The following is a 72,089-nucleotide window of genomic DNA, read 5'->3' as shown; positions in this document are numbered from 1 at the left end:
TAAACAGCTCTCCTGGTGGAAAGAGCTGTTGGAAGATACTGGATATACAGCAGGATCCAATGGATTGAAGCCCAAGAAAAAAGACCCCGATGGCGCTCACAATGTCTTCAACACTCAAGTGATTGAAAGTAAAAGCGTTTATTGATTATGGGTTTTGAGGTTTTTTTGTGTTTGGATACAAACACGACCTCTTCATCAGATCTGACAGAGCATGCAGTCCTGCTCTAACATTTGAGATCTGATGAAGAGGTCGTGTTTGTATCCTAACACAAAAAAAACTCGAAACGCGTAATTAATAAACGGTGTTACTTTCAATCACTTGAGTGTTGAAGACATTGTGAGCGCCATCGGGAGTATTTTTTCTTGGGCTTCAATCCATTGGATCCCACTGTATATCCAGTATCATATAAAACTGCAGGTATACCGTAATACAATAGGATCCCATGCCCCTCTGTGGGTGCCCTATTAGAGCTCCCTGCAACATGGTGCTGTAATGCAAGTGTGTGCAGAACATCCTCTACTTTATTTCCTACAGTCACATATCAAATTTATACAATTCTCATCACTGATCATCGGATCATCACCTGGGATCACCACAAACACTATAAAATGCTTATTATTGACTTTAATTGTGGATGACAAGTGAAAGGATGTATTACTATACCAAGGACTGTAATTAATATGCCATCATCTTTTTACAATTTACATTAATATAGCTGCAGGGGAATCCTATAGTTATTTGCAGGTAGATCGCGGTGCTGTAACATGTGACAAAGCTTGGGACCATTTAGCTGCTGTTTGTACATATGTCCCCGAGGCTATAGGTGTGATTTATCTCAGACCCCAGCTTATCTGTGGATAGCAACCATGGTGAGAAAGACATCACTGGGTGAACAATTCTTACACTTTGTTTCTAGTCACTATAGAGACAAGTCTACAAACAGTCAGCGAGGTGAAAGAAGCTTCCAGGGATATCCTTGTGCCCTCTTTAGATGGAACTAAATTACTACTAGTGCTATAATGCAGCATGTGCAATTCTTCTTATTAATAAAATCTATTGGACCTGTGAGCGCCGTCCTGCCCTATTCCTCTGCTGTTTCCCCGGTTGACACAACTGGTGCCTTTGAGACGTGCTGCTCCCCATACCTGGTATCATATACACCTTAGTACGGAGTTGTGAACGCTGTCACAACCAAACCAGGTGAGAGGCCACCAGGTCTGATACATTCATTACAATTATCTAAAAAGATGAATAGACTATCTACACTATAAAGTGTGCTCGGTGTTTTTCTATCTTTTACAATTAAGACCTTTGTATAGCTGACAAGCTTTTCCGTAAAAAAAAAAAAATGTTATTTTTTTGTGCAGTACCAACTACATCTGGGCAAGTTACAGGTCTACAGAGTCCAATGGACACATATGGCTTATGAGACACAAACTCAACCTTTCATACCAAATTTTTAAAGGGATGCTATCATTAGAATCCCTTTTTTATTTAAGAACACAGAATAGCCTTAAGAAAGATTATTTTTCAATTATCTTCCTTTTTCTCATCCGCGCCGCCGTTCCTGAGAAATTTCTTCTTTCTTCCTTATGTAAATTAGTTTTCAGACAGCACAGGAGATGTCCCCTGTGCTGTTCGAAAACTCTCCAGTGACACCTCTGTCTTCTTCTGCTGGCCGCCTCTTTGCATTTTCATCCAAAAGTGCCGACAGTGCATGTTCGTCGGCCATTTTCCTGTGGCCGAACGGGCGCTCGTATACGAGGCTACAGAAAAATGGCCAATGGACATGCGCAGTTGGCACTTTTGGATGAAGATGCGGGCTGTGACGCGGCTGACAGAGGAAGACAGAGAACATTGCTGGAGAGTTTTCGGACAGCACAGGGGACAGCTCCAGTGCTGTTTGAGCAAAGTCTAACACCCCCTTGTGCTGTCTGAAAACTCATTTACATATGGAAGGAAGAAGATATTTCTCAGAAACGGCAGCGCAGATCAGAAATAGAAAGGTAAGAGAAGAATAGCCTTTCTTAAGACTATTCCGACGTGTTCTTAACTAAAAAAAGGATTCTAATGATAGAATACCTTTAAGCTTTATGACATTATCCCTTTAACCCTGGATAGTTCTTATCTATATCCCACATGTCCCTATACTCTTGGACATGTGTCATCTACGCTATCATAAACCTCAAAAGGAATAAGTTGCCTCTCTAATATGTGCTAGGAACACATATCTTTATACTAGCTGCAGACTTTAGCAGATACATATCATATCTAATCTAAGGACAGAAGAGTTGCCAGCAGGACAGACATAAAACATGAAAAAGAAATAACTATCTACAATACTAATGATAACAGCCAATAATAAAAATATAAAATGCGTAATACTATTTAATAATAAAAAATAACCTCTAAATAATAATAGTAATAATATCGAATAATATAAACAAATAATGAATATAAATTTAAAATAGAAATTAATGCAATAATTTAATTATTCTGTAAAAATAATAGCAGATAGTTAGGACGTTCTAAAATATAATAATATTAATAATAATAATTCCTAAATGCCTTTAGTTTATTTCAGAAATTTATCATTAGTTATTTTATTTATTATTCTTATTAGCTTTATTTTACAAAAACCCTTTGAAAATACTGTAGAAGTGTTCAAAGTGATGTCCATACTTATGCAATGTTTTATGTAATACAGGCCGTCTGCATGTGGTAATGTGTCTGCACAGTGAGTGCTGATAATCCCTGGTCAGTAGCAATATCTGATAAGGAACTGAGACAAAGGTTCACCCATAAGGTCACTTCAAACTTAATTTTTACCCAACTTTTTAACGTGTTAATGGTAACCATATCTGTAACTATATAGTATGTATTCCTTCTAATTTATACTGTATATTATTTTCTCTTGTTAGGATTAATTAGAGATAAGCGAACAGAGTTCGATCGAATATCAGGCTGTTCGAGATATTCGATTCCAATTGAGTACCACGCGGTAAACGCAGTAAAAATTCGTATCCCCTCCCACCTTCCCTGGCGCTTTTTTTGCACCAATAACTGTGCAGGGGAAGTGGGACAGGAACTACGACAATGTAGGCATTGAAAATAAATTGGAAAAAGCCATTGGCTGCCGAAATCAGGTGACCTCTGATTCATAAGAATAGTGTCGGCCATGTTCTTCTCATTTTAGTTTTGGAGAGATAGGGAGAGCTTGTTCTCAGGGTGAGAAACAGATTTTAGCGTTGTCTAGGCAGGAAAACATTCTTATAAAACAGCTCTTTTCAGAGCTACACTGCAGGAACACTGTACACATACAGTGAACCTGCCAATCATGCAGTAAGGGACGTGGGCGAGGAAGTGGATATCCAGCTGGGTATCCAGTCCACAGTGCAGGTACTGGAGAGGGGCTGCCAGAAGTGCCCCTCGTCAGTAGCAGAAGGGGGTGAGGATGTGGACACAGATATCCAGCTGGGTATCCAGTCTGCAGTCCAGGTACTGGAGAGGGGCTGCCAGCAGTGCCCCTCGTCAGTAGCAGAAGGGGGCGAGGACATGGATGTGGATATCCAGCTGGGTATCCAGTCCACAGTCCAGGTACTGAAGAGGGGCTGCCAGTAGTGCCCCTCGTCAGTAGCAGAAGGGGGCGAGGACAAGGATGTGGATATCCAGCTGGGTATCCAGTATACAGTCCAGGTACTGGAGAGAGGTTTCCAGCAGTGCCCCTCGTCAGTAACAGAAGGGGCAACTCACCCCAAGGGCCAAAAAGTAAAACACTGCTGGTGCAAGGTTTACTCACCCCAAGGGCCAAAAAGTAAAACACTGCTGGTGCAAGGCTCAATTCACCCCAAGGGCCAAAAAGAAAAACACTGCTGGTGCAAGGCTCAACTCACCCCAAGGGTCAAAAAGTAAAACACTGCTGGTGCAAGGTTTAACTCACCCCAAGGACCAAAAAGTAAAACACTGCTGGTGCAAGGCTCAACTCACCCAAAGGGCCTAACATTCTGCTGGTTAAAGGCTCAACTCACTCAAAGGGCCTAACATTCTGCTGGTGCAAGGCTCAACTCACCCAAAGGGCCTAACATTCTGCTGGTGCAAGGCTCAACTCACCCAAAGGGCCTAACATTCTGCTGGTGCAAGGCTCAACTCACCCAAAGGGCCAAACATTCTGCTGGTTAAAGGCTCAACTCACCCAAAGGGCCAAACATTCTGCTGGTTAAAGGCTCAACTCACCCAAAGGGCCTAACATTCTGCTGGTGCAATGCTCAAGTCAATTAAAGGTGCAACGTTTAGATGGCTTCTTTTCAAACCGAGAGTGATTCCTTTCGATAAGCTCTTATGGCTCCAGCCCTGATTATCCTGGTTGATCTTGTTCAGTAATGAGGCCAGCTCAGCATGAGGATCTTGTATGTTAGGTTGTCCATGCCCACTAATGTGCATGAAGATTCGATCACAGTAAATGTCTTTATTTTTCTCCAATTCAATCTCTGAATGAACTGCTCTGAAAGATGGCCTAGGCACTGCTGCAATGGCAATCATTGGGTTTTCCTGTTCTGGTTCCAAAGTATCTTGTGTCTTACTTGAAGAAGAGACCATCTTAGTCTGACTACTGGTTGCTTGTGCTGCAGCATTTGTTGTTGGGTCTGTCAGCCTTGTGATGAACTCCTCACATACAGACAGTTCAGGGTGGGTACTGTTGGATTTCCCATTGCCTATTCCATCTGTGGTTATCATGGGCAACGTGATTTAAAGGAGGGCTTGGTAATGTTTCTTTAGCTTAAAATTTGGGTTTCTGTCAATACAATTGGGGAGGAAAGAAGGTTTCCAGGTATTTTTCCACTTTCATAGAGGTTTTTTTGAGTGTGGAAAGTGTGTAGTTGATAGGCTGTAGTGGGCTAAAACTGTGACTTGGGCTTGTTTGATGCCCCTAGACATGCTTCCCCTGCTGTCCCAGTTGTATTCCAGAGGTGTTACCATCATTTGCTGAGTTGTCATAGTGTACTTGGTGACCCTCCTGAGTTGAATAGTGGTTTTCCCTGAAACAAGCAATTTTTCCCCATAGACTATAATGGGATTCGATATTCGTTCTAATACTCAAATATTGAGGGGCTATTCGAAACGAATATCGAATATTTCACTGTTCGCTCATCTCTAGGATTAATACATTATAATTTTTTTAGAATATTTTGTTATTTTTCCACCTATTAATAGAAGCTATGTGTAGGATATATTATCATTTGTGCTACAGGGTTTTGTCTCGCTTTCTATTATTTTGGACTCCAGGATGTTGTCTGTGAAGTCTATTGGGATTTGTCACAATCATGGTTCAGTTATAAATGAAATCCATGGTGTCGATGTCAATACAGTTTTACTTGTTATATTCCTTGAAATGTATTAATGTATAATATAAATCCGACCTGTTGTGGTATAAATCAGGCTAGATCTACACATGTAAATAAATTGTGAACTGATAGAGTAGTCATTTACAGTTAAAGAAGTCATCCAAGATATACAAATTTCTGAAAGGAGGCCAAAGTAGGTGAAAAATACTATAAAATATTCCCTTGTCCCCGGTGTTCCAGTGTCCCCCAATGCTGTCCAGTCCCAATTCTTCCAGTGGCGGAAGTCCTTGCCTACAAGACAGGTGATGTATGTGATGTCTTGGTTGATTTCAAAGACCACTGATTGGTCTCAGCAGTCACGTGAGGGGAGGACTTCCACCAGAACAAGACCCCAGGAATAGCAGGATCAGACCGCAGTGGGATACACTGGAGCACCAGGGGCAGGTGAGTATTAGAGTCTTTAAATAATACAGGAAAAAGTGCTGACCATTACCATTATGTTCATAATGCCTTGGATTCCAACAACATGCCCCGATAAAGTCATGATACACGACAAAGGAAATAATTATATATGTTGTTTCTGGATCTGCAACCAGTTTTTGCATATGTTCTTTTCTTTGAGTTTCATACATTATTGCCTATATGTCTGGGTCTGCATTCCAATGATATAGTGTGGTGTGCCCCTGTTTTTTGGGTTCTGTACGACCACTATCCAGATTATTACTGCCACTGCAGTTCAGTGGTGGAGGTGAGGTATGACACCTCAGTTGCAAAGTTCTCAAGGAGGAAAAAAATATTCTGCTATTGCAACTCTTGACCGTTCTTTTTCTCTAGATTTAGAAGAAGTTTGTTCAGTCTTTCTGTATGAATTAATATACGGTATGTAGGAATGACACATCTTAGGCTATAATAACCCAAGTGATATAGTTTATGTTATCTTGTACTGGACACGTCACCTTTCTCTTGAGAGCTCACATACCTTTATGGGTTACAGTTTATACATATATTGTTTATGGCATCATAAATAAAAGATAAAAATCTGCTTTATAAGCTGTTCAGTATGTTATTGTATGTACAGTAGATAGAAGTTATTCATGTGGAGCAGCGGTGGCATCCCGAGCATTGCCACCAGGACAAGAGATCAACGATGGCAGCATTATTTCTTTTCCTTTTGGTATCATAAATTGAATTATCATTTTGGTAACAGACTGCATTGTCTTATAAGTTATACTGTTAATTTTTATGTTTTTACATTTAGCTACTGTATTGCATCCAGCAAACATTTTATTTTAGGGTTATAAATCTACCTAAATTTTGGAACAACTTCTTGCAGGATTCGTGATATTAATAAATGTTGGAATATACTTTAACACATTTTGGCTCCTTTCCATGAAATCCTGGGCTACAATCCACTTCCTAACCCTTATGTATTCTTTCCCATTACTGTGTTATTAGAAGAAATCTTTTCAACACTTTGGGATATTAATTATTCTAATATGTTATGGACGTGATAAAAGAAATAACAAAGATACATGCAAATATAATTTTGGGGAATTTATATGATATATGTTTAAATAGTAAAAATATAGATATATGCCGCTCTAATAGGAACATGTTAAAAAAAAGGCCATTTATAATGTACAATCTATGGCATTTGCAGATGAAACAGACTAGATTTTTGTTCTGGCTCATACATGGGGCTAATGAGTTTGACCCCATTCCTATGGACAATTACTGTACATGCCATTATAACTACGGTAGATAGCCACGTTACCATGATAGATAACAGAAATGGATACAATCAGAAAACAAAGGTTACATGTAGATTAGGACTCTAGTCCAGGTACCATTATTAAATCTTGGATACACGTGTCACAAGCTGCACATGACAGTAGACATACCTCCCTACTGTTTGGATGGTCAAATAGGAAAGTTATAAATGGGGTGTGAAAGTTATAAATAAGTGTGACTGATTACTATTCTGTATTCATAGCTGTAGGCACTGCCTCAAAACGGGGACAGTCCTGTGCATTGCTGTACTGTTTGCATAGCTAAATGCATGGCCAGTGAAATTATCTGAATATATAGTAAATATTTTTTATGCAAACAAAATTTATTTAGTTTTTTCTGTAAATGATTAGTTAGAAACAGTAAGACACCCATGAAACGGATGCAAAAAATATTTGTCACATGAATGGTGACACAGACTTTTTTTTGCCACAGTTGTGTCAATATAGCCTACGGTGTTCTTTTCTAGAACTGTAACAAATACCATGGCTACCAACCACAAGTGTAGTTCTTGTGCCAGTGTGAACTCAGCTACAGATTGTAGACCGCACAAACCCTTCTGTTACAAATGTCTGAAGAGCACCAGGCCATCAGCAAAAGAGAACAACAGAGAAAAATAAAATATTCTACTTTTTCAATGAGACATATTTGATTATAAGACATGCCCAATGTTTAAGCAAGGAAAATTAGGAAAATAAAAAAAATCATATTAATGTAACCTTCCATGGTGGAAGATGGAGTAGAGAGGTGAATGTCACTAACTTGTATGCTAGGAAAGATAAAGGGGGCTCCTGCTGCTCACAAGGTGCACATAAACAAAACCACTATAGGGGCCTTCACGTAGTATAACAGGTCAATATAGTGTGTGAAGGGCAATAATGTGGGATTGAACTGTATAGGCGCCTTATGGAGCATTCCCTATTGTCCCACCAGCGGCACAATACGGGGTATTTCTGCCCCTGTTTGCTGGTAGGACAGGCAGAATTTTTAATCAGCCAAATTAGCATATGCATGGCTACAACCCCATAAGAGGGCACAGAGACCTCCCCCTGCATGTTTTTTTTCTGTCCAGTATGACTAGGACAGGTGAGGAGGACTTTGTGTCCTCTTTGGGGGCTCGGGCCAGGGTCCTACTTGAAGGCCTGGGTCTCCATCTTTTCTTAGGGAATCTTCTCAGCTTCTGGAGAAGTTCCTTTGATCTTCAGATCTGTTTTGCTGGCTGTAAGTAAAACGGTCACTATTGTTAGTACATTGCTGGGGGTCACGGAGCCCCACCCCTTCTGGCCATGACCTTTTTAAGCATGCCTTGGCTGAACTTCTATGCCTTCCTGGAAGTTCTGGTGGGGCTCCCTAGTCGTCTAGGTTTGTAGTTATACTACTACATTGTGACATGCGTTGCATTTGTTTCATCTGCATATCCTGCATCCGCATTGTCCGCGGTTTCTGCGGCTTTGGCTCCAAAGGATGATCCTGCTCCATCCGTGGCATTTGCACTCAGACTAGCCAGTTGCATCGTTTTCATTCGCTGCACCTGCTGTGTTTTGGGGCTAGCAAATATCTGCTGTATTGTAGCTCCCGCTGCATCTGCATCTGATGTCCGCAACGGCGAATATCCACAGCGCCTGCTGCTCTTCTACTTTAGCTTCCTGCACGGTGCACATTCTGGTAAGGCTTACATTATTTAGAAAAAAAAAGTCTATGTTACTCCTTAACCCAGTGTATTATTCCTAGGTGTTTTATTGCATCCTCGGTTTCTGACGCATCATGTCGTCATCTGCCACCCCTCCGGGTGATCAAAGGAGGAGGAAAAATTCCTCTAAAAGGAAACATTTATCTTGTGTGGGTTGTGACATCCCACTTCCAGATAGTAGGCATTTAAAAAAAAAAAAAAAAAATGTTGGAAGCAAGAACGCAGGTTTATCCCTAATGGGGATATTAATTTATGTTTCCCAGGCTATGACTAGACGTGTTGCCGTTCTTGCCTTGGGTCTCCTCCTGAAGAACGCTCCACAAGAGATGTGGTGGCTTGGGTCAAGGAGTTTATGGTTAGTACGGATCCAGAATATAAGCAGAAGCGATAAAAGTCTTCTTCACTTCTGGTAAGCATCCTCTTCTTTTTATTTCTAGGAGGATTCGCTAAAAGATATCAGTAGCTCCCTGGCTCAGCTCTCAAAGAAGCAGTGTACAGAAAGACACTCTCTTTCTTTACCCTCTGTGGAAAGGCTCCATGTTGAGGATGACTCCATGATTTCGGATGACATGGAGTCTGTAGTTTCCAGCAGACCTATCTTTCACTGGGATAGAACACCTAGGCTGCTGAAGTCCATCCGGTTAAGAGGGGACCTGGATGTTGAAGGGGAAGCCTCCGCGTCCACCTCTGTGGGGCGTAGGGCCTTCCAAGCGGATGCTGCTCTGACTCTGGTCATGGAGCATGAATGACAAAAAAAATTGACTATTAATTTTTCTATTTTTACAAGTATTTTTATTTTGCAAGATTGTTTCCACATCTGCCTAAAACATTTCACAAAGTACTATCTACATACACACATAGATATATCTATCATAGGCACACCCGAAAAACAGGTTGGTTCCAAATTTAGTCTCACGTTGACAATGTGTGACTGAAAATATGCTATGTGTATTTTTTATGCCCGTTTTCCTTGTAATACTAGACTGAACCAGTTTGATCATCGTAGCTTTGTCACCATAGGCAAGAGACACTACAGACACCTTTCCTTTATCTTGGGTGGGTATTTGGCTATGAAACTTTCATGAATGAGAGGAGTGTAACTCCATATGAAAGCACCCTAAGGAACCCATCTGTCCAGTTATTAGGTCACTAAAGAGAACATAGACGAAGTTTCGTCAAAATGAATATGACATTATTATGCTCTGGGGTCTCTTCAGACTCCAATGTATAACTGTAGACCCAGGGGAAATGTAAAAAAAAATTAAAAAAAAAAAAAATGACCCAAAGCATTCATACTTACTTTACCTCTTTTGGGCCTCCTCAAGGTGTCTGGAGCTCTCTCTATTCACCTTAGTGATGTCATACACCCAGGGTCACTGGGTGTAGAGGCCTACAGATACTGGAGGAAACATCTCTGACTTCTAGCAAAAGAGGGAAAATTCTAATTTCTGACTTTATGAACCCATAGACCCAAAGTCTGAGGGCTGATAGTTGAGGTATCTTAAGATACCAAGCTTTAAGTTTTTTTTTAACAATCTTAAAGGACATCTACCCTTGATAGGAAATCATGAGAGCACAGGGAGAATATTTCCAACTTCCCATTATGCAAATGGAAGCGGAATAACAGCATTGCTTCTGCCGCTGTTGGCTTCATGCAGAGCAGGAGCATAGCGATGTTGCAGGCATCTGTGCCGGCGTCTACACTCTACACAATGCAAATACAGACCCGGCATCCACTGTAATAGAGAGAGGCGGATGCTGGGTCTGTATTCGCATTGTGAAGGCTAGACTGGTCTATGAGCGTGCACGCAGGGCCAGCGGCATCTCGCCGCTGGCTTTGCATATGTAACCACGCCCACCAATGACGCAACAAAACTGGAAGAAAGAAGAATTTACAGCAACGAAGACTGGTGAGTATGCGACGTGGGAATACCCCTTTAAGCTACTGATTCTATATAACTCCTGAAAACCTACACCAACAGCTGGACAAAAGACAAGATTTCTCCAGATTTATCTGCCACTCCAGCCTGGAGACGGCCTCCATTACCCACTGGATCAGAACTCAGAGATCCTATTTGCTGCCAATAGAAAATTGTCTCAATATGGCACAACAACCATTTCTCTAAGATATGCACCATAAACTTTGCAAAGACTCTTGGAGACTCCAAATGGAGGAGCTCAACGTAGAAGTGACAGAGAACCTTCCATAGACACAGCTACTCCCAGAAACCTCAGATGATCTTGTAAAAGGGACAGGATAAGAGTTGTGCAGATCCAGAGTGGACAGAAACAACTTGGACTTGGTTTAATGGCAATGACCATCGTCTCCATCCTAGATCTTGGCTTTCCTACCAGGAACAGAGTGGAGTAGAATACATTTCTACAAGAGATGGAGACCAACAAAGGATTATGAAGCTAATCTTTTTTCCCTTAGTCCTAACAGAGGCACAACTGGGGTATTTTCTGCCCCTGTGTGCTGGTAGGACAGGCGGATTTTTAATTAGCCAGTATTAATTTCACATGGCTAGATCCCTTAAAAGGACACAGCTTCCTCCCCTCCGCGTGTACACACCAGAGTAATATAAGGTAACAAATACAATACCCTGCATATAATATATATACACACATTTTGTTTTCCAAAAATAGGGTGGGAAGTCTTGTGCCGCTGTTAGGGCGAAGGAAAACAAGATTATCTTCATAATCCTTTGTTCCCTGTTGTCCCTACCAGCGGCACAACTGGGAGATACCAAGTAACCCCTTAGGGCAGGAGTTGACTGCAGACCGTGCTCAGGACAGCTCGCCCAAAGGCAGTAGACTCGGTAGAGTGAGAGCTCAGATGATAGTGGCTCCTGACTAGACCTATTCATTTGGGCCTAATCTGGAGCGGAGCACGCGACTGGATGCTAGTGCACTGCACCGGCATCCAGTCGCATATACCCGTATTTTGGTCCGGAACCTGAGGTGGAAGCGGATATGGCCTTAAAATCCTGACCCAAATACCCTGTGTGAACTTACCCTGAGGGAACTAGCCACTATGGTCACAGCTATTGCTGGCTTACAGCTGCCTCCAAATATTCTGCCTTTTATCTAAGGGATTCTTTAGGTTACCTAAGGCTATGGGCGTGTACAACAGGAAGCAGTCTGCCCCCGTTCCTTATACATTACTGATACATTCTATCATATAGATAGCCACTAAGTTCTAGCACCTACAATCCAGGCATGACACAGGAAAACAGTAATCCTTAAGAGGAGTCAGAAAAGCTGCTGCTGTCTGTGAATAATGTCCCATCTGTATTCACACAAACAGCCAGAAGTAGATTCAATGTCAGAAAAAAAAAGTCTTCTATGTACTTTTAACACTGGGTTCACACCAGTGTTCGGTACTCCGTTCTCAGCGGCAGGTGCATGCAGAAGACGGAAACCTGTCATGCCGAGTCCGGCTGTGAGCGTTTTATGCTCTCCACGGTGAATTTTTTTTTTTAAACCAGACACAGAGTACTGCATATCCAACTCTTTGTCCGGTTTAAAAAAAAAAAAAAACTGTTTTGCCACGGAGCGCATAAAACGCTCACGGCCGGACACTTTTCAAACCCATTCAAATGAATGGGTTTGAAAGATGCCGACAGGTTTCCATCTCCTGCCCTGTTTTGTGCAGGAAACGGAAACCTGCAGAACGGACTCCCGGGCGCAGATGTGTACGAGCCCTAAGCTTTGAAATTTGCAGTCTTCTGTCTTTTATACAAGTGCTGAGAAAAGAATCCACCTGTCTCGACTCACTGTGTGACAAGAGAAAAGAACGTCCCCATAAACACACGGAGTGAACAGCAAATTAGAAGAGAGAGGATTTTCAGGCAGAAAGCAGATATGTATTTAAAGCCAGAATCACATGCCCTATATAACGATGAGAATTTTTTTGTATTAGGCTTTTCTATCAAGTAGCCAAAGTGCAGGGAGTGTTGTGGAGTAGGGGAGTTAGTAGTGGCCTTATAGGCACTCATCTCTGAACCTATGCCATTATTTGACACATTTAGAACAGATTTATCTCGCAGAAATTACTGAAAACAAATCAGCTACATGTGAATACACCCCTAGAATAGAATCTAACTAATTTCAAGTGGTCGTCCATTACAAAAAAGTAAATAAATTAACAAAATTCGATCGGATATCAGGCTGTTCGATGTGTTCGATTCGAATCGAACATCACATGGCAAACTCCAAAAAAGTTTGATTCCCCTCCTACCTTCCCTGGTGCTTTTTTTGCACCAATAACAGCGCAGGGGAGGTGGGACAGGAACTACGACACCGGAGGCATCGAAAAAAATCGGAAAAAGTCATTGGCTGCCGAAATCAGGTGACCTCCATTTTAGACGAATAGTGGCTTTCAAATCCGGGTCATATGAGAATGTGAACTTTGTGACTAAGAGACAGGGATAGCTGTACAGGCAGGGATAGCTAGGGATGACCTTTATTTAGGTAGGAATGTTATTAAAAATAACTTTTTGGGGCTCTATCGGGTGTGTAATTGTGATTTTTGTGACATAAACTTTTTCCAATAGGAATGCATTGGCCAGCGCTGATTGGCCAGAGTACGGAACTCGACCAATCAGCGCTGGCTCTGCTGGAGGAGGCGGAGTCTAAGATCGCTCCACACCAGTCTCCATTCAGGTCCGACCTTAGACTCCGCCTCCTCCGGCAGAGCCAGCGTTGATTGGCCGAAGGCTGGCCAATGCATTCCTATGCGAATGCAGAGACTTAGCAGTGCTGAGCCAGTTCTGCTCAACTACACATCTGATGCACACTCGGCTCTGCTACATCTGATGCAGTAGAGCCGAGTGTGCACACTCGGCTCTACTGCATCAGATGTAGCAGAGCCGAGTGTGCACACTGCTACATCTGATGCACACATGATGCTACATCTGATGTAGCAGAGCCGAGTGTGCATCAGATGTAGCAGAGCCGAGTGTGCACACTCGGCGCTGCTACATCTGATGTAGCAGAGCCGAGGGTGCACTAGAACCCCTGTGCAAACTCAGCTCACGCTAATAGAGTGCATTGGCCAATGCATTCTATTAGCCCGATGAAGTAGAGCTGAATGTGTGTGCTAAGCGCTGGCCAATGCATTCTATTAGCGTGAGCCGAGTTTGCACAGGGGTTCTAGTGCACCCTCGGCTCTGCTACATCAGATGCTACATCAGATGTAGCAGAGCCGAGTGTGCATCAGATGTGTAGTTGAGCAGAACTGGCTCAGCACTGCTAAGTCTCTGCATTCGCATAGGAATGCATTGGCCAGCCTTCGGCCAATCAGCGCTGGCTCTGCCGGAGGAGGCGGAGTCTAAGGTCGGACCTGAATGGAGACTGGTGTGGAGCGATCTTAGACTCCGCCTCCTCCAGCAGAGCCAGTGCTGATTGGTCGAATTCCGTACTCTGGCCAATGCATTTCTATGTGGAAAAGTTAGCTTGCGAAAATCGCAAGCTGACAGGGATTTCCATGAAATAAAGTGACTTTTATGCCCCCAGACATGCTTCCCCTGCTGTCCCAGTGTCATTCCAGGGTGTTGGTATCATTTCCTGGGGTGTCATAGTGGACTTGGTGACCCTCCAGACACGGATTTGGGTTTCCCCCTTAACGAGTATATGTTCCCCATAGACTATAATGGGGTTCGAAACCCGTTCGAACACTCGAACAGTGAGCGGCTGTTCGAATCGAATTTCGAACATTTTAGTGTTCGCTCATCTCTAATTATTACGAATCAAACTGTACTTTGTAATGGAACCATTCAATATCCTGTACAATGTACAGGGAAGCTGGGGAAAAAAAATGCAATTGCGCCAATTTATGGGTTTAATTTTTATGGCATTCACTACATGGTAAAAATAATGTTACCTGTATTCTGCAGGTAATAACAAACACGCTGAAACCAAATTTATATAGTATTTGTAATGTTTTTGGACCTCTTAAAGAAATAAACAATTTGCAAAATAAAATGTAGTTTCTCCATATTGTGACACCTGTTACTTTTTTATATTTATGGGTATGGTGCGGGACAATTGATACCGTTTGGGGAAGATTTGATGGTTTGATCACTTTTTATATGTGATCTAGGGAGGGGGGGATAATTGAACTTTTGTGGGGTTTTTGTGTATACTTTTTTTTTTTTTTTTTATCTTCAGATCCCTAGGAACCTTGATCGCTCACACTATACCCAGCAATGCAATTGTATAGCAGTGTACAGTGAAATCCATTGACTTTTATTAGAACTAATGCAATGACAAGCCTGGGAGCCTCCAATATGATCCCCTATTTCATGATCCCGTACACTTTAGTTGCCGCACTCATGTTTAACCGTAGAATATCAAGTGTTAACAGCTGTGATTGATATCACAACAGATCGCAGAGACTGGTACTGGCTGTATTATACAGCCAGTATTTGCAGAGTATGGACGGGGCTCAACTCCTGAGACCTCTCCATAGACCCCTTCATGCCTAATTCCGTACATGTATGTGATATTGTGTGAAGGGGTTACATTCAGATGAGCTACAAAACCCAACATCCCCTTAACAGGTTTGGCAGTCTTCAAAATAAAGCTGCGATGTTTTTGTAATTCTGGGCAATCCCTTTAAAGGGGTTAAAGCACATCTGGTGAACAATATCAAAAAATTTTTATTCTCATAAACTACATCCATATTAACTTATTAAAATCTCACAGATTTTTCATCTATAGGTGTCCAACTTGAAAACTGGGTTTTGTTTGTTTCCAAATTCTACAGAATTAGAAAAAAACACCCTAGAATTTAAATATTTGCTTGAGATTTAGTCAAACTGTTAAGGCTCGGTTCACACTAGCGCTTGTATTCTGTTCCCTTCTCCGCATTAAATATGCGGTGAGAAAAGCGCTGCCTTTTTGGGCGGGAACAGATCGAAAATCCAAGTGGACGCCCCAAACGAAAACCCAAAGAAAATGTGAACCTAGCCTAAGATTGTTAACAAAAAAGGTTCAACGTTGCAAGGTCATAAAATAAACAGAAAAGGTTTGGAGGAAAATCACAATCTCTCCTGTCACAAAAATAAAATCTCTTGGATGGACGCAACTTCAGTCCAGAACCAGAATATGCATAATTGCAGAACAATGTCCATTGAAAGGTAACCAAATTCAGTTCATTCACTGTCAAACTTAATAGAGTTCACAGTTGTGGAGATCGCGCCACCACAGTAGCTGCCTCGTTTTTTCTTGGTCTTTTCATGACGGAAAGATTTCCCCTTTGTGAATTTTAGGACGTTGTTGGCTCTCTCCCCCCAGTCTCCATTTGATCCTCTCTGTAAAAAAAACAAATTGTTTGTCTAAGCATCTTTAAAAACAACCAAGAAAAGCAGTGCAATTGTCAGAAAAAAAATTAAATAATAATAATAATAAAAAAAATAAAGAAAACAAATCTATCCATGGGAAGTCTCTGATATTGCAGGTTAGCCTTATTCACATTTAGTAGCTGCAATACCAGATCATACCATTCTACAGATATGGCACTGTTTCTGGGGAGGAAGGGGGGTAAAAATGACAGGTGAAAATATTTAATAGTACAAAAGGCAAAGCCAAAAAATCCATCTCACCATAATATGAACTCCTTCCTGGGAGGCTCGGATACTGGAGGGACTTGACCAGTTAGATGATTAGAAGAATGAAGTAAAAAAACCAGCGTCAACCGGGTAGGTAAGATGCCATCTTATGCGTTTCTTTGACTGCCTACTTTTTTTGTTACTATGTAACATTTTATTTGGACCCGAAATAAAAGCTATGTTTTAATGATAAAATACTTTCCACCTGGTTGACGCTGGATTTTTACTTCATTCTTCTGAAAATATTTAATGTTCACTTGTCATCTTCCCACTGCACTCAATGACTTTGGAGAATAAGTGAACTAGACAACCCTTCCCCCAATGACATCCACATGCCATACCAGGGCATATGGGAAGGGACTTTAGTAATGGCACCTCTTGAAGGGCCATCTGCAGCACAAAGTGGCTTTGCAACAAGGGCTAGTCAAATTATAATTAAAAAAACAAAACAAAAACGCCAAAGGACAGAGGATGAGAACGCGTAAGTGCACCTGCTGTATAGTTGTTTAAACTTACATCTTGGCTTTTTTACGTATAAAGATAAAAAATAAAACAAATAAATAAATAGGGTATCATACCTTTGCTTCAAACGAATTATTAGCAACCCGAGGATCAATTTCCACTTCTTCTTCAACTACTCTTCTGAATGGTACATTTTTGGCACCTGCCTGCATTACACCCAAAAGCACAAATTTCAATACAAACAGCAAAACATGACAGGTTGTTGCATTGCATTGGCTTTAGGGTAGTATATAGCTTTATTTTTCCATATAACCATTCATAAGAGATTTGGCTCAAGTTCCGTCATCTATATTTGTGAACATGACATTGAAGTGTGTACCCAGTTATTTCTCCACATGTTGGATGTCTGGGCACACAACTACTTCTATTTCAATGAGCATCAGAAATACAAATATGGAGTTAAAGGGAATGTGTCGCCAGAAAATGACTTTTTTTTTTTTTTCTGTGACTTCCAGTTTTCAGTAGATTTCTTTGCAGCAGTCCCTCTCTTCTCACACCTATCATGTCTATGTAAATAAGAAACCGAATTCACCAGTCACAAAGGATTTAGAGGCTCTTATACTCCCCTCTCTGCTCAGGTCACAGTGTATACCTAGAAATCTCCCATACAAGTAAATAACTAAAAAACCTAAAAACGTGATATAAAGTAATGGATCATTTTCTGGCAACACATTCACTTTACGTGAACAACACACACATAGAAGCAAAACATTCACAAATATACAGCCTATAGTTAACCTATTAAATCCTGTGCCGATAATATGTCCTTAAAATCAGGACTGTCATTAAAAAGGACCTTTCATGTCTAACAAGGACATACACAGAAGGGATGGTAATGCACGTTGGTGATCCTCCAATTATACAGAGAGGTTATTTCTAGAGATGAGCGAACACTGTTCGGATCAACCGATCCGAACAGCACGCTCCCATAGAAATGAATGGAAGCACCTGTGCCGCCGGCCAAGTAAGCGTCACAGGTGCTTCTATTCATTTCTATGGGAGCGTGCTGTTCGGATCGGCTGATTCGAGCAGTGTTCGCTCATCTCTAGTTATTTCTTTTTGTGATTTTTGCATGTGCCATTTTTTGGCGATTTTCTTCTCTTCACTTGGTAAGGTGATTTGTACAGTCTCTTTTTGCAGGAATGTGTAACCACAACTCAGACCAATTGTAATGCAGGAATTTAAATGGGTTGTTCAACAAATAACGCCAAACCACTGCATGAAAGGGAATATATGTCTCATCAGTGATGGTTCGACCAGTGGATCTCCACCATGAGAATGGAAGATTGCAAGTTGCCCCATTTGAATGGAGTGGTACAAGTCCACTGCCTCTCCATTTCTGCCAAAAATAACCAGGCACTGTACTTTAAGCAGTCCTATACAAGCAAATAAAGCTGCAGTGGACAGGTGTAATTTTGGGAACAGCAGTGGAAGAGGCGGATTATAGGCACAAGCAATATAATTAGGAAATTGTAAAAATCAAGACAAGTTCTTCCATCGAAATACTTGTAGGAGCCATGTCTGATCAATAAACACGAGGACAACATCTATGTAAAGGATTGGGATTTTATTCAATGTTTCTAGACACATGGTAAAATAAAACCTTTAATATAAAGGCATACATTGATTTTCAAGAGAGCAGCCACTCTTCTTTGAACCCGCACTTATTTTCTCACCTTCTTGTTAGCCCTGGGGAATGTGTTAGGTGTTGAAACTTTTACTTTCTTATTATCGGGTGTTTGGCCTTCTGTTTTTTTTTCAGCAGCATCTACAATATAAAGTTATGCTTCATTCAGACAAAAATTCATAGCCAGGCTTTTATGAAAAATTACTAAACTGATTCATCCACCAATCCAATGCCACCCTACCAATCACTAGAACAAAAGCGCAATAATGAGGAAAATCGCTATCCTTTGGTCTTCAAGGGATTACGCCAACATACTTAACCTTTCTCCATAGAACAGAGGTTGAATTACTGATTGGCGGAGGCCCAACCACTGAGACCCCCAGCGATCCTGAGAAGGGAGGTATTTTACTCCCTCTGAGAATGTAGTGGTGGACCCAGACTCCCCCACCACCACACACACCTATTCATTTCAATGGGAGCACCAGAAAGAGCGGAATACAGCACTCTTATTTTCAAGGAGCAAGGGAATGTCTGATTTAGCCACTATGTTCTCATTCTGAGGATTGATGGGGGTCTCAGTCAAAACCTAGGAGTAAAATGGTCTAGAAAGTAAATAAAACGTACCACTTTCATCTTCGCTACTCTCCTCCGATGAGCTCTCGTCTGCTTTCTTGGCGTTTGGAGCGGAGTTAACCTTTGGAGTAGCGGGTTTTGCAGATGCTGGCTTCTTAGGTTCATCCTCTTCTGAGCTACTATCCTCAGAACTGCTTTCTTTTTTCTTTGGGGCGGCATTTACTGTCTTTTTCACAACAAGTTTTTTAGGTTTCTCCTCTTCATCACTGGAGCTGTCTGATGAGGAGCTGCTGCTTGCCTTGGATTTATTTACAGCAATAGGTTTCTTGGCAGGGGTAGAAGCTGCAGCGGCCTTTGCTGTCGGAGTCTGTTTAGGGGCAGGTTTTTTACTAGTCTCTTCCTCACTGTCAGAGTCTATAAAAATGAAGGTTCACTCTTAGTAAAATGCAACTGAATAGGACCAATATATCAATGACAAAAGAAATCCTCAAGTACTGAATACAAGGAGATATTTACACAACTCTTCTAATAAAGGAGAGAGTATGGAAATATAATTTGGAAAAATGAAGGGCAACACCCAAAACCAGGAATAGAAGGAGCAAAATCTATATGGAAATCTGGTATTACTGCCTCTGCCACATGTTCTAGTATTAAGATGGCAGGACATGTCATACTAGTCATACCAGAGACCGATCTTCTTAAGGATTATGCTGACACTGTGTGTGTCTAAGATGTTAACTATCCAAAATAGTTTCAGTCACTTTATCATTCCATGACTACAAACCACAACCTAATCCACATAGTAAGGAGCAGTACATACCAGAGCTGTCAGAATCGGTGGCGTTTTTCTTTTGAGCAGGGGTCGTCTTCCCTGGGGCGCTTTTAGCTACAAGCTTGGCAGGCTTTTTCTCATCTTCATCACTCGAATCTTACAGAAAAACAGAAATTCTAAGTATCAAGTACTGTGATGTGTATAACAAGTATAGAGTAAGGTATACTTTAGGTTAGGTTAAGTTAGATTCACACACAGCTAGGTTAACAGTAAGACATGGTAAAGAGTGAGTGTGAAGGCTAGACCCATAACTGGAGCCAAAAGCGTTTGGACCAGATTTTTAAAGTTGTTTTAATGACTTATTTTAAGACCCCCCTTCCCAGGTCTCCACTGTATACTTCAGTCCACTTTCAGCTTTGCAAAGGTATATAACACTCCTGATCTTAGAGAACATTAAAGGTCCGTTTTAAAGTCATCTTACCCGAGCTGTCAGAAGAGCTTGAATCCTTTTTGCCTGCTGCTGCAGCCTTTGCAGGGGTCACTTTTGCAGCAGGCTTTGCCGGTGGGGTTTTTGCAGCTGGTTTCGCAGGAGTCTTTTCTTCATCGCTTGAGTCTATTATAAGGGGTTATAAATGCAGTATACAACCTGAGTTTATGGAATCCATTTTGATCATTTTACCACAACAGGCATAGTTAAGGATGTTTATTACTATAAATGCTGCTTCAGAGAGCTAGTGTGTCAAAAGTGTATTATGGCACTTATGCATGGGTTCCTTACTGCACTTCAGTATGCTTAAAGGGGTTCTCTGGGCACATTTTTATTTTTTAGAAAAAGGTATTTTAGTGTTATTAATGGTTATTAAGTGCATTTGTTTACATGGGTAGCTTCCAGCTGTCTTAGCCTACAACTACCATGATGCATTGCTCTTCACCCAGATCCCCCTTCCTATTTGCCAATCTAGCCCTTGGACTACTGGCCTCACCTACCTAACTCAGCCAACCTCATCCCATCATACTTACCTGTCTTCTGTGTCCTGGAGATCAATTTCCTCTGCCCCACCAGTTCCTTATGTGGATTTCTGTGGCACCTGTGCAATAGAGCCAACAGAGTTCTAATGCCCAAGCGTGTGACACAGGATTCTTCTCTTCACGTTTGCCAGCGATTGTGCATTAGGCTCTATTGCACAGGTTTCGGCAGAAAAGAAAGAAGTGACTCTTCATTCTCAGAAGAATGAAGACAGATCAGTATGATGGGTTGGGTTTTGGCTGGTATTGCTGATGTTCCATTTCTGGAAATGGATCATCACAGGTTATCAAAATGTGTCCAGGGTGATCACATGACTGCGATATGGGCAATTATAGATTTTTTTTTTTTTTGACAGTAAGTAAATTACAGGTTAAGCGGAAGGAGTGGGTTTAGTTTAAGGTTACATTATCATTTTACCCAGACAACCCTTTTAAGATTACATAGAGATTTCATGCTCCATCAGACGATGTATGACACCATCCCCTAGGTGCATGGCGGTATGTGGATGATTTATGGCCCAGTGTTTAAAAACTATCACCATACAAATAACAGCCATCTTACCCGAGCTCTCAGAGGAGCTTGAATCCTTTTTTGCAGGGGTCACTTTAGCAACAGGCTTTGCCGGTGGAGTTTTTGTAGCTGATTTCGCTGGTGCCTTCTTTTCATCATCGCTAGAGTCTATTATAAGGGGTTATAAATTCAGTATACAACCTGAGTTTATAGAATCCATTTTATCATAATAAGCATAGTTAAGGATATTTAATACTGTAAGTGCTGCTTTAGAGAAAGATAGTTCTCAAGAGTGCATGGTGCTTTTGCATGGGTTCCTTACTATACTTCAGTATGCCTAAGATTACATACAAATGTCATGCTCCATTAGACTATGCATGATGATATCCATGCATGGCAGTATGTGGGTGATTTATGGCCCAGTGTTTAAAAACTATCACCATACAAAAAACAGCCATCTTACCTGAGCTGTCAGAAGAGCTTGAATCCTTTTTGGCTGCTGCAGCCTTTGCAGGGGTCACTTTTGCAGCAGGCTTGGCCGGTGGAGTTTTTGTAGCTGATTTCGCTGGTGCCTTCTTTTCATCATCACTAGAGTCACTAGAGTCTATTATAAGGGGTTATAAATGCAGTATACAACCTGAGTTTATGGAATCCATTTTGATAATTTTATCATAATAGGCATAGTTAAAGGAGTTGTACAGTATAAAATCATACTTAACCCCTAAACTTAACTCCCTCCCCCTACTTAACTTCTAATTTACATCAATTAAAAACATGTATAATTACCCATATCACATGACCGCACCAAGGACACTTTCCGATAATACAATGACGTTCCATTTCACCACTTCTGAAACGGAACGTCACCCTTACTCTTCCCATTCCCTATCCCTGGCAATACTTACAGAGCCTTCCTGTGTCCATGGAACAGGTCCTCCCCTCTTCCTATCTTTTACAATGGGCGAAATAGGAGAGCTAGGGACACGGGGATATTGGTAAGGGATAGTAATAAGCAGGATCGCTAGTCAGTGAGTGGGAGGGGCTAGGCTTATTGAGCAAGTGAGGAGGGGAGGGGCAAGGCTTTGTGATCGAGCCAGAGTGGGAGGGGCTAGACTAGTGAGAGAAGGGTTTTGTAAGAGTGAGAGGAGGGGGTCTGAGTGAGTTTGTGCAGCAGCTTACACAGGGAGCTGCAGAGCAGGAAGCTGAACCATGTAAACAAACAAGAGGATGCAGCAGCAACTAGAGACACCCAGCATAAATCACTCCAAACCCTGCTAAAGGTATATGGGTGTATTTATTAACCCATCACTGACAAAAAAAAAATATATATTCTACCCAGAAAACCCCTTTAGGCTAAGGCCCCCACGTTGCGGAAACAGTTTTTTTGTTGCAGATTTTGTTGCGGTTTTTTTTAGCCAAAGCCAAGCATGGCTACAAACGGAAGGGGAAATATACAGGAAGTTTTCATACTTCTCCCTTCTACTCAACCTACTCCTGGCTTTGGCTAATTAAAAAAAAAAAAAAAAAAAAAAAAAAAAACCAACAAAATCTGCAACAAAAAAAGCTGCATTTCCGCAATGTGGGGCCTCAGCCTTAAGGATATTGAAGTACTGCTTCAGAGAAAAATAGTGTCAAGGTGTATGGCGCTTTTGAATGGGTTCCTTACTGCACTTCAGTATGTTTAATATTAGATGTCATGCTCCATCAGACAATGCATGATGATATCCCCTAGGCGCATGGCGGTATGTGGGTGATTTATGGCCAAGTGTTTAAAAACTATCCCCATATATTCCCATACAAATAACCGCCATCTCACCTGAACTGTCAGAACTCGATTCCTTTAGAACATTTCCAGGGGTGACTTTTGCAGCAGGCTTTGCCGGTGGGGTTTTTGCAGCTGGTTTCGCTGGTGCCTTCTTTTCCTCATCACTAGAGTCTATTATAAGGGGTTATAAATGCAGTATACAACCTGAGTTTATAGAAGCCATTTTGATAATTTTATCATAATAAGCATAGTTAAGGATATTTAATACTGTAAGTGCTTCTTCAGAGAAGGATAGGAAACCATGCAAAAGCGCCATACACTCTTGACCCTTACTGTACTTCAGTATGCTTAAGATTACATACAGATGTCATGCTCCATCAGATGCCATATGCATGATGCCATCCTGTAGGTGCATGGCGGTATGTAGGTGATTCATGGCCCAGTGTTTAAAAACTATCCCCAAACAAATAACAGCGATCTTACCTGAGTTGTCAGAAGAGCTTGAATCCTTTTTATCTTTTGCAGGGGTCACTTTTGCAACAGGCTTTGCCGGTGGGGTTTTTGTAGCTGGTTTTGATGTTGCCTTCTTATCTTCTTCATCACTCGAGTCTGTTAATAAAAGAACATAAATGTAATATTCAACCTATCCTGAGTTTATAGTCTGCATATAGATGCGTTTCTGCACAACATTGACACATTGGGGAATATTTATGAAGACTGGCATATTGAACTTCGTAAACCTAAGGGAACAGACGTCTCCTCATAAATGTTCCGCCACTGAGCCATCTGCCTATGCTGGAATCTATTTCAATAGATTTCAGTGTTCATCTGCGTCAGTAAACTGGCATCAATGATCTTAAATATAATGCAACTTCCTCACCACTTAGTTTTCATGAACATGGCGTGGGAGGTGCAAATGCCAGTTGCTTTGATTAAGGACAATTAGCATTTCTAATTTTTGGTTTTTTAAAAACACATACCAAATTTCTTACATAAAACCATCAGTATGCCCCATAAAGTAAATACAGGTGTATTAGGCCAGTTTTGCAACACAGCACAGCCATGTCTTAGCACATCAGATTTCATAATGGTTAGAAATCACATGTTCAAAGTGAACCTGACTATTGACAATCTGACAATTTCCTATTCCCAGTGCAAATGCAGCTTCTCCAATAAAAGAGTTGCTTAAAGCAAATTGGCAGGTTACACACAATGCCTTAATAGGCAAATGTAAGTCAAAAGTATATCTGTTGTTCTGAATTATACTTCAAAATAGGGCTGGGGAATATTTCAATTTTATTTTTTTAATTTATTTTAATTATAGAAAAGCAAACACCACACAACCTAAAAAGTTCAGTGCACTGGCACAGAAAGGAGTCATATCTGCTGTGGGCTTCCTTGCCCTACCACCCAACTATTAACTAAAATAACTGTAGATCATATCTTGTGGAAGGAGAGGAAAAGCCTACATGGAATGTATCAGACTCCAGCACAGGGTTAAAGAGGACCTTTCACGTCCTCGGGCACATGCGGTGTGATACACCGATAGAAAGCAGTTCTGTGCCCTCACTGAAGAGCTATCGTTGCTGGTACTGTAGCTCTTCAGTGTCAGAAGGGCGTTTCTGACAGTCTGTCAGGAACGCCTCTCCTCACGGTACTGTCAATTGCACTGCACTATGAGAGGGGGCGTTCCTTCCTACAATGCTGTGACGCAGAGTGATGAGGAAAGCCTCCCCAACTCCTGATAGTACTTGTGAGAAGAGTACTGGGGGTGGGGAGGCGTTCCTCACTGCTCAGTGTCATTGCTGAGTGGTAAGGAACGCCCCCTCTAACAGTACAGCACAATAGATGCTACTGTGAGGAGGTGCGTCCCTGCCAGACTGCCAGAAACGCCCTTCTGACACTGAAGAGCTTACAGTACCAGCACCGATAGCTCTTCAGCGGGGGCTCAGAACAGGAAAGCCGGGTATTACACCTCACGTGCCCGAGGACATGAAAGGTCCTCTTTAACACTCTGATAATTGTGTTTCCTGTAATTGGTGAATGAATGAAATTAAATTGCCCAGCCCTACTTAAAACGACAAAAACTCACCAGAGCTGTCAGATGAACTGGAGTCCTTTTTGCCCTGCTTTGGCTTTACAGGTGTATTTTTCTGTGCAGAAGGGGTGTAATTTTTAGCAGCAGCAGCTTTCTGTACTGGCTTAGATGACTTTTTCTCATCTTCGTCACTTGAATCTAAGTAAAATTAACAAAAGAACAGTCTCAAATCTGAATATATTCTACAAACTGTGCTATAATCATACAACTGAATAAAAGAATTCCAATCCAAATCTGTTAAATACATACAAAATTGTGGCGAGAGAAGCTGGGTGCCCAGGAATCAGCTGACTGCGCACCAACGTCATTCAGAAAATGGCTTGTTATAATAAGACAATTTTGTTAAAGAAGGAGCAACAATTTATAAAACAAACCTGTATCACTGGATGATTCTTCAGCTTTTTTAGCCACTGGTTTTGCTGCCTGTGCAGGAGATTGCACTGTTGTGGTCTTAACTACAAGAAAATGAAATAAAAAAGTAATAAAATTAAAAAACCAACAAAAAATAATAAGAAATTCCACCATTGCAATATAAACATGTTTAGGTACTGAGCTGTTCAAGCTGTTTAACTGCCTGGGGGCATTAGCACAATTTGTTAAAATGCAGAAACGTAAAGAAGAAAATAAGACACCTTTTTTTGCTGGTGGTTTCTCTTCATCACTATCTGAAGAGTCACTGCTGCTTTCTGCTTTTTTAGCATTTGCTTTTGGAGTAGCTTTGCCACCTTTATTATCTGCTGAAGGGGGAGGGACAGCACTGTAGGCACCTAAAATTCATAGAAACAGAACAGTAATGTCAACTCTAAACACTAATTCCTATGAGCAGCCACTCTCCTTTTACTGCATCGGTGGTCCACTTCCAAAGACAGATGTAAAATTCCATCTCTGGGACATTTATGGCAGAACCTGTGATGTAGTCACAAATACCATTAAAGGGATCCTATCATTAAAACAAAAATTTTTTCTCGAGAGCACGTAGGAATAGCTTTAAGAAAGGCTATTCTTCTCCTACCTTTAGATGTCTTCTCCGCGCCACCGCTCGGTAGAAATCACGGTTTTCTTCAGTATGCAAATGAGTTCTCTTGCAGCACTAGGGCGGTCCCCAATGCTGCGAGAGAACTCTCCAGCACCGCCTCCATCTTTTTCTGGAACGGTCTCTTCCCGTGTCTTCTTCCAGCGCTGGTTTCAAATCTCTAGGCATGTGCAGTCGGCTCTGCCCGAGGCCCGACGACAGAGCCGACTGCACATGTACACAGTCATTCTCTTGTGGCCACTTACCACAGCTTACAGCGCTGGAAGAAGGCGCGGGGAGAGGCCATTCCAGAAGAAGAGAGTAGGCGTCGCTGGAGATTTCTCTTACGGCATTGGGGACGCCCCCAGTGCTGTTTGAGCACTGGGGTCCGCTCCCAGTGCTGCTAGAGAACTCATTTGCATACAGAAGAAAACCGGGATTTCTACCGAATGGTGGCACGGAGAAGACATCTAAAGGTAGGAGAAGAATAGCCTTTCTTAAGGCTATTCCTACAGGTTAATAAGAAAAAAACTCAAACATTTTAATAATAGGATCCCTTTAAATGGGTTGTGCAGAATTTGAAGACATGTTTTTTTCTTCTGAAAATGTGATATCACATCAGTCAGTCTGCAGCTCAGTCCCATTCATTTTAATGGGACAGAGATGCAGCACTGCCATGTGACTAACAGATAGAAGGTTAATGTCTGAGAAGAAAGAAATTATGTTTTCCAATTTTGAACAACTCCTTTAAGCCAAGGACAGTGATAATATCAATACCTTGTGTGGCTTCAAGTAATCTGACTCTACAACTAGCACAGCTTCCTACACCTGAACAAGGAGTCTGTTTCTTCATTCATTCGACAGGAACTGACTTCTTTGGCTAGGTTCACATCTGTGTTAGGGTTTCTGTTCAGGAGGGTGGGGTCCATTTGGGGACCCTCCAAACAGAAACCTAATCCGCATTAAAAAAAAAAAAAAATCAGTTACCCGCGAACCCCATAGACTACAATGGGGTCTGTGTGGTTTCCGCACAAAAAATATGGATACAAAAGTGCTGCTTGCTTTCTCTCTCCATTTTTCATGAGAAAGGGGAACAGAAACCCCAAACGTAGATGTGAACCGAGCTTTAGTCGTAGAGTCTAATTGCTGGTCTAATGGGCCAGAGAATAAACAGTGAGAGTTCTACTTTATCTGCAGGGATGATAACTTACCTGGCTTTGGCGTCACCTTTGCAGCAGGGGCTTCATCTTCAGAGCTGTCAGAGTCATCACTACTAGAACTTTGCTTTCCCTTGGCTGCCTGCTTAAAGGGAGCTTTACCAGCTGCAGGGGACTTGGCTGGAGGAGTCTTTGCAGCAGTCTGTAGCATGTAAATACAAACACACTTAATAGAAGTGTAATAGGCATGTTATATGGCCTTGTGTAATAAAATTGTACTCTTAATAACTTTACCTTTGCTGGCGTGCTATCGTCTGACTCTTCACTGCTGCTGCTGTCTGATTTTCTAGCCTTTGCTGCTGCAGTCTTTGCCAATGGTGTAGTTTTTGCGGCTAATTTAAAATAAAAACATATGGTCAGTGACACTAGGTTAGGCATATTACTAAAGCCTAAGATGCTTAAATTGACCCTTATTTTTAAGAAAGCAAGAACATTTTTAAAGGGATCCTATCATTCATAAAGTATTTTTTCTCCCCAACACGTCAGAATAGCCTTAAAAAAAAGCTATTCCTCCCCTAACTTTAGACGTCTTCTCTGCGCTGCCGTTCCGTAGAAATACCGGTTTTCTTCTGTGTGCAAATGAGTTCTCTTGCAGCACTGGGGGCGGGCTCCAGCGCTCAAACAGCACTGGGGGCATCCCCAATGCTGCGAGAGAACTCTCCAGCGACGCCTCCATCTTCTTCAGGAACATCCTCTTTCTGTGTCTTCTTCCGGCGTAGGCGGTGAAACTTGTAGGTCTTGGGCCTGGGCAGAGGCGACTGCGCATGCCCACGGTCACAAGAAAACTTACACAGTAAGTAAGCGGCCATTTTCTTGTGGCCTGTGGACATACACAGGCCACAAGAACTCATTTGCATACGGAAGAAAACCGGTATTTCTAGGGAACAGCTATTCTGACGTGTTAGAGAGAAGAAAAAAAAAAAAAAAAAGGTGAACATGAAGGTGGAAAAAAAAAAAAAAAGGTGAACATGAAGGTTCTCCATATCCTCTTGTAATAATGCCATGTACAAAGCAATTGGAAGTACAATAATGGATTCTTTTTTTTTTTAAGTTCAGTTTAAGAATCTGAGAAACACTTTAGATTAATATTGGCAGAAACTGCCAATTCCAGCAAGACTGGAATACCATCTAGTGTGTATCTGAAATGGGTCTCCTTATACGGTAATACCCAAGGACATTAATTTTAACACGGCCAACCCATTTATTCTGAAGGAAAACAAATTGTTCCATAGAGAACACATGCACATACGTAGGAATAAAGTGTCCAACCAATGACGATCTAAGGCTGAGTTCACACATAGTAAAGTGGAGCGTGATCTGGCACGTATACGGCATATCACAGTTTGCGCGCTCAAAAAGATCCCATTGATTTCAATGGGAGTTACGAGCGTATACACCGCGTCATTTTGTGCCCGCAAAATTACGCAGTGTATACGCTCGTAAAACCCATTGAAATCAATGGGATCTTTTTGAGCGGGCAAACTCTGATATGCTGTATACGTGCCAGATCACACTTCATTTTACTCCGTGTGAATTCAGCCTAAAAGTGCATGGACCAGCCTGACGAAGATGTCCTGCATGACAAGTTCAAAGAAACACCAAAGAGAAAGTCTGGCTGTGCTGACATTCCCAAACAAGATACATGCTTTGTATGCTGATAAAACTTGATTTCACTAAAGCAGGCTTCAGCAGGTAAAATAGGTCACTACCTGGGGACTTGGATGGAGGTGGCTGCATCTTCTTCGGTGCTTCATCTTCAGAACTACTAGAGTCACTGCTGGAGTCCTTTGCTTTATTTGGAGGTGTTTTTTTAACATTTGCTACATTTACCTGGGGTGTGGTCTTTTTCTGACAAAAGAAAAAAATAAAATCATGAGGGGGATAACTGTAACACACCATTTTTAGGTTAGATGCACACAACTGTATGTCTTGATTTGTGTTCTCTGAATCCCTACTATTAGAGATGAGCGAGTAGTATTGGATCGAATACCTCGCCGCCATAGGAATGCGTGTAAGCAGCCGAACACCAAGGGGTTAAGCGCATTGAATATTCGATGCGCTTCACCCCTTGGTGTTCGGTTGCTTACACGCATTCCTATGGCAGCTAAGTATTTGTTCAAATACTACTCGCTCATCTCTACCTACTATGACTGGTATGGAATAAAACACTGACCCCTTTTTCTACCCTGGACACAGCAATCACTTTCAGTCCCATTATAAATTTCTGTTCATGTTCCAAACCTGGTTTAGGTTTACAAATAAAGATGCAGAACACTGACCAAAATACTGCGGTGTGCACAAAGCCTAAGGCAATAACATTGCTGTAATACAAATTTTAAACATACAGGAGGAGCTTTCTTTGCTTTTTCATCTTCAGAATCAGAATCATCACTGGAGTCTTCACTGCTGCTTTTGGTCTTCTTTGGCGCCGGCTTTTTGGGCACAGGCTTATTGCCTGCTGTAACAGCTAAAAAATAAATGACAGGAACTATTAAGGTTTTACTTTCTTGAATTATTAAGTCAGAGCTTTTAAAACTTCAGAAATAAGCTCTATAGAGAATAGATCATAGTATCAGATCAGAGGGAGTCTCACAACTGGATCCAGCATCAAAAGGCTTCACCCACAAGACTCATGTGATTAACTACAGAACTGGAAGCAGATGGCACTGTCCATACTGCAGATCCCTTTACTGTATGTTCTGGTCATAGAAGACTTCATGGCACCATGCTTCACAGCCCAAATATTGAGTGAGATACTAAAAGCAATCGCACAAACAAATATTATATATATAACTCAAAGTTCCCAAATTCTTCCCTCTCTGAGCAGGGCCTGCCCACCAACTTTACAATACCAACCACTGAAACTGAAGATAGTATAAAAAAAAAAAAAAAAGAAGGAAAATAATGTGAATAAACAGGATAGCCACCAACCAGACTTCAGGGCTTGTTTATTGGGATCAACAAATAAAAACAGGCAGGACAGAGTCAGCAGTAGCAAGGGACCGTTTCGTGTAGCAAGCGCTTCTAAAGGCTACTCCTGTAGAAGCGCTTGCTGCGTGAAACGGCCTGTCGCTGCTGCTCAATGTCCCTGGTAAGGCTGTTTTTATTTGATCCCAATAAAGAAGAACTGAAGTCTGGTTGTGTCACTGTTCTTCTTTCCCTGTGGACTAAATCTGAAGACTTTAAAGGGGCTCTATCACTAGGAAAAGTTATTTTTAACTAATCACATGCTTGCATAGGGTTTAGAAAGTCTATTCCACACCTACCTTTAGTATATAGCTTGCCTCAGTGGTTTCTGAATAAGTCCGTTTTTATTCATATGCTAATTAGACTGTTGCACGATACATCGTGCACACCTCTCCTGTTGTTTCCTATGGGAGGCTGCTGCTGCCTCAGCTTTCCGTTTGTCTCACACACATAGGAGATAATAGGAGAGAGGAGGCTGCTGGGAACTTCCTGTACTGGCTGGAAGCTCATTAGCATATGAATAAAAACGGACTTATTCAGAAACCACTGAGGCAATCTACATACTAAAGTTAGGTGTGAGGTAGCATTTCTAAAGGCTATGCAAGCATGTGGTTAGTTAAAAAAAGACTTTTCCCAGTGATAGAGCCCCTTTAACGTTCCCAAGTCATGTCAATATAACTTCCCTTTTACATTGCCATTCTATAACATTTTTAGGACCTTCCCTCATAGACTGCAAGCCCTTTCGGGCAGGACCCCCTATCCCACTGTGCCAGTTGGTCACTGTTAGCCTTGTCTGTTTTGTATATTTTGTGTACAGTATGTAAACCAGCAAATGTAAAGCACCATGGAATTAATGGCGATATGCAAATAATAATAATTTTCCACAGATGGCCCAAGAAAAAGATAGGTCTGCAGTATCAAAAACAGTGAGGGAACCAGAAAGTGCATTTTATAAACGCTCACATTGCTCTGTAGCAAGGAATTTTCTGCTTCCTAGTGGTCTAAGTGCTTTCAACTCTTCCAAAATTGGTTAGAGCCCACTAAGGGCCAAGAAATTTTTTTTTATACAATATTGTCACATTGGCATGTAGCAGCTCTGCTTCCCAGATGGTATCCTTAAGCACTGGACACAACAATACTGCAGTGTGACATGCAGCACCATGTCCTAGGTGTGATGGGGCTACTTCTCCCTTAGGTACTTTTGGTTAGCTCTCCTTCATGACAACACCCTATCAGCCTTCTAGCAGTATATAATACTGCGGGTGCCAAAAGACATGACAGGTCCTATTTAACCTACTGTATTGTAACATTATCTAACATATGTACCTGGCTTAGCATTCTTAACGTTATTCAGGATAATGCTCTGTAAAAATAAAGATCTCTCAATTTTATCTATTATACTCCTTTATCTGAGGGACTAATACCAATAATAACTTGTGCTTTCCTGCTTCAATGTGCTTTATTTTTCTTGCTTGCCATAAGGCAAATTTAAACAGATTTTCCACCATGTCTGCCATGGAAATCTTCCTGCCCTCAGCAGAAATATTTCCTACTCCCATTGAGTTCAACATGAGGTTTTTACGGAATCTGCCCTAAGATCTAGCAGAAAGCTTCTTTTACTGCTAGCAGAAAATGAAACGTCTGTCTTCCAATAAAATGCAAATTCAGCTGTAAAGAACAAAATAAAAACAATGCAACACAACAATCTCATTTTACCCTGTTTCTTTGCAGGAGGCTCATCATCTTCACTTGAGCTCTCATCGCTGCTGGATTCCTCTGCTGATTTCTTAGCAGGGAGACCGTTGACAGGCTGCTTCCTTTTCTTTGAGTCTGGTGACCTGAAAGAATGTTACAAATTTAATAAAAAATACATCAACTATTGATAGGGAACCTGTGCTTATAAACTATTAATATCCTAAACAAGGGAGTGTTACCTGGATGCTTTCTAAGAGCTCAGGCACACTATATTACAGATCTGTTTTGCACAGATAATAGAGGAGAACTAAGAATCGCATGAGGGCTTTACTATATCTCTAAATATTCCAAGATATATAAACACAAGTTGTGTTTATTTGTTCAACATTTTACATATACAAATAATAATTTGCTGTGACGTTCTCAATTCCTGGATGCTAAAAAAAAAAAAAAAAAGCCAAACAAGTGACTAGTATCTACAGCAGGGGTCGGCAACCCCCAAGACTGGCACGCGAGGCATATTTTGCTGGCACGGCAGCCAGTCTGCAACTTTCATACACAAAACAGAGAGAGAGCGTCCTTTCAGTGCTCTGGTAGAGCTGCGGTGTAGGACACGCCCCCTTCTCTCCCTGCCACCAATCAGAGGTGAGCCTCTCACTGCACGGGATAAGGGCTCCCTGGACCTGCTGCTACATGTGAGGAGCTCCTGCCATCTGCAGCCCTGAGGAGGGGAGCAAAGTGAAAGTAAAAACACCAGGTACGTGTGTGTTACTAACTATTCTTATTACTGTCAGGCATTTGGGGTGATTACTTTAGTTTTAGTAACTCCATGTGCCTCACATTAATAGCAGTTAACCCCATCATGTCCCTCACATTAACCCCTGTGTGGCTCACATAAGGGTTACTGATATGTGAGACATATGGAGGTACTAATAAGGGACCTATATAATGAAGATATTCACTTATTACCTCCATATGTCTCACATATCAGTGTCCCTTATGTAAAGCACACAGGGGGTTAATGTGAGGGACATGATGGGGTTAACTGCTATTAATATGAGGCACATTGAGTTGTAACCTGCAATGCACATGACCAGACTCTTTATCTACAACTGTGGATAAAAGTACAGACCTATATATTTCAATTGACCCATATATACAGCCATTCTTTTTGTGGCTGTGTATCTGGGCCAAATTGAAGAACTGAAAACTATGGAGCAGGTCCTATATGTATCCTATACATCCCCTATATCTGTCTGCATTTGCAGCCCTGTCAATTCATTTTTAATGTATATGTCAGTGAAAACCACATGCGTGCCACTTGTATGCAGGAGTCGTAAGGCTGAGGCCCCACGTTGCAGAAATGCACCGTTTTTGTTGCAGATTTTGCTGTGGTTTATTTCAACCAAAGCTAAAAATGGCTACAGAAGGAATGGGAAATATATAGGAGGCTTCTTATACGTCTCCCTTCTGATCAATCCACTCCTGGCTTAGGCTCAGAAAAACACAGCAAAATATGTAACAAAAAAAGCTGTGTTCCAACAACGTGGGGGCCTTAGGCTAAAGCCCCATGTTGCAGAAACAGCTTTTTTTTGTTGCAGATTTTGCTGTGTTTTTTTTTGAGCCAAAGCCAGGAGTAGATTGAGCAGGAGGGAGACATATAAGAAGCTTCCTATATATTTCCCGTTCCTTTTCTAGCCATTCTTGACTTTGACGGAAAAAAAAACGCAGCTAAATCTGCAATAAAAAAAAAGCTGCATTTTTGCAATGTGGGGCCTCAGTCTTAGTGTGATTCTATTGGGTGGTGACACTGAAACTAGATGCAATTATAGCCAAATCCAGTTCCTGGGCACCAGTGCATTCACTTTGTTGTAAGTGTGACACCCATTAATTCCTGGCTGGGGTTTTGCTGTTACTGCACAGCCAGGAACTAAAAGTGACAAATTAATCTGCGTTTCACTTAGGGAGCGTTCACACTACCGTCTGTGTCCAACAGCTAGTGTCCGCTGCTAATGTCTGTTCAAAATCTTGTGTGGACATTAGCAGCAGACACTAGCTGTGTCTGTGACATTTTGCATTGATTTAAATGGACATCGGGTGTGTTCGTTTACTGTTCGTGCCTGTCCTTAACTGTCCGTTCCCAAAGATGTCTGACTTTTCAAGCGGACAGAAAAACCTACATGTCGGGTTTTGCTGTCCGCTTGAAAAGTCGGACATCTTTGAGAACGGACAGTTAAGGACACCCACAGACAGTAAAAGAACGCATCCGGTGTCCGTATAAATCAATGCAAAATGTCACAGACACAGCTAGTGTCCGATACTAATATCCGCACAAGATTTTGAACGGACATGAGCAGCGGACACTAGCTGTCGGACACCAACGGTAGTGTGAATGCTCCCTTACAGAAAACTGAAGTTACTAACGGCCAAGGACTGGATGGAGCATACAGGTACATTGTGTGTCAGCTCTTTACAGGTATGACCTCACTCTCTCCCAGTCACATACATTACCACTAATTGTGGGTTACGCATGTACTTACATTGCTTCTAAAGGAAAAGCACATGTGCATCCAGGCAAATAGTGGTAAGCGCATGTGGTGGGAGCGCAGTATGACAGCACCCCTATGTTGTGGTTTGTGCTATATGACTTTAGTGTAGGTGTCGTCGGCTTTACAATTATTGCCCGGCACTCCGAGGACCTCATCTTTGATTTTTTTTAATGTAAATCGGCACGCAGAACAGAAAAGGTTGCCTACCCCTGATCTACAGTATTTTGTTTCTGTACTATAAAAAGTTAGAGTATTGTAAGGTATTGTAGGTTTGGATACGTGAACAGGTCTAAACATAACAGACACAAAGTAACTTACTTGAGCCAATCGCTGAATATATCAAGAAGTGAAGATGGGCTAGAGTCCTGATCCTTCTGTTAAAGGAAGAAAAAAAAAAGAAAATGGTAAATTACAGAGCTTTCTTCAAAATAACCCTTGCCAGAGCTATGGGAACACCGATCATCACACCCCCTTAACAGACCAGATCAGCTTACAGCACACATATAGACAGAGAGATGGGAATAAGTGCTCAGAAATTCTGACCAACATGAAAGGACTTCTGGAAACAGATGAGCAATATGACTCAACTTCTGTTCTGTAATTCTGAGGGAAAGTGGATCTATAGAAACAGCTTAGCACAAGTCAGCTACAATGTTCCCATAGATTCACAGTTGTGAAAACAGAATAGCTAAATGTGCCATGAGGTTTCCCGACTCCAGTTTGAGTTTTCATGCTATGTCATGGTCAGACATCCAAAATCCTGTACAGATTAGTTGTTGCAGCAGACTTGGTCATTCAAGTCTATGGGAATATGAAAAAGATACACTGCATGTAGATGTCATCCATTTTTCACAGATTCAATGCTACATAATTTTGCTAAAAAAGCAAAATGCATCCATTTTCAGCAGATGCAAAAAATTGTTAACATATGGTTGAGACACTGATCATCCATTAAACACCTTTTTTATGCAACCATATACAAAGTTAGGAGTTGGCTGTTTGGGACAATAAAACATTGGTACATAAGGACTTGTGGGTGGTTAAGCCCTGAAACACAATTGTAGTTATCGTTCATGTGCTATTAGTTATTATGAATGTAGGACTGAAAGCAAAATATGGAGCAGGTTTTATTAATTACAAACATACATGTATATAAATTTCTATATATCTTTACACAACTTCAATTGTCAACATACCCAGCGATCAGCTTGTTTTTTACATCTATCAATCCACTGCAGTATATAGGAATTTAATGGAGATAAATCAGCTATATCATGGTATCTATCATAATGATATGTAGATGACAGTGGTGTATGATAAACACCATGATAGTACTTAAGGTTAAAGATAATTCTTCCCCAAACAGTTTGAAGTCTGCAGCAAGTAAATGATAGTTTAAGGAGTAACAATAAACTTCCGATATCATTGATAGCACCCATTATTGCAAAGATTCTACCCATGTAAAACACATTGTCCATGCGTTTTACCTCCATAAAAAAGATATGATGCACTACAGCAGGGATCTGCATCTTTGGTACTCCAGCTACTGTAAATCCACAACTCCCAGCATACTCTATTCACTTCTACGGAAGCTCCAAGTAGAACAGAGCAAACATGCTGTGATTTGTAGTTCCACAACAGATGGCATGCCAAAGCTTGCCTACCCCTGCACTATTGGACCAACTTGATATGGCTGCCACATTGCAGACCTCAGTGACTCACATTGGATCCTTGTCTTCATTCTTGATTGATACTCACCAAACACTAAACTTCCCTGTGGACAGGTGATAAGTTGTAAACTTGGTACGACTCCTTTAAAATTTAATCAACTTGACAATGGAAATACCAATGCAAATGTGAGCCCTAATCGGCCGATTTCTATCTAGTATAATCTGATGAGTGCAGAATGTACATTTCTGATACAAGATGTAACCCATAACTCATACCATGCACCAAAAAAGAACAGTATTTGATAAAGGAAAGCCAAAGCCCGAACAGTTCATGTATCGTCACCCATTGCTCCACCATTGCCGGCTTCGTGCTCTCCTACACCACGGAGCCGGTGGCAGTCACCTCTCTGGTTATGTCACTCACCACTCCAGTAGCCTTCATGAACTCTTTAGCGGCATTGGTGAACTGGTTGTCCCGCAGAAAACGTAACACGTGAGGGAACAGATCGCTAGGCACCACGCGTTGATCCGCCATGCTTACAGCTCCGAACAAGCACACGCAGCAGCGATCACGTGGACAACAGGAAAGCGCGCTCTGAACGTCGCGGGACAATGACGTCACCGGAACAGGGGACGAGGCAAAGAGCGCGGGTGGAGATTCCACACTGAATTGATGTACGTCAGTGTAGAGCGCGGCCTAAACAATCCACTGTATGGTGGTATACTAAGAACCGTGTTATCAGTGCCCGGCATGAGGCCTGGGCTTGAGGAATCACCAGAATACGACAGTCAGAGAGTTCATTCAGCAGATTCTTGGCTCCATTGTGTAATTCGTGTAGACTCATGGGGGGTTTGGAACAACATGGAGTTTTAAAGAACGGACCTATACGCGCTAAAAAGCGGTTACCTGGGAAGCCAGACTATAATGGGGCCCATGGGGTTGCCTCTTGGTTTCCACACGAAACATACGGAGAGGAAAGTCCTGTGGGAAACCACACGGATCCCATTATAGTCTATGGGGTCCGTGGATTTTCCAGGTACCTATTTTTTTTTAAAGGGATTCTACCATTAAAAACTTTATTTTTCTCATTGACACGTCGGAATAGCCTTAAGAAAAGCGTCTTCTCCTTCCTTTAGATGTCTTCTTTGCCCCACCGTTTGGTTAAAAATCTGTTTTTTGTCGGTATGCAAAAGAGTTCTCTCACAGCACTGGGGGCGTTCTCAATGCTGCAAGAGAACTCTCTTCAGCGCCACCTCCATCTTCATCAGCAATGGCCTCTTCATTTTCTTCTTCTGGTCCTGGGGGTCACACTTGTACGCCTGTGCAGTCGGCTCTGCCATTTGGGCCGCAGGCAGAGCCGAGTGGATATGCCAGCGACCATTTTTTTTGTGGCCGCTTATGCGCGCAAGAGCAGTATGCTCCTGTAGTTCTATGGAGTACAGAACATACTGCGCATGCTCGCATAAGCGGCCACAAAAAGATGTGCATGTGCACTCGACTCTGCCTGCGGCCTGATGGCAGAGCCAACTGTGCAGGTGTAAAAGTGTGACCCCCAGAGGAGGAAGTAGAAGATGAAGAGGCTGTTGCTGACGAAGATGAAGGCGGCGCTAGAGAGATTTATCTCGCAGCATTGAGGACGCCACGCTGGGGCCCACCCCCAGTGCTGTGAGAGGACTCATTTGCATAACGATGAAACACGGATTTTTAACCAAATGGCGGGATGAAGAAGACATCTAAAGGTAGCAGAAGAATAGCCTTTCTTAAGGCTAGTCCAACGTGTTAACTAGAAAAAAAAAAGTTTTTAATGGTAGAATAATACGTATAGGTTTCCATTCCGGGGGGTCCCCAAGCAACAAAGTTTTTCAGTAGAACTTTGTCATATTAAATTAAAAAAAAAAGAAGAAAAGTGAAAAACTAACACAATTTCCCTCATATTTTGTTCATATTTTCTCAAATATAAAAAAATGAAAATATGTAAAAATAAAAACAACATAAAAATAAAGCCCTATGTGTCACCGAAAAAAACTGCAGGAATTAGTTGAAATGTGACAGCCTTTAAAACCGCACATAGAATAAAACCTAAAATGTGTCTGGTTCTGGACTAGAAATTGGCGCGCTACTGAACTGGTTAAAGAGAAGTGCTTAATCGTGACCTGCCAACTGCAGTTTTTCTTCTGTATGCAAATTAGTTCTCTTGCAACACTGGGGGCAGTCCCCAGCACTCAAACAGCACTGGGGGAGTCCCTAGTGCTGCGAGAGAAATCTCCAGCACCGCCTCCATCTTCAGGAACAGCCTCTCTGCACATTTTCTTGCGGAGCTGGGTTCAAGCTTCTACGCATGTGCAGTCGGCTCTACCGTCGCGCCTCGGGCTGAGCCCACTGCACATGCCTGCCTGGTGTAAGCAGCCATTTTCTTGTGGCCGCTTACACAGTAAGCTGGGGTAAGCGGCCACAAAAATATGGCCGCGCACATGTGCAGTGTAGCCCGTGTAGCAGTTTGAACCCAGCTGCTCTGGAAGAAGACGCACAGAGAGGCCGTTCCTGAAGAAAATGGAGGCGGTGCTGAAGATTTCTCTTGCAGCATTGGGGACACCCCTAGTGCTGTTTGAGTGCTGGGGACTGCCCCCAGTGCTGCAAGTGAACTCATTTGCATACAGACGAAAACCGGGATAGTTCCATTTGAAATGGGCATCTAAAGAATTGCAGAGATTGATATTTTTATAAGGCAAGTTTATCCCTAGTCTGAAAGCCAAAATTCAATAAATTTAGCAGAGGCTGGTGGGATGTTACAGTGAAGAATTTCTGAAGTTAGACATTCATGTGAAACGTGAATGAGTGACAACCAGATTTGGTAGTGAGACTTGAGAGTTTGTGATAGTTAGCAGCATATTGTCTGTGTAGAGGGTAGATTTATATTTCCGAGCTTCGATCTTCACACTGTTAATATTGGGATAAGAGCGAATAGTGATCGACAGCGTCTCTGTTAAACAAGCCAAGTGATAAGGGGCAGCCTTGTGGAGTGCCACAATAGATTTGGATAGGGGTTGGGGAATCCGTGGGGAGTTTTAAATATGCAATAGGATCACAGTATAGGGCACACAGAGCTCTCTGGAAGTGACCGGTGATGCTCATGAATTTTAAAACATCAGCAAGGTAGGTCCAGGAAAGGCTGTCAAAGGCCTTCTCAATATCTAAAGCCAACAATGAGAGGGGTTTACCATGGCAGTTGGCCCAATGGATAGGAGTGTATTAGGGATGGGAGGAAGCTATTTGGACGGGTAGCAAGGATGGAGAAAAATAACTTAATATCTAAGTTTAATAACAAAATGGATTTATAGTTAGCAGGAGGGGTGGCATTTTTTCTGAGGTTTATGTATGAGGAGGAGAGACCATCGAGACCAGGGGCCTTCCTATTTTTAGGGCTTAAATGGCAGCACCTAACTCCTATGCAATCATGGAGCCATTAAGGACTGCTGCCTGGGAAGAGGAAACAAAAGGAAGTTTGGGAGAGTGAAGGAAGGAAGCAATCTCTGTGGAATGGGCCATAGTGGGGGCAAAGTAAAGGTTTTGGTAAAACTGGTGAAATTTGTGCGTATATGGAATTGGTAATAGGTGTCATAACTTCCCCTAGGTTCCCGTACTTGATAGATGATATTCAGTTGCTGGGTCGCTCTTAATTTAGAAACTAACAGCTTGTCGGGTTTGATAGCGTAGCGGTAAAATCGCACCTGAGTCCATTGTATGACCTTGGCAGTTTGGTGCGTCCAGACAGAATCAAGCTGTAATTTAAATGTTAGGACTGGAGCTCCTCTAGAGTTGCATTGTGAGGTTGCCGATCCTTTCCTTACACGTGCCGGTAGTTGTACTTGTCTCTTAAAGGGTTAATTGTCCTCTTGCTCCTGAATCTATTTCTGTGCACTTCTGCCATTCCAGCACAGCTGGCTATTTGGTTCTTTGGATGATAGCAAACTGAATCTTCATCTCGTTATTGTTGGTGTCTGACTACTTGCTCCCATTCTCTGATTTTGTTTCTGCCTGTTGATTCTATACCCCTGCTCCCCCTGTTGTGATCATTGCTTGCTGACCCGGCCTGCTGACTATTCTCCCACCTTATCCTTCTGTACTGCGTTGCTTCTCATTGCAGACTAGGACAGCAAGTCCACAATTATCGTTTATGCCTGCCACCGCTTGGAACCAGCTTTCTGCTACTGCTCCTCCTCCAGATTCATCATCAACCTCAGCACCTGTTCAGGTGAGTGGCTTCAGATTTCTGGGCCTGTTGTGACTTGTGGTACATGGTGCATCTTGTGGTCTCTGGGCTGCTGCTACTCTGGCCAAAGTAAGCAGCAATGTCCATCTCCACCATCAGGAGCTCTCATGAAAATCTCTGGAGGCTGGTTTCAGCTTAGTTGGGGGGAAGCCTGACGCTCAGCACTGCTTATCACAGTGTGCAGGCAGGGCTGCATCTCTAATGAGGCGATGTTAGGCGGCATTATCAGGGAGGATGGCATGGAGGGGCACTGATCTGCGTGATTTCCGTCATGCCCCAGACCATTATTATATGATAGTGATAGTAATGCCCCAGGCTGCGCTGTTAACTAGATCGGCTTCTGCAAGACACCGATCTAGTTAAAAATAATTCTATGACTGTAGACACAGAGAATACAAACAACGTCTGCTTCTCTGTGTAGGAGGCGCAATGCGATGACATCACGCGCCTCCTATGCTGTGATCCCGCGTGATAAAAAGGAGACGCCGACTGCATCAAGGGCTGCCAGGTGGGTGAGTATAACTTTTTTTTTTTTTTTTTTTTAAGCGAGTTGTGGGTATTTTAAGGGGTTGTTAGGAGGGGGCACTTTATATATTAACAGGTGTTATTTTATATATAACATTTACATTTTAAATACCGCCCTTGTATCCCTTGTATTAATAATGCCCCTAATAGCCCTTATATAAATACCGTATACCATTAATACAAGGAGAAGTATTTATGTAAGGGCTATTAGGGGCATTATTAATACAAGGGGGATATTATTAATAAGGGCTATTAGGGGCATTATTAATACAAGGGGTGGGGGGTATTTATATAAGGGCTATTTGGGGCATTATTAATACAAGGGGGATATTATTAATAAGGGATACTATTTAAGGGGCTTTGTGTAGGTGAGGACAATATGGGTCGGATGCGTGGAGAAGTGAGGAGTCAAAGATGTCTGTGTTGCAAACTTTACAGAGACAAATCACAAGCTGGAAGAAGTGGTCATGGCGGTCCAGAGGGAAGAGACGGGAAATGTGAGCGATTAGTCAGAGACGTCTCCGGTAAGTCACCACAAAATGTTTTGCACTTTATTCACTGTAATGTTACCCCTGGCACCCATTTCTTCCCTGGTATTCAGCCTGGCAAGGGGGGGGGGGGGACGCTTTTCTTTGGCAGCAGAAAGGCTAGGTTCACCACTGTGTGCAGGGGTGTCTAGTTTCTGGAACTTGCTATCTATCTCAGTACTGAATTTGTTCTTAACACTAATGCAGTTTGCACCTATATTCCTTCACGATGTAGCACCTAGATACCTTCCTTTAGGGAGTGTATAAGGTAGTCTTTATTGTTGAGAGTACAGGTCAAATGTAAGGGAAAGCTCCAACGGTAATGGATCTGGGCTGTTTGAGGCGCCAGAGTTACAAGGAGCTGCGGTGTATATCTGTCAAGGATAGCCGGCGCCAAGTCAGCAAAGAGTTGGACAGATGGGGCCATGCCAGGCAGAGATTGTAGATTCTGGGCTGCAGAGAGGAGTTGGAAACGGAACTCTGAGTAGTGGAATTTAAGGATAATATCCCTTGTCACTGGTAGCAGGGGGCTCGTTGTACTTGACACATTGATCTGACATGATGAAGGTCATTAGACCGAAATGTCCCTGCTTAACATTGGATCAATTTTTCATTTATACCTAAATACCGTTTTTCCATGGTGCATCATCCTATGTTAACTTCACAATAAATGTACCGTATATACTCGAGCATAAGCCAAATTTTTCAGCACTGTTTTGGTGCTGAAAAAGCCCACCTCGGCTTATACTCGAGTCAAGCAAAAAAACAAACAAAAAAAAAACAAATTTTTTTTTTGGGAGGGGGTCTATGACCAGCCACAATAGTAATGTATAGAATCTCCCATAAAATAGTGAAAAATAAAAGAAGCTTTAAAAAAAAATAATAATAAAGAAATAAAGTAAATAAAGGTTCTAAATCCCTCCTTTCCCTAGAATACACATAAAAGTAGAAAATGACTGTGAAACGCATACACATTAGGTATCCCTGTGTTTGAAAGTGCCCGGTCTACGGAATATAGGGGATCTGCAGTGCTCTTGTTCCGTCGGGAAGGGGTTAATAGGAGCACTGCAGATCCCCTATATTCAGCCAGACTGAATTCCAAGTGGAGGCAGACAGACAACCAAAACACCCCCTCCCCTTCCACAGCACCCAGCAATTACTGCACCCAAAAACTCCTACCATTTTAATTTTTGAAATTTTCCAGTAGCTGCTGCATTTCCCCCCTAGGCTTATACTCGAGTCAATAAGTTTTCCCAGTTTTTTGTGGTAACATTAAGGTCTTCAGCTTATATTCGGGTCGGCTTATACTCTAGTATATACGGTATATGTTTATTCATCACTGTATCAAGAGTGTGCAGCAAATAATTTCTTTTTTTGGTAGCAGGGGGGACCCAGGTGGGAACCTCCAAACAGTGGAAAGCAGTTGATGACAACAGGAGCCAGTCCGGCATCGTGTCTGGTCAGTTCTAGTGTCAAGCCACATCCCTCAACATATGGGATTTTAAATGGTACCACTACATTGTATAATTTGTCCCGCAAAAATTAAGCCACATACAGCACTGTGAATTGAAAAATAAAGCTATTTTTGGAAGGCAGGAAGTAAAAAATGAAAATCAAACAACAGCTGTGGTGGTAATAGGTTAAAATCCCAAACATTACATGTTATAATGAATAAATGCTACTAGTAATCTTCCGGACACTTTTTATCCCACCATAAACCTTATATTGAACTATTCACATCCGAACATTTATTTTCTTGGTACCAGCTTAAAGATTTATAACAGCTACTCATGTCACCAGTCTATGTAACTCAGATGGGACAGCTTCCACTCATAACACATTAAAACATGTCTACAGCCAAGCCATCAGATATATCCATACCATATTTTATATCATTGCTACTAGACAAACAGGTATTGTCCTTTAACCCTCAGCTAGAGGTACCTAAATACGATTACATGATAACCTTCGCAAGGATGACCATATAAAAGCAATATTCCCAGACTCTCCTCTGTTATGTTACAGACAACCTCCAAAACTGAAAACATTATGACCAGGAGTTCATTGCCATCTGGAATGTTTCCCTCAATGTAAGAAGTTGCAAAACCTGTCCAGGCACACATCTCACACACAGCTCTCTGACACACATCAAGACTATAGGATTTCTGGGACATTCACAAGTACTACATTCAATGTCCTGACTTGATTATGGGTACCAATAGCCCTACTTAGGGACCTTATGTTGGAAAAACAGGACAAAACGAAAAGTGAAAATGAGGTCTTATCGCCATACAATAAAGGGTAAACATACTCCTTTCTCATTCCTTTGGCCAGAAGTGTAGCTGACGCTGCCCGGCCCCATAACACATAAAATATACAAATCTTCTAAATGGCGCAGGGTAAAAAGGGTCCCCATTACAGATTTTGCTTCTACGCCCAGGAGCTTCAAGCTACGCCTCGGCCTACATTTTTGCAATCTTGTTCAAAACATCGCAGATTTAAATGCACTAATGTAAAAGGGCAATTTTAAATCCCAAAGTAAGGGGGAGCTGTAAAAACAAGTTTATTACCACGAGTGACATACTTCATACAGGACTGAATCCATCATTTATGTTTTGCTAGTATATGTAAGAATTGTTTTCAGATGTGTGAATGGACCCTAAAAGGTTCACACTGCAGTTTTGCGTTGAAGTCATTAGGTATTTGATATGGTAATCGCAAAATTTATATTGTTTTTTTTTTGGGACACACGTATGTTAAGTTAATATACTGTACTTCTATAGACGACATTGTATGAGTTATATAATAATCCCAGGGCCAAACGCTGAAAGTGGCAGGAATTCATTTGGGCACTCCTTGCTTCTCACATGGTCAGCTTTATGTCGCTGACCATGTCGCTTGAGTGCCCAAAACTTACACGTACTGCCACAAAATAATAACTCATACAATGTCCTCTTTAGAAGTATATTAATTTAACATACATGTGTCCAAAAAAAAACAATATAAATTTTGTGATTGCCATATCAAATACCTATTGACTTAAATGCAAAACTGCAGCTATTTCTCTCTATTACAGCGCAAGAAATATGATGGGTGACATTTTTTTTCCCATTCATTTTTTTATTACTCACACATTTTTTATTTCTCTCTGGACTCAATTCTAAAGTCCACGCAGACGAAGTCGCAGGCAGAAGATAGCGTTTTAATATATTTTTAGAATAATGTCACCCATGAGCAGGGCATAACTAGCAAAGACTGGTCCCCATAGAAAACTTTTAACTTGGGCCCCACGCCATAGCGCCCCCCCCTTTCCTTGGCCTCACACAGTATAATGCCCCAATTAAGATAGCAAACACCTATAAGTACCTGGGTGTGCTCCTCAATAATAAACTGGACTGGGCAGATCACCTGGATGCACAGAAAGGGTCACAGCAGACTCTACCTGCTCAGGAGGCTGAGGGCCTTTGGAGTCCAGAGGGCACTTGTTAGGGCCTTTATCAACTCTGTGGTAGCATCAGCCCTCTTGTTCGGAGTGGCCTGCTGGGGAAGCAGTATACCATCCAGGGACAGCAATAGACTTGACAGGCTGGGTTATAAGGGCCAGCTGTGTCCTGGACCCAGTAGAGGTGGTGGGTGACAGAAGGATACTGTCCATGGTGAGCTCCATGCTGGAGAACAACTCCCATCCCATGTATGAAACCGTGGTCAGGCTGTATAATCAACATTGGGCTAAGCGTCTATCACTCCATACAGAGAACTGAAAGATCCTGAAGCTGTGATATGCTTCCTACTATCTTCTCTCCTATTTTTTTTTTATCTTTTTATCTTTCTGTCTGAGCTTTTTGTATGTTGTATTCTTGTATTATTTTTGTATTATCTATGCTGCTGTAACACACTGAATTTTCCCATGGTGGGACTATTAAAAGCTTATCTTATCTTATTTATATACACTACAATAAGACTCTTTACTGGATTTAAGCTCTCTTTAATGATGTCACAGCCGTGGGTTACATACCTAACCCACATGACAAACCCCCACTTATGTGATATTGATGACCTAAAGATAGAAAACCCCATTAAACAGGATGAAAGCTATTTTATTTCTTTGAACTTGTACACCATAAAATAACTACACATTCGATACTGCCACAAATGTAACAAGCTGTAGAATGAAGTAAAAAAAAAGTTTGCTGTTTTTCCATTCTTGTTTCTTTTTTCTTTTTTTTTTTTTTTAAGTATTACTTACACCATATAGGTGCCAATAAAACCTACAATCACTGAATCTGCTTAAAACAGCCCTTACAAAGCTATGCTCATGAATAATAAATAAATTATGGTTCGTGGAATGGTGCAAAAGCGAGTCCATTGGTTGTCAGTGGTAGGCCTGCCCACTGGACCGGTATACCCAGGCAGAGACCCAAACCAATAAACAACAGGTTCTTTTGCTTGCAAATACAATAGGATGTTCAGTATGATAGGTTTTGTATATGATAAACCCAGGGGTTGTGGTCTGGTTACAAGGGCTAAGTCACACCATAGGAACCAGCACCTAACCCCTGAGCCTCTGTACGTCACCCTTTACCTGATCACAGGAGAGGAGGAAGAAGGCAGAGTAACTTGAGGGTCGGGTGCTGGTTACAATCCCATGACACAGGGTTGGAACTAACTTGAAACCCCTGGGTTCATCGCATTCAAAACCCCAGAGGAAGTAAGTGATCATAGACTTCCTGGAGAAGCCCTTTAAAAGTCTGGATTCTACTCCTATACATACACCTATATCCATCCCTGTTGTATGCCGTTAACTCTAATCCTTCTCTAACATCTATGTTTTAGAAAACATAAAGATCTTAATACAAGGTCAAAGTGGTGATCAGAGAATTTCTAAGTGTTGTTGCCGGTGGTAAAATTGCATGTTTATTTTGTTCTCCTCATCCATGTTATATTTTGCTAGAAAGACTCAATTATGTCGAATAAAAGGCAGCAATTACAGGACCTACGCAATCACTTAAATATTGAAAAACTACTAACCAAGGGCATATGTAATTTACTCAGCTCTGTAACTCCATTTAGTTCTGGAGCAGTGGGATTTTTTTAAGCACTTGTAATTTCACCACAGTTGCAAGAACAGAAATTGCGATAAAATGCCTGGCAGTTATTGATGTCTTAACAAGAGCGGAAACGTATTGAAGTGTGGTTGGTTCCCCCACGTTTCTTTTGTGCCTGGCTTGTTGTAAACTCATTCACTTAAGTGATCCCCCCTGACATTAAAATTATAATGTTTAAATTTACTTTCTTGTAAAAGCCTGAAAAGAATGGAAACAAGCCGTGTACACCAGCCGTGAATGGCAAGCTATATAGCATTTGTTGTGCGATCAGACTCACAGGGGATGAATTAATTAAAGTAAACATCTAAGTTACAGCCAATTAAATGAGCACTCAGTCATTGATATGTATGTAATTCTGGCTACAAGATTTTAATTGCTCATTTGGATAGTTACATTATATTAAGTACACGACTGCAATGTTTGGGGCTTGTTAAATCATATACGTAGCTTTGATTTCTTGTAAAGCAAGATAAATTCCTCCAATAACGCCTGCTGCTCACCTGTTTCTTGTAATGGCTTTGCTTACCTGTAATATATCATTTATACACTATTACTTTATTATGTACAGTGACGCTAGGTTCACACCTGCGTTGGGGTTTCCGTTCTTCGGGTCCGCTTGGGGGCCCAAAAAAAAGAACTCCAATCCGCGTAAAAAGCGGTTAACTGTGGACTCCTAGACTATAATGGGGTTCGCCGGGTTTCCACCTGAAAATTGTAGAAAGAACAGTCCTTCATCCTGCTTGCAGGACTATTCACATTTTTCAAGGGGATGGAATCCCCAAATGGTCAATGAATGTAGATGTGACCGCAGCCTTAGTTTTAAAGATCCGTAATCCATAAATATTCCTCGTAATAGGAAACATTGCAGAGCGGTTGCAACCAGGTCTCTTTGGCTGAGGATCCCAAATACCTCATAGCATAAAAGAGCAACCTTGTAATTTGCTACTATAATGGGTGTAATAATAGACCCCTCATATAATAACATCACAGTGTGTCAGAGGTAGAGCTAAGCTACCTGGTAGTACAACTTGACATTCATGTTTTGGAAAGGAAAAAGTATGTTTTTGTGCTGTGTTAGCCAGTGGGTATGTGATTTAGTATCTTATGGCTCTTTCTTTTATGCTGTACCTGAGGAAGAGGCCTAGAGCCTCGAAAGCTTATAATCTGTTATCATTATTAGTTAGCCATTAAAAAAAGGTATCAACCACTGAAGACTCTCAAGTTTTTTGGTTTTTTTTTGTTATATTTCATATCCTTGTTTTGGTTATCACAGTACATCTAACAGTACTACCAAATGTACTGCAATACTCCCTCAGCACACCAGAGGGCAACATCTCCAAGAATTTGGTATTACGTCTTTAAACTATAGCTATAGTTTGGATAATTTGGATCTTCACCTTTTACGAGTCAACAGGTTATTACTTTTACAGAGAAAAGAGTCCTGCATGAAATACTTCTTTTTCAGCCCCTTTCAGTTTCAAAATGACAGACCCCATTACAGTATAAGGGCTTCGCCAGGCTCCATGTGTAACTTTTACTTTAGCGGTCTACCTAGTGCCACTGGAAGTTCCACTCTGTGCATGTGTTGTGAAAGTTCTGTGGGGCTGCCCTGATCACCACCCCAGTAGTCCCATAAAAAATCAATGGAGAACTAGTCACACAAGTGCACCAGTGCTTCATGAACATGGAGTATGGAAGGAGGGGAATTTTGGTCCCAACTTCTCCTTGCATTTGGAGTTTTGATGGTCAGAACACCAGTGATCTGACACTTATCAGCTACCCTGTGTTTAAGGAATAAGTGTCTTTGTGGCACATCCCCTTTAAAGGGAGTCTATCATTGGCTATAGTGATTTTTAACTAAGCATATATTTGCATAGCATTTAGAAAGGACATACTAGACATACCTTTCAATCATTAATCCTCTCAGCCATTTTTGAATTAACCCTCTTCTATTGATATGCTAATTAGCCACCACAGAGCACCGGATATTCACCGAGCACTGTGATGTGTATAAACAGGGGGAGGTGAGAGCAGGGAAGGCTGCTGATGATGTTGATAACTTATCAGCCTTCCCTGCTCACACCTCCCCCTGTTTATACACATCACACTGTGCTCAGTGAACATCCGAGGCTCCCTAGTGGCTAATTAGCATATCAATAAAAGCGGGCTAATTAAAAAAACGGCTGAGAGGATTAATGAATGAAAGGTATGTCTATTATATCCTTTCTAAAGGCTATGCAAATATATGCTTAGTTAAAAATCACTATAGCCAATGATAGACTCCCTTTAATACAAATGTACAGATGCTATGGGGCAAAAAAACGGAGCTTGTCAGCAGAAAGCTCAAATCAAACCAGGCATAATGTATTTTAGGGGAAATTATCCATATTCTGAAATGCGGCTTTTGCAAGGACTTGGTGCATTTAGATAAAAGGTATGATGGTGTTCAGTATAATGTCCCCTACAATCCTGGAAATAGACTCCCTTTACAGACATAGGTTTTCGTGCATCATTAGGTACGGGGGGAGTGTGCGTTGGAGTATCTTAGAACTCCCCCACTCATAAATTTCTACTATATATATAGTTTTGTGGTCATATGAAGCTCTTTTAACTTTACACACTAGACTGGGATTTTTTTTTTTTGCAAGCTACTTTATCAAACAAAATATCTCATGAAGAAAACTCCTGTCCACATGTCCTAGAGGGGCTCATAACAAGTGGTTTATGCTCCGACCAGGTCCCTCTGTACATTACGTGACGACCATTGATTTGACATTCAATAATGCTTCAAATAATTCATTGAAATAATTCTTCATTTCCCTTGTAGAGGAAATGTCTGACCAGAAGAGACTTATTCCAGGGATAATAGGCGACTGCCAAGGATTAGAGAAGCCGAATTCATGGCAGTCAGGTGATCGGGATCTCCGCTCAGACTCAAAAATGGGTTATGTGGGGTAACTAGAGACCCTAATTTATATATGAAGCGATATAATTAAATGGATTGCCACTTCATAGAGACATAAAATCACATATTCACAGTTTCCATGAAGGCTTGTAAATTGATTAAACTGGGAATTTGTTGTTATAATTGATGCTACTACTTAACAGGCAAATGTTGGGAAGCGCTGTGCTGAATGAACAAAGCAATATTTTTTTAAGCAGTCTTTTCATTTAGAGGAAAATTAAGACCAAGATGTGTAAAGTGGGACACATTTGACTGTGAGATTACATTCACAAGAAAATATATTGGTTTTAGTCTTATGAAGCTTCTGTTCTTAAATAATTTGGGTTGTCTGGTTTATTTGTAAGGCATCGAAACAATGGTGTAAATTGTGTAAAGGTATTTCCCACCACAGTTCCTCTCCCAGGACCAAGGGGGTCCATCAATAGGCAGAGACTTTTCAATCGAATCTGATGAAATTGGTTCCACTCACTGGCATCGTGTACAGGAAAAACTAGGCACCTTCAATAGAGGGAAGGTAAGGCCAACCTAAATTGGAGCCCTCTTCTTTACAGGCACCATTGCAGTCTCAAGTAATGTGACCCTTGAATTTACACATGTAAACTAGAGACAGGAGTGTTTCAGAAGGAAATTATCGATATTTATTATTATGTTATTAAAATTGTCTCTATAGGATATGCCATAACATAGGTCCTGGTACAAATACTGTGACTACCACTGATAAGATTGTCTTTGCCTACACACATTGCCGATTTTGTTGAAGAAATTTCTCTCACTGACAGTCAGTTCCAGTCATCTAAACAGGGCAATTTTGCCAGCAAACAGATGGATTTCTGTAAGCAACATTAACAAGAAAGAAATAGATTTACAGTTGTGGAAATTTCCGCAGCACAATCTGCAGTATTGTTACTAATGAAGGATAGGTCATCAGAATCAGATCGATGGGGGTCCAACACATTGAACCTCACTAAAACAGCTGTTCTGTGCTACCTCTAATGGTGGAACCTATCCATGGGATGAAGCCAGAAGCAGCATCTTCCGTATAGTGTTGGTGTCAAAGAAGTATTATAGCGAGGTTAAAAATCAGTCTTTGTATTTCTGATCTGATTAGCCCTGATTTCCCAGTTGAGATCCAAATAAGCATTTCTGCTGCTGATTTAGTCTGCAATGTGTGGATAGGATTAGACACAATCCCAACCACTTTGCAGGTAGTGTAAAAATGTTTTGCGGCATGGTATCCACTGTGGCCAAAATGCTGCTTTTTCGCGTCATGGGCCCCGACCTTACACAGTATGCAGTAGTTAGATAGTTTAGCGAGAAACAAACCAGTTGGCCTAATTGTAGTCAATATGGAAATTAATTTGTTTTAATGGTTCACCATTTTGCACAGATCTGATCATGTAGATCCTTGACTAAGCAGAACCCTTTTACATAGATGTCAATACCTCTGCATGCATAATAATATAACAATTACATAGAAAACTGTGCTTCGTGTCAGTTGTTCCACAATTTTATTCATTGTACCTGTAAACATAGGCTAACAGAATGCAACGCAGCCGCACTGGGACAACATGTCATTGCTTCAGCATGTGCCACCTGGAATTCCATAGGGCATTCTTAATTGTTTCATACATCCTCCGGTATGCAAACATTGCAGCGTTGCTGTAGTCTGAAAAGTTATGTATTAGCAACATTACAGTAAAGCTGCTTGTTTAACATTTTAAGATACAATATTTGAAGGAAGGGAACATTTTTGCATACAGACGTCTTTTCCATTAAGCACATTTTACTACTGCTGCTCCTTTTACTTTAATGTAGATAAAAAGTAGGACTGAAAATCTTGGAATCTGAGAATTTCCATTATTGCTTTTGCAATATGACTCAAATTATGGACATGTAAAATAAAGGTTCTCCCTACACATTTCTTGGCTTTCTTTTAATATGTACAAGCAGTTTCTGTAAACAGCAGTAGGGAAATGAATTTCTTCGGAGGATACTGACAACAGGTCATTAGCTGTAATATATTATGGTGCTATACTTAGTTTATCAGCTCTGTTAATCTAATTTAGCCCACAAAAATACAGTGGATGCAGTGAAAAAACTCCAAAAGAGCAATGGACCTTTCTGTGTAATGTCCATACACCCTGAGGGTACGTTCACGCGTAGAAATTTGCCTCCCATTGTTTTCAATGGGAGGCAGAGATCGCTGCAGGATGCAGAAAAAAATCAGCACCCTGTTCCATGATGACGTTAGTTTCTTTGCTGTTTCCACAGATTCTGTGGCTTGGGGGTAAAAAAAAGCCTCCCATTGATTTCAATGTGTACCGTGCGGAAGACAGAACCCATTAAACTCAATGGGAGTCTGTTTTTTAGCGCTGATTCTTTACTCGAGTTATTGTGGCAAGATCAGTGCTGCAAAACTCAGTGTGAATGCACCCTAAGGCTAAGGCCCCATGGGGTGGAACCACCGTGCTAAAGCGGCGTGAACGCACTGTAGTTCTTCCCGCTGCGCTTTGAACAGAAAGTTCACAGACTTTTCCTCCGCGGACTTTCTGTTACAATTATATCTATGGGAAAGCCGCCAGTGTTTCTGTAGATATAATTGACATGCTGCAATTTTCAAAGCCGCAACGGTTTTGGAAATAGCAGAGTGTCCGCCTTGCGATTTTCTCCGCAAAGTGGATATGGGATTTGCATGAATCCCATCCACTTTGCAAGTACTGTACAATGGCGCAATGTTTCCCACAACATTTCCGCCACGACCAAATTGCGGCGTTTCCAGCCCCGGCCTAAGGACCCAAGTTGTGGAAACACAGAGTCTTCTGTTGCATATTTTGTGGGGAGTTTTGAGCCAAAGTCAGGAGTGGATTTAACAAAAGGAAAATATCTAATGCATTTCTTTATATTTTCCATTCCCTTTCAAGCCATTCCTGGCTCAAAAAACTCAGCAACAAAAAAAGCTGCATATCTACAGCGTGGGGCCTCAGCCTAAAGTTGGTAGCACAAGACCATCTACTGTTAACGAATGGTACAGGCAGCGCACGGTGAACACACGGATGTCATCTGAGTGCCACCTGTGAATTGGCCGTGCTTCGGCGTCCCCTTTCATTAAATGAATAACAAACGCGGAAGCAGGGCCACAAAATCGGACAGGAATATTGTATGGTCATGTGTACGGGCCCATAGAATTTAATGGGTCAGTGTATTATCCAAGAAAAACCCAGATAACAAACTGACCATTCATACAGTCATGTGAAAGGAGGCTTAGGCTAAGATTCCATGTTGCTGAAACGCAGTGTTTTTGGCTGCTGCGGAAAAGCAGTGTAAAAAAACACAGAATTTTACAGTACAAGCAAGATGAATGAGATGTAATGAATCTTATCCACACGTTGCGATAAAAAAGAGCTGCAGGAAAGCTGCATTTTCAGACATGTTTTGAAGAGAAAAGTGCAGATGTTAATATTAGCTGCGGAATTGCGAGCATTTCCTTATAAATAGCGTTTTTAACTGCGTTTCGAAACATGTGAGAGACAACCACTGTAACGTGTATTTCTGGTGTTGATTTCTTTTTACATCATAAAGACATGTCCAAACATTTCACCAGCAGAATTCTGGTTAATAAAAGACACTTATAATTTGCTAGGGACATTTTTTGCTTTTCGTTTAGTATTCTTTGCATTTTTATCAATATTTTTTGTATTGATTATGGTTTCCATAGACTTGAATGGGCCCGGTAACATTAAACTGACATTAAACATAAAATATTACTAAGACTTTAATATATTTCTTTTGATTTGTGTCTTCAGCTTATTGCAGCTCCTAGTGCACCTTTCTTTAGCTATGTCTTCTGTGGAATTGATCTAGTTCTCAAGATCTACATTCTATGTGGAATTCTACCCGTTTGTCTACATTCCATCAGTCAGATTACTGCTCACGTATGTACCTGTATGTCCGGGAGGAATTCTTAAGAAACTTGCCTATTTACTGAAAATCTACTAAAATATAGCTTTTTTATGCTAAGGGCCCATGTAGCATGCCGCAGCCAAAAAGCAATGTGGGTAAAATAATGGAGTAAACGCATTGCGTTTTTTCCTGCAGCTCTTTTCACAGAGTCCACAGTTTTCCTCTGCAAACTCTCTTCTTCTATTATACTTCTATGGAAAATACCAGCATTTCTGTAGGTATAAGTGACATACTGCGAATTACAAAAATGCACGCATTTTTGCAATTGCAGCATTTCCGCTGTGGACTTTTTTTCTGCAATGTGTGGAAGGGATTCGCCACAATCTCACCCATTTTGCAGATATTGTAAAACGCAGTCAAATTGTAGTGTTTACGCTCATGTATTCCCTATAGGAAGAAATGGCCGAGAGAAAAACACAATGGAAAACGCTGCAGAAAAAAAATGTGCATTTTTTCCCCAGTAGCTTTTAGTTGCGTTCAGGTGTTAATTCCTCAAATTAAGAATTACTTCTGCCGGGATGTATTTTCTAAAAGGAAACATGCAAACATGTATATGAAACACTTGTAGGAACAAATAGTTTTTTTAGATATACATATAGCTATAATATAATAAAAGTTATTGCTAACTGCAAATATTGAGTGACTTGCTGTGTTGGTATGTCATTTCTCGGGCATAGACTCAGGAAATATATACACACTGATTTGTTGAGGAAAAGGAAGTATGACCTTAGCTTCAAGCCATTGTTAAAGCTTAGACTTTTGGGACTGTCTTCAGAAGTTGTACATTGCTGGTTGGCATAAAACAACTCTTTTTTTTTTCATATTTTTTTAACATTAGAAGTTTTATTGAAAGTTTTACAAATTTTACAAAACCAGAAAGGGGGGGGGGGAGAGAAGAAGGGGGGAGGAGGAAGGGGGCCGGAATAACGTACAGAAATGTTAAACAATGGCGAAAAATGGGGGGGGCGAGGGAAGGGGGGCAGGGAGGGAAAGGTAAGGGTGCAAGGGACAAATAAACGCTCTGGCGCAGCAGAGTTCTGAAACAAAACAGATGCATAAACCTAAAAAACATCTGAGTATCCATTGTCAGGCAAAGCAAAAAGAAAAGTAGACAAACAGACCGCACAAGGGGACACTACACAGGGGACATAGAAGGGAAGAGGGTACGGAAATCGGCAGAGTAATAGAAATGGTTCCAAAGGAGCCAAGTCTGCTGATGCTTGGTATCGTCTTGACAGAGCTCAGCTACCAGGGTCTCCATAGTTCACAGGGCAAGAACCTCATTCAGCCAACAAATGAGCGAGGGAGGAGTCGTGGACTTCCAAAGCCTGGGAATAACAGAGCGAGCAGCTACTAACAAAAATCCAAGAAGCCTACGGGTGGATTTGCAAACCTGTCTGACCCCGGCCCAGAAGGGGCGTAGGAGAGGACATCCCCACCAGATATGGGCCATCGTGCCTCGGTCGGAGAGACATCTCCAGCATCTATCCGAGGTGGAGGGGTTAATATCATCTAGGAGAGCCGGAACCCTATACCATCTGGAAAGTATCTTGAAATTGGTCTCCTGCGCCCTACATGACATGGAGAAAGTATGACACGCACGAAAGGCCAATGACCACACATCAGGAGGGAATGAGACTCCCAATTCCCTCTCCCACCCAATGTTAAATGATGGAAGCGAATCCTCCGCCCCATCCATTAAAAGACCGTAAAGAAGAGAGACAGTATGGGAGGGGGGGAGGGGGAAACGTTCGAACGGCGACAGGGGTCTATGGAGGTCCCGGGAAGACCGTATAGAAGAGTGAAAATGGGAGAGTTGAGCGTACTGCCAATGGAAGAGAGGTGTGTCCGGACAGGAGGTCTGGGTTAGAATCTCAGAGCGAGAGAGAAGCGAGGACACCGAGGTGACCTGTTTGAAGCGGAGGACGGGAAGGCCCACACGATGAGAAAGAAAGGAAGAGTCCAGGGCTGCGGGAAAATCTGGGTTACCCGAAACAGGAGTCATGGGGCCTTTTTCATATTTTAAGGCTGCTTTCATATGACAGTGTTTGATCAGTGATTGTGAGCCAAAATTAGGAGTGGAAACTGCACAGAGCTCAGGTATGATAGAAATATTTGTACCTGTTCTGTGTTTGTAGCCCACTTCTAGTTTTGGCACGCAATCACTGATGAAAATCACTGACCATGTGAAAGCAGCCATAGCTTTACACGTAAGGGCTCGTTCACATCTGCGCCCGGTCTCCGTTCTGCAGGTTTCTGTTTCCTGCACAAAACAGAGGCAGGAGACAAAAACCTGCAGGACTCTTTCATACCTATTCATTTGAATGGGTTTGAAAGATGTCCGGCCGTGAACGGCGGTGAGCGTTTTATGTTCTCTGTGGCAAAACCGTTTTTTTAAAAGCGGACACAGAGTCGGACATGCAGTACTCTGTGTCCGATTTAAAAAACCGGTTTCGCGGCGGAGAGCATAAAACGCTCACCACCGCTCACGGCCTGATCTGATCTGACAGGTTTCCGTCTTCTGCATGCAGAAGACAGAAACCACAGAATGGACTGCTGAACGCTAGTGTGAACCTAGCATAAGAAAAAAATCAAGGAGGTACCTTCACTTTTGGGGGCTTTTCACACAGAGTAATCGTGAGCTGATTATGACAAAATATACATGTAAAAATCAGGCTCCCATTGACTTCAATGCCATTTTTTACACGTGTAAAAAACGTGCAAAAATGGCATTGAAGTCAATGGGAGTCTGATTTTTACACGTGTATTTTTTTACATGTGTATTTTGCCATAATCAGCTCGTGTTTACTCAGTGTGAACGGCTCCTTAGGGTGTGTTCACAAAGTAAAATTTTGTACCAATATTTTTGTGCCAAATTCAGCGATGGAATCTACAGAGAGAACGTAGGGGCAACACGGTGGCTCATTGGTTAGCACTGCAGCCTTGCAACGCTGGAGTCCTGGGTTCGAATCCCACCAGGAACAACATCTGCAAGGAGTGTTCTCTCCGTGTTTGCGTGGATTTCCTCCCATTCTACAAAGACATACTGATAGGAAAAAAAAATATATACATTGTGATCCCTATATGGGGCTATATATATATATTTGTACTATTCATCATCCATGTTTTACTTACCGATACTGATAGAAAACACTAAGCAGAATACTGCCGTGTGAACATATCCCAAGGCTGTTATTTGACATTTGAATATACTGATTTTCTATAAACGTCAACAAAACTTTCAATTCTTTTTCCACGCCTTGCCTCCCTCCTTTAAAACTATTTTACCCTACTGTATACATTACTATGTTTTATAGCTAATTAAAACAAGGGATGTTACATTTCTCAATAGACTATCACAGACCATTTAGGTTAAGGTTTTTCTTATCTATTGGAAAGGGTTCTTTTAATAAGGTATCCGAGAATGTTTTTCTTTTATGTTTCTGTTCTCCAGTGTATTACTGTTATGGGTTTTAGGGCTTCATTATATTGCACTTCCAATATTGTTAGCCAGACCTTTAGAAAAGGTAACTCCTGTATATCCAGGGGAACTGACCAGACAAGTTAAATCAATGGTCAGCTGAAACTCCTTATTAATGCCTTCTAGCCATTTACTGGATTGTCAAGTTGATTCTCTGACAGCCAACCCATCAACTTCGAGCTTCTCATCATGTCTAGCCAGTTGAATTGAGATACTTAAAGAAATTGTTCTAGTCATGCTCTATAATTTGTTTTGGTAGGAAAACTACTGGAGGAGGGGAAATAGATTTTGCCTTAATGTTGTGTATTTACACAACAGGAAGTCTCTATACAGTGTTGGCCAAAAGTATTGGCACCCCTGCAATTCTGTCAGATAATACTCATTTTCTTCCAGAAAATGATTGCAATCTCAAATTCTTTGGTATTATTATCTTCATTTAATTTGTCTTCAATGGAAAACCACAAAAAGAATTGTCAAAAAGCCAAATTGGATATAATTCCACAACAAACATAAAAAAGGGGGAGGACAAAAGTATTGGCACTGTTTGAAAAATCATATGATGCTTCTGTAATTTGTGTAATTAACAGCAACTGTTACTTACCTGAGGCACCTAACAGGTGGTGGCAATAACTAAATCACACTTGCAGCCAGTTGAAATGGATTAAAGCTGACTCAACCTCTGTCCTGTGTCCTTGTGTGTACCACATTGAGCATGGAGAAAAGAAAGAAGATGAAAGAACTGTCTGAGGACTTGAGAAGCAAAATTGTGAGTAAGCATGAGCAATCTCAAGGCTACAAGTTCATCTCCAAAGACCTGAATGTTCCTGTGTCTACCATGCGCAGTGTCATCAAGAAGTTTAAAGCCCATGGCACTGTGGCTAACCTCCCTAGATGTGGACGGAAAAGAAAAATTGATGAGAGATTTCAACACAAGATTGTGCGGATGGTGGATAAAGAACCTCAACTAACATCCAAACAAGTTCCGAGGGTAATCCGAGGGTACAACAGTGTCAACCCGTACTATCCGTCGGCATCTGAATGAAAAGGGACTGTATGATAGGATACCCAGGAAGACCCCACTTCTTACCCAGAGACATAAAAAAAGCAAGGCTGGAGTTTGCTAAAACTTACCTAAGAAAGCCAAAAACGTTTTGGAAGAATGCTCTCTGGTCAGATAAGACAAAAGTAGAGCTTTTTAGGGAAAAGGCATCAACATAGAGTTTAGACCTCTGAAGTTTAAAATAGAGTTTCAGGGAAAAAAAAGGTCCTTCAAAGAAAAGAACACGGTCCCTACAGTCAAACATGGCGGAGGTTCCCTCATGTTTTGGGGTTGCTTTGCTGCCTCTGGCACTGGACTGCTTGACCGTGTGCATGGCATTATGAATTCTGAAGACTACCAACAAATTTTGCAGCATAATGTAGGGCCCGTTGTGAGAAAGCTGGGTCTTCCTCAGAGGTCATGGGTCTTCCAGCAGGACAGTGACCAAAAACACACTTCAAAAAGCACTAGAAAATGGTTTGAGAGAAAGCACTGGAGACTTCTAAAGTGGCCAGCAATGAGTCCATACCTGAATCCCATAGAATAACTGTGGAGAGATCTCAAAATGGCAGTTTGGAGAAGGCCCCCTTCACATCTCAGGGACCTAGAGCAGTTTGCCAAAGAAGAATGGTCTAAAATTCCAGCAGAGCATTGTAAGAAACTCATTGATGGTTACCGGAAGCGGTTGTTCGCAGTTATTTTGTCTAAAGGTAGTGCTACCAAGTATTAGACTGAGGGTGCCAATACTTTTGTTCGGCCCATTTTTGAGATTTGTGTAAAATGATCAATGATTTGACTTCTTTTTCATTCTCTTTTGTGTTTTTTCATTGCAAGCAAAATAAATAAAGATATTAATATCAAAGAGTATATAGAGTATATAAGAGAATATCAAAGAATTGCAGGGGTGCCAATACTTTTGGCCAACACTGTACAGGTAATTGCTAAATTATTCACATTTTTGCAATGTATACATTTCATGCTATTTTGCATGGCCAGCGAGACCATTGCCAGTGTTTATGCTTATTTGGGTGCAGTACGCCCACACTATATTGCCTTATGCAAGTTCATAAGGCAATATAGATGCTACATTAGAAAAAAAGATCCACCATTGGGAGAAACTGCAATAAATATTCACAAAGCAATTAAAATCATCAACAAATGTGTTGCAAAAATTTCAGCTGCAAATGTGATGTGTTTGAATTCACCATAAAAAGGAAATTGCCCTGGAAATGAGCTGGTCCCAAGAGCCCAGCTTCTGAAAACCCCAGCTATGAGGTGTTACGACAAGAGTGGAATATTTTCAGATATATATCTACACACCTGGAGAGATTTAGGCATAGTATACGTTTACCTAATTTCTGTATTGTTTCTTTCGTTCTTGAGACCTGATGTCTGTGATATGAAGTTGCAAGCTCAGGGCACTGTGGGTGTTTCATATAAAGCATAAATATCAAATTGTGGCAGTCCAATACCCAGCAGCCCCACAACAGAGTGGTTAAAGCCAGAAGTAGATGGCTTTGTCCACTGTGTAATGGGTAATGAATAGGAATAAATACCAGCCAAGCAAAGTAACATTAAGTAGATGTCAAAGGAACCAAAACTATAAATTTGTGACCGGTTCCCCAAATCTAGTCTAGGCTAAGTCAGAATTAGACCATATTGTATAGAATAACAACAAAGTACGGATTTGTAGGGCACACCAGTAAGGTCACTGTGCTAGCTTAAAGAGGACCTATAACCGTCTCCCCCAACTCCATTATCTCCAACTTTGCATTCTTCAATAGGTGCTTCTGTAACTCTGGCACAATTGGGATTTTTTCTCTAGCCCCCTACATTCCTGAGCAGTTATTTCTCTTAGTTTCAGCACTCACTATGCTAATAAGACTCTCTACTGTCATGTAGATGGAGCTCGGACTGTTTTTTTCCACCCTAGGACTGCCCTCTTGACAGTAGAGTACCTAATGAAGCATATCAGGGATCAGTGGATCTCCACCTATAGAATAGCGCAATGAGCTAACGTAGGTGGCAAAATGTCCTCTTTAAAGGGACTGTCACATAAATTTGGTGCAACAAATTGTGAGGAAATTTTAGGCCAACTTTAGATTGATGATATCAGTGCTAGCTTTTGCTCCACAATCATGGATTTTCGCTTTATACATGTATTTAGAATATAGACAGATGAAAGCCTAACTCACATTGAAGTCTGAAAATGGAAAATGTTGGGGATATCAAAACATCTCATTTTTTTTGCGCAGCTGGGTAATAGATGTGTCTACAATTTTGGTGTGAACTATGCTACACAAGTAATAAGTATGAATACATAAAGAGGCCAATAATGCAAGTAATAAGTAATCAACTTACTAGTGCATTTCAATAAATTAGAACATCATAATAAATTATCATATCATATATTAGAACATCATCAGAAAGTTATTTTATTTTTAGTAATACAATAGAGAAAGAAACAGATATATTATACGGAGTCATTGCAAACTGTGGGGAATCACTCAGGTAGATGCTTGTAGCAGTGCAGGAAACAGGGACACAGACACTGGATTGCACACGAGTTCAGGCTTTATTCACATGTAACGCATACACTGCTTTTGCAAAGCCACAGGATAAACAAAACCCTTCTCAGCTGAGAAACTAACTTAAACGTAAGGAAACTTTTCCCTGACTATACAGGAGACTGTCTACCAGTCTCCCACCTTGGCAACAACAACGGGTGGCACAGTACCTGCTTTGGAGGTCCGGTCTGGACAGGTCAACTCTGTCAGTGTGGTGCCACCCTGCTAGTCTTCACACACAGACTGTTATTAGGGCCTGATTAGTCAGCTGACCTCCCTGGTGTGGGTCTCACCACACACCCCTTAGGTGCCTGGCTGAAATATACTTGTCTTCCCAGGCTACACCTTTCACTCTCTCACAAAACAGAGTGAATGTTAGGATTGGAGTCAGGGTCCTAGGGACTGAAGTCACGGGGTCACACCTAAACAGAAAGCACAGTGTAAATGCAATGCAAAACAAAAGACTAAACAGCATGGAACCAGGGAGGACCACAAGTCCCAGCAAGACACAGAAGAGAAGGCGAGGTCAGACGAGCAAGAGGTCAAGCCAGGAGATATAATAAAAGGTACCAAATCAAAAGACAAGGGATAGTCAAATATACAAGCCGGGTCTAAAAACCAAGAAACACATGGAATACAAACAGACAGGGAATCAGACTGAGCAGGGGGACCAGGAAACACAAAGTGAATGGCTGGCAAGGATCCATGCCTGGGTGGAGTTTAAATAGCAGCAGAGAAACACACCTGATGGCTAACGGCATGGAGACTGAAGGCAAGGAAAAGATTAACCCTTAATGACCTAAGCACACCCAATAGAACTCCTAACACGTCTCCCAGGGAGACGCCGCGCAGCAAGGAGACCGCAGTAACTCCGTATCCTGACAGTGAACTTTTTCAAGTCCTTCTTTCTGTTAATGTTGAGGATTATGGCTTACAGACGAGGAAAACGTCATTATCTCGGAAAAATAGAATTAGAATATTATATAAGACCAACTGTAAAAAAATATTTAACACAGAAATGTTGGCAAAATGAAAAGTCTGTCCAGTAAATGCCCTCAATACTTGGTCGGGGCTCCTTTTGCATGAATGACGGCATCAATGCGGCAATGTGGCCTGGAAGTGTCAGCCTGTGGCACTGCAGAGGTGTTATGTAAGCCCAGGTTGTATGATAGCAGCCTTCAGCTCGTCTGCATTGTTAGGTCTGGTGTCTCTCATCTTCCTCTTGACAATATCCCATAGATTATGGGGTTAAGGTCAGGTGAGTTTGCGGGCCAATCAAGCACAGTGATACTGTGGGTATTAAACCAGATCTTGGTACTTTTGGCAGTGTGGACACGTGCCAAGTCCTGTTGGAAATTGAAAATTCCATCTCCAAAAAGCAGAGGGTATCCTGATGAAGTGCTCTAGAATTTCCTGGTAGACGGCTGCGCTGACTTTGGTCAAAACACAGTGGACCTACACCAGCAGATGACATGGCTGCCCAAAGCATCAGTGATTGTGGAAATTTCACACTAGACCTCAAGCAGCTTGGATTGTGTACAGCCGCTCCGCTCTTCCTCCAGATTCTGGGACCTTGATTTCCGAATGAAATGCAAAATTTACTGTCATCTGAAAACACCTTTGACCACTGAGCAACAGTCCATAACTTTTTGATGATAATCTAATTCATTGAGATGCACTAGTAGCAAATGAAGGACCATAGTTGTCAGGAACAGGGGAACACGTGGGGAAATTTGTTAAGAGGTATTTTTACTTCAGGTGCTAGATGTGCCAGAATTTTTAAGAGTTTCTTGTTGGGAAGTCCTGTGCGCCTCAACACAAATCTATGTCAGTCAGGTGCTGGCATTGAATTCTTGTATAACTCACACCAGGTATCCCACATAGATTCCTGCCACACATCCTTCCTCTCACTGTTGAGGTGAGATGTGTCATTGTGTTTCTGAAATGCTTCAACTTGGGGTGCAATTTCATTCAGGTTTCAGGAGCTCTAAGATAAAATGCTCCTGTATTGTTATCTCTCAGGGAACACAAGTATTTACTAAACAGATACTTGGTCAATGGGGATGAGCATGCAGTACCTTTCCTGGCCACTACACAGTGTACTGAGCTGTGGAATTCTGGTACACTGTGGACTGCAGCCAAGGCAAACAGCTGATAAGCCATGAGTTGGATCCTTCTAATCAGCTATTGATGTCCTGAGGAAAATTCAGCAATAATATACTGCTAGACAAACCCCTTTATTAGAACCACTTGTGAATGTTATTTACAGTCCTATGAAAAAGTTTGGGCACCCCTATTAATTTTAATCATTTTTAGATCTAAATATTTTGGTATTTGCAACAGCCATTTCAGTCTGATATAGCTAATAACTGATGGACACAGTAATATTTCAGGATTGAAATGAGGTTTATTGTACTAACAGAAAATGTGCAATATGCATTAAACCAAAATTTGACAGGTGCAAAAGTATGGGCACCTCAACAGAAAAGTGACATTAATATTTAGTAGATCCTCCTTTTGCAAAGATAACAGTCTCTAGCCACTTCCTGTAGCTTTTTTAGTCAGTTCCTGGATCCTGGATGAAGGTATTTTGGACCATTCCTCTTTACAAAACAATTCAAGTTCAGTTAAGTTTGATGGTCGCTGAGCATGGACAGGCCGCTCTTAAATGATCTGATAACAAAGATTGTTCAACATAGTTGTTCAGGGGAAGGATACAAAACATTGTCTCAGAGATTTAACCTGTCAGTTTCCACTGTGAGGAACATAGTAAGGAAATGGAAGACCACAGGGACAGTTCTTGTTAAGCCCAGAAGTGGCAGGCCAAGAAAAATATCAGAAAGGCAGAGAAGAAGAATGGTGAGAACAGTCAAGGACAATCCACAGACCACCTCCAAAGAGCTGCAGCATCATCTTGCTGCAGATGGTGTCACTGTGCATCGGTCAACAATACAGTGCACTTTGCACAAGGAGAAGCTGTATGGGAGATTGATGAGAAAGAAGCCGTTTCTGCATGCACGCCACAAACAGAGCCCCCTTAGGTATGCAAAAGCACATATGGACAAGCCAGCTTCATTTTGGAAGAAGGTCCTGTGGACTGTTGAAACAAAGATTGAGTTGTTTGGTCATACAAAAAGACGTTATGCATGGCGTCTAGAAAAACAGCATTCCAAGAAAAACACTTGCTACCCACTGTAAAATTTGGTGGAGGTTCCATCATGCTTTGGGGCTGCGTGGCCAATGCCGGCATCGGGAATCTTGTTAAAGTTGAGGGTCGCATGGATTCCACTCAGTATCAGCAGATTCTTGAGAATAATATTCAAGAATCAGTGACGAAGTTGAAGTTTCGCCGGGGATAGATATTTCAGCAAGACAATGATCCAAAACACCGCTCCAAATCAACTCAGGCATTCATGCAGAGGAACAATTACAATGTTCTGGAATGGCCATCCCAGTCCCCAGACCTGAATATCATTGAACATCTGTGGGATGATTTGGAGCAGGCTGTCCATGCTCGGCGACCATCATTCTTAACTGAACTTGAGTTGTTTTGTAAGGAGGAATGGTCCAAAATCCCTTCATCCAGGATCCAGGAACTGATTAAAGGCTACAGGAAGCGACTAGAGGCTGTTATCTTTGCAAAAGGAGGATCTACTAAATATTAATGTCACTTTTCTGTTGAGGTGCCCATACTTTTGCACCGGTCAAATTTAGGTTTAATGCATATTGCACATTTTCTGTTAGTACAATAAACCTCATTTCAATCCTGAAATATTACTGTGTCCATCAGTTATTAGATATATCAAACTGAAATGGCTGCTGCAAACACCAAAATATTTAGAACTAAAAATGATTAAGATCAATAGGGGTGCCCAAACTTTTTCATAGGACTGTATCTATATTGGAAGAATAGACTATACATGGTGGAGTTTCTCTGAGAATCTTTGCACTGTAGAAAATACACTTTTACAGATCTGTAACTGAACCTAAGTCATACTCTGACCCCATATATGCCCCAACAACTTGACAACAGTATGCTATCTCGGTATTGGCTTATATTATTCTACCTATACCGTCTCTCAGCTGACTTTCCTTCTTTCTTCACAAATCCTTGAAGTTATTCACTAAGCAGTAGCATGCCTCAGTATTGGTGTTAGCACAGATACTGTTATTTACCGCACTCTGTTATTTTCCAGCCCAGCTGGCTGATTCTTTTCCTCTCCCACTTACACTGCAGCAGAGGTTTCTGGTTCATGTTTTTTACATGAGTCTTCAAGCCTCTTGAAAAACAATGCAATTTGCAATATTAGTGATTGGGTTGTGTTAATGTTGTATTATCAGGCTTGGGCACGCACCTATATATCAACAATTACAAGACTTTTACCAAATCTCCCAACAGCAATAAAGGTTTGGGCAAGTAACGCTGAAAAATAAGACAGGGATCTGAGTCTTCTGAGCTTTACCCGCTCCCTCCTCCTAGTTTCGAATATGGATTTTCTTCAGCCCATTAACCAAACTGAAATGCATCATGTTTTCCCCAATGTCAAAACCTATACACTAGGGAGCTTCTGCCTCTGCATTCCCCATCCAAAGGTTTTCAGTGAGCTCGTATTCATCGCCTGCGATCTGTTGAAATATGTATGCTAATTATGCAATTACCCTGATGTTCTCTTGTTACTTCTCTGCATTGGCATAATCAGACAAGAAAAAGTTTTCACTCGTGGTATAAATGGGATTTGCTCTGTGAAGAATTAATTTTACGCATCTATCTCTATTACATTGGGAAAGGAGATTTCCGTAGGGATTTGGGGCAATTGTTTCTTACTTTTTTTTGTGAAGAATTGAATAGATCTTTTGGATCTGTCTGCACAGAGAAAGAGGCTGCTGTATTCTCTGAAGACCAAATAGCTATCAACTGTGTGAACGAAAAACAAGGACACTTGGGAAAATGAAGACAACTGTTTTAAAGTTAAAGAAATCAAACAGAATGAACTGATAGTGAGTGTACACACATGGGCACTGCTAAATGCTAATTTTACAGTACCCAACTGGGTCCCTTGTCACCATGTTGCAAGTAGGCTGAATAGGAACATCTTTAGGCTGCTTTCACATGACAAAATTTTGACTGTGATACTCAGTTCGTGTGTGTGCCAGATTTACTGGCATGAACCCTATGCAGGGACTCTTAGCATTATCTATGGTGCTGGGACTCCATGCCTCTCCACGAAATACTATCTCATAGTGATTACAGTACAGAACAGTTTTGAGATGTAGTATTTAGACCATGAGCTTCTTGGTGACCATGAGGTTACTCACCTCTCCAGGCTTAAGCCTTGGTGCACTTGGTGTAGTAAAGTAAATGCACTAAACCTATGTCAGTCTGATCACATTTAGCTTCCCCTTTTTCTACTGCAGTGGTCATACAGATCAATGCAATGAAAGAATATGAGATGACTGTACAGCTAAGATTTTACATTGGACCTAGAGTATATACTTGACAGGTTGACTTTTAGTTCTCAATCCAATTCATGATCCACTTAGTTATAGAAACTGTACATTTAGTTATGTTCCTCTGTCACATAGAAGATACAGTGTCATTAAATATGTAGCTATCAACGTCAGACTGCTGCATTAAATGCACCCAAATCATATAATCATTGTAATCCTTAATAATTGATTAATTTTTGTGGATGTTTTATAAAGATTTGGTGGGATTTTGTTCTCCCTGCTGTTAAAGGGATTCAATCATTAAAAAGCAATTTTTTGTCCTTAACACATAGGAATAGCCTTAAGAAAGGCTATTTTTCTCCTACCTTTAGATGTCTTCTCTGCACCGCCATTTGGTAGATATTCCCGGTTTTCTTCAGTATGCAAATGAGTTTTCTCACAGCATCGGGGGCATTCCCCTGCACTCAACAAGCACTGGGGGCTTCCCCTGTGCTGCTTGAAAACTCTCCAGGGCTGCCTCATCTTCTTCTGGCATGCCTCTCCGCCACGTCCTCAGCAATATCTTCTCCTGGCACTGGTTTTCTAAATCCCAGGTATGCGCAGTCGGCTCTGCCATCAGGCTTTGGGCAGAGCTGACTGCGCATGTCTGCGTCCATTTTCTTGTGGCCGCTTACATGAGCGTACAATATCAAATATTGTCCAATGCAGACCCTAGTAGAGCTGATTATTAAAGATCCCTTCATGGTAAATGGAAGGCAACAGTGCATCCACTACATAGCGCTTATTAGAGATCAAACCATAAGGAAGAATATGACCTATACATCCCTCATTAACAAATGACCTGATAGCTGAGCACATCACCTAGTTTTAGGTCAATGACTTACACGAAAGTCTCTTCCCTCGTACTTCCAATTTACTGACTTATCTAATAGTTTGAGGAATCCTTGTTCAAAAGAAACTCGAAACAGCAACCTCAGTGTCTCATCTGGGAACAGAGTCATATTCCTGATATGTTCATTTTGGACAGGGGAACAGATGCATGCTCCGCAAGATAGACAGGGTTGTGGGAGGACAGTGCCAAGGATCACAATGTCCCAGTAGCCAGTGAACCTCAACTTAACTTTCTATTCTGCTTTTCAATTAAAAAGATAATAGAACCAATTTACAGGATTGAAATTACAATTTGGATGAGGTCAGATAGACAGGTGCCTCCTTATGACATAATGCATACTGAAACACTACAAGACTAACAGCTGCCCTTCTGATCAAGTCATTCCTATAAGAGTCTTGGCTTCAGATACAGGTCTGTAACCAGGGAATTCATTATTTAATTATGAGAATATTACAGCCTGTCTTTAAATAAGAGAGTAACCCAATATCCTGTTTACAGGCTGTTAACATTTTTCCCTAAATGTTAATACTTTAGAGGGATAGGTTTGACTATGAACAAGTTGTTGTTGTAAAGAGTAAAGTGTATGAAAACACCTCAATCAGGCAGAGACAGGACAAGGTGTAGGAGTTATAGACAGTCGTCTAGGGTAGCAGTATATACAGTATTATAACTAATAAAGCTAGGGATTAGTAGGAAAGGAGTGGGTATTGAGCAATGAACAAGTGTCTATTATATTAAACATCAGGGGTGGTGGGGAATAAAAAGATTTGTCCCATCCCTGCAACCAAGACAAGCCAGGATACAGAAAGACCAGGAATCAATAGGTACAATTGTTTCAAAGAAAACAATAAGTAATGTCCTCAACCTCCATGGGCTGTATGCACGGTCACCACACAAGACTCCATTACTGGAAAAAAAAGCATGTTGAAGAACCTTTAAAGTTTGCTTAACATTTAGACAAGTCAGTGAAATACTGGGAGAATATAATTTTGATTAGATGAGACCAAAATTGAACTCTTTGGATGCCATAATATACACCAGGAAAAATTAAAAACGATAAAAACTGGGTAATAAAGCGCCACTGAGTGAATATATATTTGGTGAGGTCACTTTAATGGTTCCAATGACAGAAAATAAAAGAAGGTTACGTGTTTCGACGCAGGTCCAGCGTCTTCCTCAGGCCACTATAACAACAATAATAATAGTAATAGTAGTGATAATAACAGTAATAGTAACAAATAAATAGTTAATGTAGCGACAAATATTTATTTATTCTGCATGTTTGTGTATATACTTAATTGAGAACTAGGGTTGAGCCGATCTTGAAATTTCAGGATCGTTTTTAAAATCCGATTTCTGATCATTTTCCATTCGAATCTGATCCCGATCCCAATTCCCATCCCAATGCAAGTCAATGGGATTTTTTTTTTATAATCGAAGACTGGATTTTAAAAATGATTCCATTCACTAAAAAGCATGTAGTCCAAAAATTGTTTACATTTTTGGACTCCACGCTGTGTAGTGATTTATAAAAATCCCCTCTGGTGTCCGCTTACCTGCACAGATCCTCTGCCGCTCCCAGTTCTTCTTGGTCCGGTCCAGTCCGGTCTTGGTCTCTCCTTCACAGGCCTTCAGAGCGCCTCCACCTCCCTAGGCTAGTGTTAGAGATGGCGGGAGTAGGCGGGGCTTGTGGTGGCCTAGGAAAGTGTGGGCAGGGTATGTGAGTGCATCACTCACGTCTCCCCTCCCAGTACCTGCCCACACTCTCCTAAGCCACAAGCCCCACCTTCTCCCAGTATCTCTATAATACTAGTCTAGGGAGGCGGAGGGGCGGAGGGAGCTCTGAAGGTTAGAGGACCGGACCAGAAGAGGGCAGTGGCAGCACTTTTGTGCAGGTAAGTTGAGCGAAGTTCGCGAGTAGATAGATACTACTGTACATTGACTTGTCTCGTCGTCCTCACAGCTGCGCAGCACACAGTGATTTACCGCAGCCTGCCACTCTTCTGCTTCGTCCCTGTTTTACAGTATATTCAGCTGAGTATACGGTAAAACAGGGACGAAGCAGAAGTGTGGCAGGCTGCAGTAAATCCATAGGAATGAATGGACGCAGCCGGCACGCAGGGGGTTAAGCGACCGGCCGCTTCCATTCATTCCTATGGGTGCTAAGCTCAATCGGGATCGGAATTCCGATGGCGATCGTGAAATTTACTCGATCGCCGATCGGAATCCGAACATTTCCGATACTGATCGCTCAACCCTATTGAGAACATAACACCATGTTCTGAATTGTTTTATCACTATCCTTAAAAGTCGCTACATGAACTATTTATTTATTACTATTATTGTTATTATTAGAGAGGAGCGAGTAGTAAAATATTCGATATTCGTTTCGAGTAGCCCCTCAATATTCGACTGTTCGACCGAATATCGAATCCCATTATCGTCTATGGGGAAAAATTGCTCATTTCAGGGGAAACCACAATTCGACTAAGGAGTCACCAAGTCCACAATGACACCCCAGGAAATGATTCCAACACCTGTGGAATGCAACTGGGACAGCAGAGGAAGCATGCCTGGGGGCATCTAACACGCCCAAGTCCCAGGTTTACCCCACTATCACAGCCTATCGACTAGACACTTTACAAACTCAATAGAACCTCTATGAAAGTTTAAAAATACTTGGAAACCTTCTTTCCTCCACAATTGTATGGACAGAAACACAAATTTAAAGCTAAAGAAACATTACTATGCACCCCTTTAAATCACATTGCCCATGACAACCACAGATGGCATAGGTAATGGGAAATCCAACACCCCCCACCCTTAACTGTCATTGTTTATGTGTGTGTGATGTGGTGAGACCTCCAAAAATTACTTTTCTGGCCCTTCACGTGAGCCCTTCCAAATTAAGTTAGAGGCCCTTAAGATGAGCTACCAGCAGAGATTGAGGCCCTTGAGGCAACTTGAGCCTTTTACCAGCATAGTTTTAGGCCCTTTAATTTAGTGCATCCTTGCACCAGCAGAGTTTTTGGCCCTTTGGGTGAACTGAGCCTCTAACCAGTATAGTTTTTGGCCCTTTGGGTGAATTGAGCCTCTAACCAGTATAGTTTTTGGCCCTTTGGGTGAATTGAGCCTTTAAACAGCAGAGTTTTAGTTTTTGGCCCTTTGGGTGAACTGAGCCTCTAACCAGTATAGTTTTTGGTCCTTTGGGTGAACTGAGCCTCTAACCAGCATAGTTTTGGCCCTTTGGGTGAATTGAGCCTTTAAACAGCAGTGTTTTATTTTTTGGCCCTTGAGGTGGGTAGAGCCTTGCACCAGCAGTGTTTTATTTTTTGGCCCTTGGAGTGAGTTGAGCCTTTAACCCGCAGTGTTTTTGGCTCTTGGGGTGACTAGAGCCTTGCACCAGCATATTTTTTGGCCCTTGGGGTGACTAGCGCCTTGCACCAGCAGTGTTTTACTTTTTGGCTCTTGGGGTGACTAGAGCCTTGCACCAACAGTGTTTTATTTTTTGGCCCCTGGGGTGATTAGAGCCTTTAACCAGCACTGTTTTTGGCCCTTGGGGTGACTAGAGCCTTGCACCAGCAGTGTTTTACCTTTTGGCCCTTGGGGTGACTAGAGCCTTGCACCAGCAGTGTTTTATTTTTTAGCCCTTGGTGTGAGTTGAGCCTTTAACTAGCAGTGTTTTTGGCCCTTGGGGTGACTAGAGCCTTGCACCAGCAGTGTTTTACTTTTTGGCCCTTGGGGTGACTAGAGCCTTGCACCAGCAGTGTTTTATTTTTTTGGCCCTTGGGGTGAGTTGAGCCTTTAGCTAGCAGTGTTTTTGGCCCTTGGGGTGACTAGAGCCTTGCACCAGCAGTGTTTTATTTTTTTGGCCCTTGGGGTGAGTAGAACCTTGCACCAGCAGTGTTTTACTTTTGGCTCTTAGGGCGAGTAGATCCTTGCACCAGCAGTGGATTATTTTTTGGCCCTTGGGGTGACTTGAGCCTTTAACCAGCAGTGTTTTAGGCCCTTTGGGTGAACTGAGCCTTTAACCAGCAGAGTTTTCGTTTTTGGCCCTTGGGTTGACCTCTAAAAAATTAGATTTCAGGCCCTTGGGGGTGAACCCTAAGGGTGCATTCACACTGAGTAAACGCTAGCTTATTCTGAATGTAAAACACGTTCAGAATAAGCGGCGTCTAAAGCAGCTCCATTCATTTCTATGGGAGCGGGGATACGAGCGCTCCCCATAGAAATGAATGGGCTGCTTCTTTCACTCCGTGCAGTCCCATTGAAGTGAATGGGGAGTGCCGGCGTGTACGCTCCGGCATGAGCAGAGCTTGCCGTATACGTCGGCACTCCCCATTCACTTCAATGGGACTGCGTGGAGTGAAAGAAGCAGCCCATTCATTTCTATGGGGAGCGCTCGTATCCCCGCTCCCATAGAAATGAATGGAGCTGCTTTAGACGCCGCTTATTCTGAACGTGTTTTACGTTCAGAATAAGCTAGCGTTTACTCAGTGTGAATTCACCCTAAAACGTTAAATTTTCAGGCCCTTGGGGGGAGCCCTAAAAATTATTTTTCAGGCCCTTGGGGAGAGCCCTAAAACATCAATGGGGTTTTTAAACTATTTATTTACGGTGAAGGTGGTGGTGTTGGATGAGGAGGAGGACGAGGAACTTGTGTTCTGGCACAGACACATGGAACTGTGTCTCGTCAGTACTGTGGATGAGACATGCTGGTTGAGGGTCCACAATATCTGCTACCCACCCTAGTATAGGTTCCTGGTTCTCGGGCCTCATCAGCACTACACCCTGCACCCCGCTTGATGTTGTGGCACTGCTGGCTGCCCCTCTCCAGGATATAATTGGAGTCGAGCTACTGCAGCCTGGAT

General features: G+C 41.7%; 1 protein-coding gene across 2 annotated transcripts; it reads right to left on the bottom strand.

Annotated features, from left to right (window-relative positions):
* Window positions 1-14,815: 14,815 nt before the first annotated feature.
* Window positions 14,816-37,009, bottom strand: NOLC1 (nucleolar and coiled-body phosphoprotein 1). Of its 2 annotated transcripts, XM_075258615.1 has the most exons (20): window positions 36,863-37,009; window positions 35,087-35,142; window positions 32,241-32,362; window positions 29,903-30,024; window positions 29,267-29,405; window positions 27,792-27,889; window positions 27,552-27,699; window positions 25,961-26,095; window positions 25,703-25,783; window positions 25,323-25,466; window positions 23,714-23,839; window positions 23,282-23,401; window positions 21,929-22,069; window positions 21,517-21,633; window positions 20,410-20,541; window positions 19,977-20,084; window positions 19,208-19,570; window positions 18,633-18,724; window positions 17,013-17,102; window positions 14,816-16,137 (listed from the first exon to the last, which is right to left on the bottom strand). In XM_075258615.1, exons 1-20 carry the CDS (start codon window positions 36,971-36,973, stop codon window positions 15,979-15,981), a joined length of 2,604 nt encoding a protein of 867 aa, XP_075114716.1. In that variant the 5' UTR covers window positions 36,974-37,009; the 3' UTR covers window positions 14,816-15,978. The 2 variants fall into 2 exon arrangements, with proteins under 2 accessions (XP_075114716.1, XP_075114718.1); XM_075258617.1 differs by lacking the exon at window positions 23,282-23,401.
* Between the last annotated feature and the right edge of the window lie 35,080 nt (window positions 37,010-72,089).

Source organism: Leptodactylus fuscus, chromosome 10, assembly GCF_031893055.1.
Source record: "Leptodactylus fuscus isolate aLepFus1 chromosome 10, aLepFus1.hap2, whole genome shotgun sequence".
Classification (NCBI taxonomy): Eukaryota; Metazoa; Chordata; class Amphibia; order Anura; family Leptodactylidae; genus Leptodactylus; species Leptodactylus fuscus.
This window is presented reverse-complemented; position numbering and strand designations above follow the sequence as displayed.

Excerpts from the sequence above, each read along its gene's own strand:
- NOLC1 (XM_075258615.1), bottom strand. The coding sequence starts at position 36,973 with ATGGCGGATCAACGCGTGGTGCCTAGCGATCTGTTCCCTCACGTGTTA. Across the intron at positions 32,363-35,086 it reads ATATTCAGCGATTGGCTCAA|GTCACCAGACTCAAAGAAAA; the intron begins GTAAGTTACTTT and ends ACATTCTTTCAG. Across the intron at positions 20,542-21,516 it reads AAGCTCCTCTGAGAGCTCGG|ACTCAAGCGATGAAGAAAAG; the intron begins GTAAGATGGCTG and ends CCCTTATAATAG.